This window comes from Phoenix dactylifera, chromosome 7, assembly GCF_009389715.1.
Source record: "Phoenix dactylifera cultivar Barhee BC4 chromosome 7, palm_55x_up_171113_PBpolish2nd_filt_p, whole genome shotgun sequence".
In the NCBI taxonomy this organism is placed as follows: Eukaryota; Viridiplantae; Streptophyta; class Magnoliopsida; order Arecales; family Arecaceae; genus Phoenix; species Phoenix dactylifera.
The window spans coordinates 5,503,979-5,574,192 of record NC_052398.1 but is presented as its reverse complement, the minus strand read 5'-3'; the positions used below and the strand labels follow the sequence as shown (position 1 = coordinate 5,574,192).

The window sequence follows — 70,214 nt, the reverse complement described above, 5'->3', positions numbered from 1 at the left end:
TAGAAATATGTTATTGAATTTCAACTTTATAAACTATGGAGAAAGTCACAGTGATCTATGGACAACTGAAGATGGAAAAAAAAAAAATTAAGGATCGCAACAGAGGGATAGCTTCATAGTTAGCAATCTTTAAAAGGTTGAAGACCATTTCCTACAGTTTGAATCAAAATTACATCTGCAATTAAAACACTGGTCATTTATTAGTTGATATTTCTGGTAGAGCCAGAAGCAGTTCCTATTCTTCTTTAACCAGAAGTATGTTACCTTTATTGTTTTCAACTGCAGGCAATAAAATAAACAAGATGGAGGGCTAAGATAAAAACACTTTATGAAGACAAAACTGCAATCACTCAGTCTATGACAATATAAGCAATTAAATAATAGAATGAACCTCATATGTCATATTATCGATGTCCATCCTCATGTCGCTATGTTGATCGTGGAAGTTCAGGCCATCCAAAACTAGCCCCGATAGTTGCTGCAAGAAATATAGCAATCTTGTTATTGATACTGTGACTTTAAACCCATGCTTCATCCCCACAGTCAGGGATTGACTTTAAAAATTCATTTTTGGCCAATCCCTTACTGGCTTTATGAAATAGTCATCGTCAATAAATAGGTAAATAAAATGGACGGGAGAAAAAAGAGATTAAAAACCTCATAAGTTAATTCCTCATCCTGTTCAATCCTCTCCAGTGGCAACGGAACCTGCACATCAGAAAGCAGCTCTTTCATTTTCAAATGCCTAGTTCAAAGAGCAAGCTCGTTACACAATTAGCATTAGGATATGTTAAAATAAGAAAATAAAATTTTAGTTACAAGAACCGTTAACAGCTTAAATGAAAGAACACGATAGTCGTTACATCACTGATTTCTGATCTCTGTAAATTTCTCTTTTCTTACTGGATTTTAGGCATCAAAATTCGACCAACATATTGGCTAAGTTTTGTGAGAGTTTCCAATTTTGAGAGTAGAAGATATGAGTACCTCTGCAATTCCTTCCATGCTAAAGTGCTGGCAGCCATTTCCATCTCCCATAGGGACATTGAACATTTGTGTGCTGCTATATTCAGGCTCAGGTGCTGAAAGAGGGTGATCTCTTTCTTCTGATAACCTTGTTCTAGTCACCCCACTAGGAGACCGGCGTGTTCTTACCAAGACTGCACCCGTCCTTCTTAAAGCCTGTTGAGGCATCGAGTGCTCTGGAAGAGAGAGGCCATGGATGGAAGAACCTCTGTTTGGAGAACCCGAATTTGCTCCACTTAATGCATTCTTGCTTTGGCCTCTTGCTGACAAATTCCCTCCATTCAAGGATCTCTTTCTTAGTGTGTTAACCCTTCTGTTAACACCAGAATTGGAGGAAGAACAACCTGATGGAAGAATATCTGATGATGTGCACCGAAGATGTTTGAGATCATACTTCTTTGACTCAGCTCCCCCACCTCTTGAAGCATGCCTAGCAGCCCGGCTGGCATTTCTGGATGTAAAAGAATGCCTGGTGGAGGAACTTGACGAGGCTTCCTGATCACCATATCTGCATTGCCGGCTGACTTGCTTACACGCTCTTGAATTCAATCTAGTGCTGCAGCTTCCCGATGCTTCAGCTGCATTTCTGGAAAGCCCTTGAGGATTTACAGGTCCAAAGTCATCACGATCAGAAAATACAGTCTGATTGCATCTAGTTATGTGAATGGATTCAGAATCTTCTGGCCCCTCCTGTCTGCTATGATATCCCAAGTTGTCTACCTCCCATCTTCTGCCTTCACAATCCAAATCTTCAATCTCCCTCTGCCTATTACTGCTCTCTGCAATAGCTCTCCCTTGCAAAGATGTTTGTCTCCGTGGCTCTTGATGAGTCTTTCTAGGGTCACAGGCATGACATGATATAGAAGAGCTTCCAGTAATCGTCCTGCTGTTCATAGAGTGAAAAAACCCCCTCGAATATTTGACCTTTTCTGTATTGCCAGTTTTGATGCCGTTCATGGAGTGCAGCCTAGTGCTGCATGCTAATCGATTACAATGCTTGATGCTTCTGTCCTCAAAGTTCTGTTCTCTAAAAACAAGGATAGAACCTCCTCTAGAAAAAACAAGCCCCACAGCAGTTTTCCTACCCATGTACCCATCCATTTCGGGATGGAAATGTCTGCGACAAAAAACTTGAAGTGAACAATTATGTATATCAGGAATGCAAGCGCTTAAGTACAAGTACAGATGGGAAAAGAAAAGCCTGGCACTCGATATCAGGTGTAAACAAGGATACTGAGAGAGAAAAGTAAATTGTGAGGTGCAGGCCACAGATGTCAAGAAGGCAACACAAAGGTAAATCCTAGAATCAACAAGAAGATCCATGGAAACTTAAATGCAAACATAACAAGACCGCTGGTCAACAGACAAAAGGCACTGAGAAGTGAGGCCTATTTCTGCAGCAGAGATAGATAGATAGATAGATAGATAGATAGATAGATAGAGAGAGAGAGAGAGAGAGAGAGAGAGAGATTTTGATGAAATGGTTGCTATAGCTGCAATTTTATTACCTTTCATAAATGAGAAATGCAGTAGCTAAAAATGAAGAAATCAGTGTTCTCTCCTCTGCTCAAATAATTTATGCTAAGCAGGAATAGCATCAGCCCTGCAATACTGACTCTTCGTTCCATTGCACAGTCTGAGTAACAAGAATGCAGGCCATTTTCACATCTTTTCACCTTTAGAAAAAGCCATGGAGCACCCACCAGATTGCTCAATCTGATGTGATGCTGGTGTGGCAGAGGCAAAATAGGAAATTTACCCCAAAGATGATCACCGACACCCTGTGAAACACACAAATACCCTCGTGCCACATCAGACAGGTAATTGGCAAGCTGCCAGTGTGCACTTTATAGCATTCTCTTAGAACGTAAACTGACTAGTAGAATTACTTGCTAGCTAAAGTGAGTTATGTTGTCACTAATCTAAGCATACAGCCAAGAGAGAACACTCAAGAAAAAGTTTACCATTTTAACTACTAACTCAAGTACACATCATTTGCTGACAACTATTATAGATTTGAAGATCCCTCAATTCCCTCAATGGATGAAACCATAGGTGACAAAATATACTCCATCTTAAAAGATGCCTGCAACATGAACAAATGTGCTTATCTAATGAAATCGTGAAAGATATCCTTATAGCAAAGAGAGTGAATTCATTTAGAGAAGCTTCTTTCAAAACAGCAATTTCCATGATCTTGTTCGTGCAGAAACGAATGTTTCTGGGTCCATAACAAAGTTTAATCTCAAAGCTTATGAATGGTAGAATATGTCCTCCAAATCAAGGCTGCTACCGTGTCGCAAGATTGATAAGAACAGAGAAAATGAAACGCCCAAGGTAGACAGTAAAAAGTTACCAATGAAGATGAATCATAGATAGCAGCAAATATAAAGGCCAATTGTCAGAATTAGCTCACAGAAAATCATATCAAATATACCATCTCTATTAAGCCATTTGCAGAGCAACCATACCAATACACAGATACAGGTGAGCGCATATAATCACCATCACTTACATAACTCAATTGCAACATCAATAACATATCCAGTAATGTGCCACCTATTGTATCAAGCTAGAAATAAGGTGTCATGCTCCGAACCCAGCACCCGGGTCCGGCACGCGACACGGTAGCACACTCCCTATAGCATAGCCCTAAAGAATATGCAAGACCTAAAAATATATCATAACCTCAATATTATTGAATAATAATAATCTCAATTCTTACCAAACAATAAAGTTGGCCCAGATAAACTAATCGCCTGCCCACTCCACGATCTACGAACCGGAGTGCGCAGAACCCTGCTCAATGTCCTCTTGTCCAACGAATTGTTTCCCTACAAAATCAAGTCAACATTAAAAATTATTCCGGATATCTGATAATCTAGAATCCTCTATTGATCCTCTAAAGGGTCTACCATCATCTAGCAACCCAGGACTATCCAGCAGTCCTCACAAATAATGATCTCCCCGGACCAAGCTAGAGAGAAAAAATACTAAGAGAAAAAAATAGGAAGAGAAAAAAAAAAATAGTGTATAAGATCTTGTTGGGCTACTTCCTGCCCGAACGCTTTAGCCCTATACAAAACATGAGAGTGAAAGCACCAACGGAAGAGAGAGAAACTTGAGAGAGGAGAGAGAAATCAAGGAAAGAGGAAGAAAGGACCGGGAGGCTCTCTCTCTCTCTCTGTGTTTCTTCCTTCTTCCCGGAGGGAATGCTCGGCGGCAGCCGCCGCCCGTGGGGGGCGACCCCAGGGATCGACGGCCCAAGGAGGTGCCGGCTGCGCGCCATGCTGGGCGATGGCCGGCCAACGGGAGAAAGAAAACAAAAGCAACAGGGGAGGCTTGTCCTCAGTCAATCCGGCCGCTTGCCGGCCGGATACAAGGGAAACAAAGGCCCGACAACCGGAAAAGGAGGAGAGGTAGCTCACCTTGCCTCCGGCGAGCTCCTCCAGCCGGCTCGACTGCGAACCCACCCAGTTCCCCCCACGGAACGCCCAGCGATCAAGCCTCCAATAGCTGAGCTCTCAAGGTCGATGCCAAAGAGGAGGGGAAGAGGATCCTTTATAGATGGAGATCGGCTCAAACTTGGTAGGGTTTGATCACCCTAGACTCCTCCTTCCGGTGGACTCGGAGCGAGAGAGTCGGAACAGGGGAGGAAAAAAAGACTCCGATCGGGAGTCTCCCTCCCCCGCCACACGTGTCGGGCCGGTGCCGTGGCCCAGAGACCGGCCCAGGCCCAAAAATATATGGGCTCTTACACAAGGAGATTAAAAACCACATCAACAAGAAGAGAAGATGAAGAAGAAAATAAAACTGAGCCTCGAAATTAACAGACCTAAGACAGAAAACAGAGCTAGCTTGGTTCTCCTAGCTTCCTAGATTCGGGGAAGGGAAAAAAATACGATTTTGAACAACAAATACCAAAAACAACCTCCAAAAGGCATGTTATTTCCAGCAAGGGATTGCTAATTACGATGCAGATCAACATTAACTAGCATAAACATAAAACAACACACAATTAATTAAACCTAAAGCCTGGACAGAGAGAAATAGATTGCTCGACCATCAAACACATGTCCAAATCTATTTATGCCACGAAGGAAAAGCTATACCACCCAAGAGGGAACAAGATGGCAAGGAGAAGAAGGTGACGGAGAACTCCTTATTCCAAATCTAGGGGAGCCTGGGAGCTATTCCAACCACTTCCAAAACCACACGGCAGGACATGCAAACAAACAGGAATTAAACATCACCATTTGTGGCGGAGAAAACGCTCAAAATCGTTAGAAATTCGACACACCCACTCAAAAAAGCGGAAGAAAAATCGACTTGTCACGCTCAAAGACCAGAACTTTCGAATTCCAGAACCCAAAAGAGGCGAAAAAAATGATCTTTTCATTCTCTAACCTTAGAAGAGAGGCCAGTCCAAAGGGATCGTTCCACGGGGGGGAGGAGGCGAAAGACTCGAGCTTTCATGCACGATCGGAAAGGAGTCCAACGGCGATACACGGATAGCGGTCAAAACCGAACACCTCGCCTCCGGGACTGGATCCCGGCCATCGGATCCGACGAGAGGTGGGGCCGCTCACGAAGGCAACGAGCCGAGCGTCCAACCAAAAAGGAGACATTTAATTCTCCAAAAAGCCCCTCTAATTCCAGCCGCAGAAAAAATTCCTCTCTCTCTCTCTCTCTGTTCTCCCACTCCTCCTTCGCCTTCTCCTTTTCTTTCCTTCTTCCGTCGATTTCGTCTCTGAAAAAACCCTAAATTGATGGCCCGATTCGAAGCAAAGGTCAAATTTTTAGGTCTCATTTCAGCTCAAAAAAAAAAGCAAAGATTTCTTCTTGAAGGTCGAATGAGTTTTTTTTTTCTTGTGACGATTTCCTCTTCTTCTTCCAATTCCAACCTGGGGAATGGCCAGGGTAGAAAAATAAAAAAGCCAGTTGGTTTCGTCCTTCTTAAGCTTATTAGAAACATATTTCTTTAAAAATTAATCCGAGGGGGAATTTTGTACTTATGTTCGTAACCTGAGTTTTATCCACCAAATTGAAGTTTAGGATGATGGGAAATTCATGGATGAACCATGGTCTTTGTTCTCTAGGTAATGATGTGATGATATATAATTTGAGAACTATTGCAATCATTCCTCCATCTAAGTAATCAACATTAGGAATGAGGGTCCACATGACCGTTAGCGTGCAAGTTTTTCTTTTGGCAAAGTTTAGAATAAAGGTAGTTTATAAAGTTGCTGCTTTTTTTTTTCGTTTCCTTTATCTTTAGTTGAGCCTCCCTTGATGACCTAATTCATACGCATGTTTAACCACTTAACCCATTAAACTTTATTTTATTTATTAAAGATCAAATTAGTTACTTATTTAATAAAATAATCATCTTCAAATCTAAAATTTGAGCTATTTTATAAATAGATCAGATTTGAGTAGGTAAATTTGTGATCTATCATATATCTGACTCAACTCGGACTTGGTCTAACCTGATCTGATTGCCACTTGCCACCCTTAACGATAATGTTATCCATATTATAGTTAAAAGTGTTGATAGTAACATTGTATGTCAAAATTATTTATGTTTTGTATTTATTTTTAAAGTTTTTACAATCTCTGCTTGTGAGAAGCTACAAGCTATTATAGTACTGGGAATTGTACAAAAAAAAAAAAATTAAAAATTTTTACAACTGTACTTCAGACCTCACAAGCTGGACTATATTGCATTCAAAGCAACCACAGCATATTTCTAGCAAAGTCAAACACCGTCATTTATCACATTTTAAACTTTCTTTGGGCTACTGATGGACAATTTTTATGCATCTCAAAGAGATTGAGTACTAAAGGAGGAGAGTGTCAATATTTCACCATTAAGTTTTGTTTCCTGCTGTGGCCTGGTCCGAGAGCTTTCCATTAAATTTCTGAAAAAATAACACAGGAAGAAGAAAAGAAGCCTAGAGAATTCAACTAGTTCATGTGCAATCATTGTGAGGGGAGTAATATAACCTTGATTTGGTTAACATCAGGTGTGGTGTGCCATAACAAAGAGTAACGATTAAATTGAGATGATGAGTAGGACTTGACCATTTCTTTACCGACTCTTTGGCTGCAAAACTAATCAGTTTAGGAGCTATAGAATTTGGATTGCTCAAGATCCGTCTGGCATTGCTTCGGTTTTTTCTTTTTGTTTTCAAAAATCCAGGAAGAAAAACAAACTAAAATGAACAATTTGTATGATGAAGGCCATATATTTTTTGAAATTATGCGTAAATTCTTTAAAGATTTCGGAAGTGAAAGTCTCTTCATTTCCTTTCAAAAGAAAGTGCAAGCAAAAGCAAGAAGTAGCAGAAGTCTTGTGCGCATGTTATCTTCAACATCAACCTCCTGTATTATTTTACCAATCCATTGACAAACAAAAACACAGGGACGGAAAGGAGGGCAAACAAGCCCTACTTTACTTTATTCTGAAGTGCAAAATGCCGGCCCACAAGCCACTCTCCTAGTTCAAGTGTTAAAAAAAGGACTTTGGTTGCGGGCATCACCTAGTCTCAACCACTCTTACGGTGGACATCTCCTTATTGTCTCCACCCCTCACCTGGCCTTCTATTGTATTCTATTCCAGAATGTCTTCGCCCGAAGTTGACATTCAATTCTCATGGACTTCTCTTTTTCCTTGGGACCATCATCGCTTGAAAGAGTAACATCAGTAGTACTGATGCATCGAGTTTTCCTTTTGCTTGATATTCTGGTTGATGACCCCGTTTGTAAATGCGAAGGAGATCTCCTGGAAGAAGGAAGAGCTGCTTTTAGCATCATCACTTCATAGAGAATATTGGTTTGCTGAAGGTGGGGATACAAATAATTCATCATATATGTGGGGCAATAAAAAATATAGAAAGTAATAGGCTTTTTTTTTTTTTTTTTTTTGAGGAGGTGGAGGCCACTTTCATGCTTTAGAATTCTTTATTTTTTTTCTCTTTTTTCGCCCACTTTCAAGATGGGGGAGCTGGCCACCAACCATTTCGCTGAAAGGATGAAACTATACAAAAGGAAGGAACAAAATGAATCCATATTTATGGTTCAATTTTCCTCATAATCATATATATATCCACCGGGATGAATATATGACTGAATCCTAAGGTATGTCACATATAGTATGACTAGGCAACTCTTGACATTCCAAGATCTTTCAACTTTATGTTTTCCTTGCCTAGGTTTCGCTATAACATCATAAGTTTGCTCATCTGTCTTGTTCGGTTGAAATGAACTCCTAGTAGAGGACCCTTAATTTTTATGAGCTACAAAACGGAAGTAGCCCTCTCCAATATGCTCAGGCTCTCCAAGAACTGATTTAATGGTCTTCCGTGCAACCACAAGGGCTGCAGGCGGACTGGTGCCTTCTACGGGCAAAGCAATCTGATATGAATGCTTGCTGTTTCCTTTTCTGATCTTAATTTCATTCTACTTTCAGGAACTTTCAGGGTGTGGGAGCAAAACTTGCTCGCTGAATTAATTCCTAGGACACCCAATTGGATCTTGGAGTGTTGCAGTATTCTCCAGATGGATTCTCTTGTTCTTTCCCTGGGACTAGAGTTCCTCTCTTGGAGGCTGTTGGGCCACAGGTAAAGAATGCCAAAGGCACAACGTTGTGACCCTTAGCAGCCGAAGGATTTTGATTCGTCTCTGTGCTTTGGATGGCTTTTGTCTCTTCTTGCCTTCCGTTAGAAGTAGGGCTTTGGTTGGTGACTTCGTGCCATATTCTTTCTAGATAAGCAGGATGTCAAATTACTAATCTCCATTTCTTAGTCAAAATGTGGGCAACGATTGACTTAGGTAGATGTGGAATCCACCATCTTATACGACGGCGGCCTCCATTTCCATTCATCTCATTGGCCAAAAGACGTGACCTAAAAAAGTTAGGTTACGGTCAATACTTAACTCTACGAGTGGGAGAAAAGTATATCAGAATTGCATGTTGGAATTTCTCAGAAACATAGGTAGATAAATAAAAATATTTTAGAAAAAGGTGCAACGGGAGGATATTTTCAAAGCATCATCCAATCTAGTGCTATTCTCACCGACACATGCTTAAGGACAAAAATTTGATGGACTCTGGTGCTCTGGAATTCTCATCAAATTAGGACTAGTTTTCTAATTTTAGGCACAACTCTTCTAATTTTAGTTGTGTGAATTAGGACTAGTTTAGGCACCTGCCTTGCTCGTTTAATCACTTAATAAAGCAGGCATCACTTTTAAGTCACCATCGAGTTAATATCCCACAACCGAGATGGATTTGAGGGACCACCTTATCGGCATCAGGAGTGTCCCATTTACCAAGCTTGATGCCACTTAAAGTTGTTGAGCCTACCCATCAATCCATTTGGTCCACTTAAATTATAAATTGGGACAGGTAGCTTGAATTATAAATTAGATAAGATAAGCTAATTCTCATTAGTGACAGAGGCTTGCTAACTTGCTAAATTAGGACTCACTTTCAATGATGCAGATGTATCAACCATCGAACCCTCCTATATACATGTAGTTTTTAGACAAAGACAACTTACAGAATTAACATGATTCTTTGACGCGTTGGTTTCTACTTTCTTGAAGGACATTTGGTAAATGGGAATTCATAAACCAGACTTCAAATAACTGATACAAGACTTGATGGTTGTGGTTATAGTTATTCCAATAAAATTACCGTCTCGAAAGAGCATGAACAACTAAAGCTGTCGAATTACCAAACCATTAGATACAAGATATTGCACTTATTCATGTAACAATACAAGCACGTTATTCTTGACACCAAGGATTCTCTTTATAAGGGCGCTGGGTTGCTGGGTGCAAGCAGAACAACTAGGTTCAGGACCTCAAGACTCTTTTACTTGGTTTAGGTACAGGCGGAGATTAATTAAATAAAGCATACTCGGTATTTTGAATTAATTTTGGATCGATAAAGCCAGGTTAAACAACCTTTAAAACTTTAAACTGGCCCCCATACATCCAAAGGAAGATTAGACCCTTACAATGTCGTTAGCCATGATGGAACAACCTTCTGCGTGGGAACAAACATGCACTATTGATCTAGAAACGATTGGAACTGCATATAGAAGATTACATCGTGCCAAAATACATCCATGAGTTTTCCAACATTATGTTATGGAAATCAAGGAAACTCACAAATAGGGCTAAAGCTCAAAAAGCCCAAAAGGTAAGTAAGAAAGCCACCCCCCTCTTGATGGAAAGCTTGTCGAATCTATGTACAAGCACACAAGAACAGGAAAACTGCACAAACTCTTTTCGTAGCTCTTGTGATCTTATTGATGTAGAGGAAGGAGTTGGGGTGGCATACTAAATAGGGCCTTGTTCAAGTTCTCGTGCACTGTTTCAAATCCGGCTCCATCGGACCGCACGACGATGTCCGGGCGGACCAGGCTGATAACCTCCAAAATGGTCGCTTGCGCTGCTTCGGCGCGCGTGATAGCTCCATCTCCGATCTCAGTATCTCCCACATCACTTGCACATCTTGGTATCCACAGGTCTGCACGTCGTCACGGAGTTTAAGGATACCACCACCTGCTCATATCATTCATAGACGTGGTTACCATCAAGGCTATTCGTAATAACCAAAAGAAACTAATATTAATATCAGTTATAGATCTCGCAATTTGATGCAGAATCCATGATCAGAGACTGAGAGACATGACATCAGTGGACCAACTTGATCAGAACATGCACACGTTAACAATGTGGGCAGCAGAGACTGTGATGTAACCAAGAGCCGACTATAAATGTACATTATTTTTTAAATTAGTTATCACTTTTAAGTTTTCTCGGATTAAATAGTATTACTATACTTTAGTAGAGTCTACTGTGTTTATAATAGGCATTGTAGAGATTTTTTTTTATAAAAAAATGGAAAGCCAAACTCAATTCGACCACCTCTACCAATTCCTAGAAAAACGCAACTCTCTACTAATAACTACTACTGTCATTTTCATGATAAGATACAACTTTTCTACCAAACATATGAAAATTCTATAGACGAACACCGTAGAATTCCACAAGCTAGTTTTAGTTTCAACATAGAAGACCCAGCCAAATTTGATAAGTCATCGGCTAAGTAAATTGGTCTCATATAACTATATCCTCTTAAAAAGGAGAGAGATAAGTCATCCCTTCTACCCTCACCCTTATATAAGAAGAAATACGTGACCTAGTATAGATAGAGCTCGCCCAAACGATAAAAGAGGATATTCCTAGAATATTTCCTCTATGACATTAATACAGCCACTCTAAAATGCAATGAAAATCTTAAAAGAACAGAATACTTCGATCAGAATATCTTACATTTATATTTTTGCGCAAATAATATCATATTTTATAAGATATTTACTTTTAAGTGAGCAAATAATACACACACATATATATATAAATAATAGTAAAAAAAATTTGGCTAAAAAATTCATACAATTCTAATATGGATATATCTAAAAAGATCAAAAAAATAATAAATTTTGGAACACTCTAGGTAGCTCGCTCTTTCCGACCTAAAGAACATCTCTAGAGTATTTGGACATGTACAAAGCCACCCAGTCTACAATTTTATTAGCCTTTTAGACATGCTTGGTCTGAAAGGCCAACTCAAATATCTCGAATCAATGAGTGATACCTATCTATACCGCCGGCCCTTTCGGAATTCAGCCAATAACCATAGCCTAATACTGCCGTAGGTAATCTTAGCTATTTAGTGGATGTGGCTCAAGGGAAAAAAAGCACCAGGTGGTCCTGAAAAAAAGTGCGGCTAAGATACCCAAGATCGACGGTTAAAATCAAAAGAAGCACAGAGTGCTTCGTCCAACACCGCTCTCTCCCCGTCACTCTCCGTGCCGACCCCTCTCAGTAGAACCTTCTACGCCCGTTCGCAAGGCGATGGACCATTAATTTTTTGTCCCATAAAAATACAGAAATAAAGACCACCATCCACTCATTCAAGCTGGTGTGTAATCCCGTGACCGATTGCAATCACCAAAAAAGATAAAAGAGAGAAAAGAAGAAGCACAAGAAGAAGAGGGGGGACGTTTATAAAGAAGCAATTATTCGCCCTTTTATCTGATAACTTTGAGATTCGTTTCTAGATATTAGCGCGTACAAAGATCACAAGGAAGAGCGTGTCTGCTATTGAAGTGAGCATCTAAAAATCATTTTATTATTATTAAAAAATAAAACCAATTAGAAATCAACCTCCCAAGATCAAAACTTTATTTTAAACAACTTAAAAATATTAATTATTTCTTTCAGCGAAAGGGAAGGCCGGTGAGGCTGAGAAGTGAGAATTGAGGGAGAGGGAGAGGGAGAGGAGTAGAGCGGTAATCTCACCGTTCTTTCGGGCCTTAACCCGGGCGGAGACAGTGACCCAGGCTCGCTTCACCGGGAACACGACCTTCTTCTGCCACCAGGCCATCACCCGGGCGCCTATCCTCCTCCGCCGGATGGCGGCGTACCTCACTGCGAAGGACCCCAACCTTCCTGCCAGACTTGCTCCCCTCCCGCCCGCCTCCACGCTTCCCTCCGGCGATGGAGATGTCTTGTAAATAATTATCCTCCGCGGCGCCACCAACTCCGGCGAGATCTCCAACCGTCTCTCTTTCTCTCACTCCGGCGAGATCTCCAAACGTCTCTCTCTCCCTCTCTGTCTCTCTCCCCCCGCTTCTCCGCTCCTCGCTGCCTTTTTTCCCCCTTTTATCCCAATTCTTTCAAAGTGTTTGATATTCTCACCCAGTTATTTTTTTTTAATTGGAGACTGACGAGTGCGAGAACCGGCTCTTAAGATAACTGGCCGTTACATAGCTGTCGTTGGTACCGCGAAATTTGTGCACACCATGACGTAACAGCCGTTATATATACAGTGTTTTCTCCATTAATTTGTTGTTATACTGCCTCCAAGAGTATTTCAAAAGTTCTAAAGATATGTTTGAAGACTCACAGAATATTCACCTAAGAAGATGGACAGAATTTTCACTTCTTGAATTTTTATTTTTTCCTCTAACCTCTTTTCATTAGTGATATAAAAAGGGCAACATTAATTTTCCATGAGTAACTCTATATATCATTATGTTTTTATCTCTCAATTACATATATGATTTGAAGAATTGGATATTTCTTAGAATACTACTTCAACATAATATCAAATAATTAAATAAATAGTTAAACAATATTACTGTAATTTTTTTTTTTGGCTTAACGAGATAGGATGGACAGCATTTCTTATTATTATTATACTCTAACAGCCATGATAATGACTTAATATATTAATAAATTTGAAAATTAGATTGCGACAAGTGCAAGGGTTATATTCTGACGGAGGATTACGAGTAGCGACATCGTTACATTGGGCAAACGGCGTTATAGGGGGAGGGCATAATTAGAAATCAAGCTTGGGGGAGGACGTCAGAACCTCTCCTTGCAGATGTTCACAGCATCCGGTCTCCCGGTTTCTGCAGCGCTCCTGGCATCGCTCAGGGGATGGCGGCAACTGCCACGCGGCTGTACGCATCGTCCACCACGCGCTCTCCAGGAAGAACTCGGAGGACGGGATCTGTGCCCATTTGGTGCCGTGTCGGACGATCTCATCATAGATTCACTCTCCAACCTGTGGGTCCCGCTTCATGACCAACTAGAACGAGACGCGTCGCCTCATACGACTGCAACGCTGTTTGAGACGGCATAGCGAAACGACCTGGCGCGCCCACCGCCTCCCCTAAGCATTGACGGGGACGTCTCTTTGATTCTCGAGTAAATACGTGGCATAGGGCCATTGGAACTCTTACCCCCATGCATTGACTGCTGTCTTCCACGTGGCGGCACTTGAGGGACGGTCTTGGATGCCCGTTTCAGCCAGGGGTTCGGTACTGACGTGATGTTAACGGGGTCCACGTCAGCGATGTCGTAGACATTCTAATCTCCTCGATGGTGAATTGCCGTTGCGATGACGGATGTGGAATCTTCCCCAATGGCACTCCCTTGCTAGCGGACTAATTAATGACAAAAAAAAAAAAGGAATCAATTGAAATATAAGATGATGCATAGGATCAGGAACCTTGTTCCAATTTATTCTGACGGTTTAGGTAGAAGGTCTTGGTTCCACCACTGTCCTCAGTCAAATTTGTTTTAGTGATGTGATACTTAATCAGTTATGCGTATTTAACGATCACTAGTGACATGTCAATAGCATGAATGTTTGATTAATATCAACCACTAATGTTGCTCTATGATTCGCCGGGACCTACATGTGTACTCTGTTGAGACATCCCATTTTGGCATGATGTATAGATTATCAGTGAAGATTTTGATTTTTGCTTGTGCAGCAAAACAAGGGCATGCTTCTTAACTTAAGAAAGTTCAATAGATGACTATCAATTCGGCAATAAGCCTTTTGATATCTAAATTTTAAATTCGTCGATGAATTGCCCTACTACATGCATAAATGACAAAAGGCACAAAATCGATTTTATTGTAGTAGTTGAGGGCTTTATATTGCAAATCTATATAGTATTTGAAGCATTTAGTATAGTATTGAGTTATAATAATTCGATGATAATTTGTTGTTGACTTTTAAATCGTTAAATCTATTTATCATAAGAACATGTGATAGCTTCGTTTCCAAGTGGGAGGTTTGAAGTTCAAATCCAAATGTTAGTGAACAATCATCATATTCCGAAAAAAAAAATGAAGGTGATATTGCCATCAATGTGATCCCCCCATGGGCCACACTGAACGATAGTGTATATATATCTTTAGGGTCAATTTGGTAATTCATCATTTTTTCTATATTGGACAAAGATAACACATAATTTTCCAATCCTAAAATAAAAATATAATAACATCCAATTTAATTTGAGAAATTTACTCCTTGATGTGTGATGTAGTTCGAGCTTTCTTGCTTAGCTATATTAAACCCAAATTTACTTTATGTTCAACTATTGGATTGGGTTAATGACGCTTGGAGGGTTTATTGAAATTCTTATATGGTAGTTAAAATTGGTGAGTGTAAGAAATAATGACCTAAGAAATACATTTGTAACCATAACTAGGTTGTTTCCACATTTTCCATAAAGCCAAAACTTGTAGCCATAACTATTGACCGTGGTAGGATGCAAGAGGAATATTATAGTTCTAACAAATCAATAAGTCCTTCGATTCTTTTCATTTGGTTTAACTTAATTGGTGTTCATACTATAAAAGCTGATCATGCGCGTAAAACCTAATTAGTTATGGACAAACCATTGTACTTTCTAAAGAAAGAAACAATACTGCTAGTGGTATTGCTATCAGGCCACATTAAAAACCAATGCTTACCTACTTTTTTTTTGACATGTTTGATAATTAGTGTTTTTTTTAATGTCTTAGATAAAGATAGCATACAAATATTTGAAACCGAAAAAGAGAATAATTAGTAACATCCAATTTGATGAGAGAATTTTTCTCTTTGTTCAGAGAATTTTTCATCGACAATTAGAGAGTTTATAATTAGAAAAATGAGAAGGAAAAAAAGAAAAAGGAAAAGGCTTCCCGTAATGGTATAATACAAGGCTATGGGAAATTTCTCGTAGTCACTGTTTATTCCCTCTAAAAAATGGCCTGTGGGAAATAAAGCTATTCAACTGCTAAAAAAATGGTCGAATCAGAGCCATCAGAAGAAAGGCTATGAGAAGATGCGGCGAGGACTAGGCTCGCCGACGGCCGAGGAATCGCCGTGGTAAGATGTGGATGGAGAATCCGAGGTGGATTCCGTCGTCGTGATGCAAGCTGCCTCGGCAATCTATTTTTTTTTTTTTTTTTGCTTCTGCGCCGCCTCGGAGCGTTCCGCCGTACATCATGTCACGCTGTCCGACGTGGGACCTTTTTGAGCCGTCCGATCGTTACGAGGACGCACGATGACGTGATTTGAAAATGATTCAGGTCCACGAATACTGGCTTTTCCGAGGTAGGCTCGGACGCATGGCCTTTGGCTTGTCGGCTTCTGGAGTTTGCGGAAAAGCCTCTCCATAGTGATCGTACCCATGTTATGCATGAGCATGGGGCTAATGTGGTACATGGTGATTTGACCTTTCTCATGGACGGGAGTGGCTCCTCTATGCTATGTCGGCATAAAAATTATCAAGTTACAAGAGTACGAATTGGCAATATTAATCTTTATCAATGAGAAAGATTGATTAAAAAGTAAATGCATGAGGATTAGAGTGTTGATTGGGTTTGAATGTGCCAATTGGCTAAGTTATTGGAGATTGTATATAATTAAACTAGTTTTAAATCCTACCTACATCGTAATTCTTGATCTCGATAAATTTCATTTAGCTTCACCCATCTTCTTCTAGTAAAAAAAAAGAAAAGTCAGATTTTGAAAGAGATGGGTTAAATAGGTTACCTAGGATTGGGGCAAAGGAACCAAATTTGTGTTTCGGAGAGAACGTTAATTGAATGATTTGGATCGGGAGTCATGGTCAGGGCGATCAACTAGACTTGGATTAATTGGGTTGAGTAAGGCTAACCAAGGTAGATGGCTTGTAATGAGATAACAAGAAAAATAATAGGAGAGGGTGATCGTGATAGATTATTTCAAAAATCATTTAGTTTTAATTTTGGTTTCAGTTTTTTCATTAACCTCGACCGGTTGATATTCTTAGTATTTGACCCATATTAGGACAGATATTGCCGTGCAGAATGCGCTTAAGCATGACTTTTGGAGTACGGACATTTTGATTTCTTAATTAGTTTGGGTATTTCACTCTCAAACTAAGAATGCATCCACCAGACATATTTGAGCCCGAGCTGAATCTGACACCAGACAGAAGTTCATGCATGCATATTAGAAAAGCCTTTCTTGTCTTCCACCACTAAAATCAAAAAAAAAAAAATCTAATTTATCAAATAATTAGTTGGATCTGGCTCTAATTCTATGCTCGAAACTGCTTTTGATTGGGCTTACCCACGAGAATTGCGTGCAACTCTCTGACATCACCATCAGGTGGCTCCAGTGCTGTTCCACCCTCTCCATTTAGCCACCAGGGGCTCTTCCCCTTTCTTGGGGCAATTGGAGATCTCGAAGGTTCCAAGTGGAGCGGAAAACAACAACCATAACCCGGCAAGATATACCGTTTGGGGTTACAGTCCCCTACAAGCCACCAACGGAACGACATCACATACGGAAGTATATATGTTCGATATACCGTACGGAGTTCCTTTTTTTATCGCATAATATTTGTCCAGAGCTGCGGTGGCAACCTGACAAGATATACGGTTTACATCCAATAATTGATAAAACTTAAACTTGCATATAATTAATTTCACTGCACTAATAAAATCGTTGATCTTTTTGTGAAGAGTCAAAATTGCTCGTAGACGAAGAAAAAGATAATATATATTTTCTTAAGTCCTTGAACGATTGTTATATTACTTAAGGTTATCCTTATTATTTTTGAAATTTTTTCTACCATAGCATTTGGATTTTTTTTTATGTTAATAGGTTGACTAACATTCTGTTAAATTATTGGTTAAAATATTAGATAAAGATAAACTTGAAGAAGGTAAGTAGATGTTTTCAAACTATTTAATGTAAATATAATTTATATCTAATCCTAAGAGATTGTTTGTAATTTATTTTAATTTTATTCATTTGCTTCATCATGGAAGCTTATGCCGAAACTTTGCTTTGGTAAAACCTTGCCTTCTATTAGCCATCATAGTCGGGCATTTACACTTAGCCTCTATAGCTCTAGCCACAAACTATACCTAGCATATCTTACCTTTTGTAGCCAGCCAAACTTGACATGCATCTTGATTGTTGCTACTATTTAACACATCTTAACAGCTAAGCTAAATAGACAGGCTTTCGTACAATCATGAGATGGAAAAAAATTAAAAAAAATATTAGTAAAATGAAAGTGCTAGGTTATAGTCTAGCAATTGTTGATCGGGATTGTATCCTTCATGTGAAAGAATGATTCATCTTTCTTCGCACGAATTCACTATTGGATCACCCACTGCATATATCTCAAAGCACTATAATCTTCAACATTCCACTCACTACATATATCTCAAAGCAATCGATGGATGATCCATTGGCAGATTCGTGCCAAGGAACGTGCCCCCAACCCGGCAGTTGCAACCCCTCTTCCATTTGGAAAAGGCCGGCCTCAGCAAACAAATTCCCTACTGCAAGAAATGAAAAGAAGGTAATAATTAAGACCACCTAATTTCATACTATCACAGTATCAAATAGAAAAATCACAACCTTAAAAATTATTTAAATTAAGTCACATCCAAAAGGAAATAATTCGAACAATTTGCAGCCCTCTATGCGGATTCATGACTTCAAGACAAAGCTAATTCCTTTCTTCTGGAATCACGAGGATGCAAAGCACCTTGGTATCATCATAGAAAAGGGGACCCATGCAACAAAATAAAAAAGAAAATAGGAATTGATAGCTACATTAGGGCATGGTCCACTCTTCCTCACCTGAACACAGAATACAATGACCAGCCAAAAGAGATTCTATGGCGAGCGTGCACCTGACCATCCTAGCTAGATCCCTTTAATTACACTCTCGAAGATAAGCACAAAATTATTCTGACATCGAAATCTCCACTAACCGATCAACATTCAGAAGATGGTTCGAGGAAAGGTATGAAGTTGGAATGCATGGCATCACAATGGCCACAATCCAAATATGGCCTCTTGGATGAGAAGGAAGCCTGCTTGATGACCATGCCCGTCAAAGTTCCGAAAAGACTGCCTACACTTTTTCTTTTTCTTTTTTGCCTCTGGTTGTGCATATCTTTGTCGTGCTTGCATGGCTACCAAATACGACAGCTTTCATTGTCGGAAGTGAAACCGTACTGAATTATTTTTTGGATGGAATGGAAGTGTATGAACATGAAAACCAGCTTGGTAAGCTCAAATTTTCAAATAAGTTTTAGAACTCAAATTTTTGACAACACTACTAAGAAAACCATCTTGTCGAGCTCTTCAAATTCAGTTCAAGCAATTTTCAGATGCAACAAGATATTTATTTTTATTATTTCAAATAAAAGAGATACGTAGATTATGAGTTACACACTATGTATAGCAGGGGAATCCTAGAACTCCAAATCGGAAATCGTTGTTTTCGGTGCAATCAAGAGATTTTAACATCTGCTGATTGATGCTAGAACCTAGAAGAGCGAATAGCATATGCTTTACATATGGATTGATGGTTTAGTGCACAAAAGTATTTTCTCCTCACATGATATAAGGTTGGTGTGAAAATCAGGAAAAAATCTATTTTGCATACCATGCCGCTTGTGTAATGCACCAGCTATACCTCCTACATGTCATCCCCATTATCCATAATAAATAATCATGATATATTTGGAGGGCTGCCGATGGTGCATTAGTTCCACCTGCATGCAGCATCATCTACAAAATAGTATAGCACAAGATGTTAAGAAAGTAAGTTGCCATGCTATTTGTAGATGATATTACAAAAATTACATTGAAAATTAACACTCGGATAAATCTACTATTTGCAAAGCAGTAAATGAAAAGGATTTAGGAAGATTTTACGCACTGAGGGATGCCCGTATATGCTTTTCTTAGAGAAGATCACATCCCCATGACATGCATGGGCTGGTGGTGGTCATCTCTCAAGATACAATGAACCTGCATTCAAATGATACATTCTGGTTGTAGCTGATCATGGGCCCGGTTTGGGCATAAATAATATCAAATTTTACGTAGGCCTTGCTTGAAGACCGATTAGAAATGAATAAAGTTTAGGCCCGACATCCGGCTAGAACCGGCCCGAGCAAATAGAAGGCCTCCAGGAGGCTGACCAAAAGGAAGCAAAGGCCCATATAAAACGGGAATAGGAGCTGGCTACGAGTCTTCTCCCTTGATGGAAGGGGGGTGGAGAGTTTTCTGGCCTGCAAAAGGGCAATTTGGGAAGTTGGGGACAATAGTTTTGTTTTGGGTGGAGAGAGAGAGAGAGAGAGAGGGGAGGGATTTGGTTAGCTTGATGCACGTCTGAAGCCACTCTTATCTTTCATCCCTTCTCTTTTTTGGTTTTGGTCTTGGTTTTCCTTCTCTCACATTACTCCTGATCCAGCTGGGCCATAAGGAAGAAAGATAGGGGGATTGGAGATGGACTTCTTGGAGGTAGAGAAAGAAAAGGAGGGAGGGGGAGTTGAATGGCTGCTGTGCTGTGATGTTGCAGTGGCTGCTTGGGTACTCGCCTGAAGGAGAGACGGTGGGATGGGACTTTTATTAATTAGATAGAGTGAATTTTCCATAATACCCCTACTTTCTCATAGAGAGGTTCTGGGAAAATTTTTTTCTTACCTTGACCTGAAGTGCCATGGGATAACCTTTTCCTACTCTGCTCTTGCTTGAATGGTAAATAGTACCGCAAAGCATTATCTCGGTTATTTAATTAGTTTTATGACCCTTTCTTAAACATAATTACTTTTCCATACTTTCATTCAAAAATTATATTAAATTAAAAAAAAATTTATATGTTGCATGCATGCATTTTTGTTGAAATAATATACTTGATAGTTATCTAATTTCATATCTTTTTTCTAAATATTTTATATTTATTAAAAAAATTTATTATAAAAAAAAGCCTCATTCACTGAATCTGTCTTAGATCTCCAAATGTATTGGGCTGCCCCTGCGCCCAGCAATGATCAGCTCTAATTCTGACAAGAATATTGGTCTTGGCGCGCATAGCAATTGTCCTAAGAAAGTTGATAGTGTATAATCTAGAAAGCTTTTTCTAGTTGGAAAGCTTTTTATCCGATAACCTCTGCAAAAGGAAAATTTTAAATATATATATCCACTTCAAAGATTAGGAGGTATGTACGGACAAATTAGACTAACAGTAAAAATCTCAATGGGATTAAAAATCAAATAAAAAAAATCTAGATGACAAAGATAAAAAAAATAATTTAAAATAACTGAAACTTGTGTAACCGGAATATATAAAATCATAAGAACATTGATGAGTTTGTAGAAAATTTTATGTGCAATCCTCCCTGCGTAGCATATTGCTTACAGGCTTTTTTTTGTGGATAACTCAAAAATCTCATTAAATAAAGAAAAAAGCTTAATCATACCAAAAATTTCGATTTTTTTTTGGAGATTTTCAATTTTATGTTGAACTTCAATTTAGTACAATTAGATCATCAAAATTTTAAAGCCATGACTTCTGTTTGATGGAAATGGTCACATGCTATCGTATGCCATCTAAAAATTGCTGATCTGGACTAACCGGCTGATGTGGACTTGATGATATTTGGATGAACGAATGTTGTCATTATCGTTCCTTGGCCCATCTTATTGTAAAGAAACTTCTGAAATCTTCTTTATGGGCTGGATTGATCCGGCCCAATCCAAACCGACCGACAAAGCTGGCACATACGAAATCCACCGCATCAGGCCCGCTCACTGGGCCTCAGACGCGTGTCCGTTTCCTGTTGGTCTCACGGGCTGCACAACGAATCTATAAAACCCTGCCCAGAACCCTAAGATCTCGTCGTCGGGCAAGGTTTCAAGGATTTGGAGCCGCCTCTGCATTCAAGTTTAGGGTTTGGTATTCCGGACGCGAATTTCTCCTTCCTTTTTTATTCTTTTGTTTTCCTTTTTGGCTGTAATCTATGAAGATGATATTCGGATGTTATACTCTTCTTTCTTCTCTGTTTTCTTAATTCTTTTCCTCTTTTTTGGTTTTGCAAATCTCTGAAGAGGGCTTTCAGATGTCAGCCTCTTCTTTCTTCGCTTCTTTTTTTCCCTTAATTTTTCGAATGCTTGGATTATTAGGTTTTTGAAGGGAAAAGATGGGGAAAGGTTAAGAGTGATAAGAGAGAGGGCTCTAAACAATGAGTCAAACAGCAGGCGCCTATTCAATGGCGATATCCTGTCTGCCGCATGGAGCCCATACCAAACACCACCTGCCAGACGAAGATTGCTTGGATATCCTATCCTCTCGTTATTCCAATGCCACAATATCTGGCTACAATATCTGGCTACACTAATTGCCTTCTTATAATTTGAATTCTTCCTCTTTTATTTGTTTTTTTTTCTTCTACAATTTTATTCATATTACCATGTTTATATTTTATTTGACTAAGATTACATCCGTGATAGATTTTTTTTCAAAAATGAGATTTTATGGAAGGAAAGGATGATGACGGCGGGCGGCTCTATATCCCGGATCTATGCCGGCGATTTTCAAGAATTATAGAACAGAATGTCTTCTGTTCTATGGTGAGATAGAATGTAATAGAAACAACGATAGAAAGGTTACCTACTCCTAACGGTCAAAACGAGTCTTTTAATTCAATTTTGTATTCTTTAATTAAGAATTAATTAAATTTCTTCAAGTAGAATTCGAACTTACAATCAATTAGTTAATAGCCAACTGCTCTACCACGGAGCTACCCGACGGGCTAGCTTTTGCATAGCGCCTGCAGGGAGATCCAACAGGGTGAGATGCTGCTACAAAATTGTAGGGTGTGCTGACTTCTTCTTAGTTGAAGCTTCAGAAGCAGAATGAAAGCTCATGCGCTCTCTATCCTCTGTTTTTGACTGGAATTAAAATTAGTCATGTTCTTAGATTAATTAGTTTACATGCAATTAATTCCATTGCTAATTGACTCCCCCTATAGCCAAGCCTGACCTTTTCCAATTTAGATCTCATTGTTTTTCAAATGCGATGCTTGGACACTTTATTGCCAACATCATCAAGTACACAAGACCTTCTTCTTGCTACTTTGTGAAATTTTCCATGTTTCAGCAATATATTGATTGTGTAATTATGCCGTAGTACCTTCAACCCAATTCTTGTTCTAAGAAAACTTCAATTCAATTCATACATCTTATGACCCATTAGTAAATGGAATGGTATGAGAATGATCTTACATAATTTGGCATCAACTCTGAGCATCCATTGGTGTCTCATTTTAGATAACGTTCAATGCTACACACATATGGAAGTATATATGTTGGATGTATTTTAGCACAATTGATGACTGATTTGTTCGCTTGGATCATGGATATTTCTTTTTCCCCTTTCACAGTTGTGGGGCATACTGTCATAATAATCCTTGGCACCCCCTCCTTCATCCTCTCAGCATCCCCTCTTCTCTCACATTGCTATAACGTCCTCCTCCGCCACCCTATCACCCTCCTCTCCCTTGCTTTCCTCTTCCTCGGTCCCCGGTTGCTGACTTTCTCGACCAGACTGACCACCCTTTGACTCCTCTTCGATACCATTCTCTTCCTCACCCTTCGTCTCCTTCTGTCGACTCTCTTGACCCAAATGACCACCCTTTGACTCCTCTTCACCACCGTCTTCCTCATCCTTCACCTCCTTCTTTGGTTGCTGTTTATCTGGTTGACCTTCTTTAGCACCCTCTTCCCCACCCTCGACCTCTTTCTCTGGCTTCACTCGACCTGCTTGACCTCTTGCAGCACCCTCCTCCCCACTCTTGGCCGCCTTCTCTGGCTTTGGTTGACTTGGTTGACCGTCTCTTCCAACTTTCGCCACCACCTCCTCCTGCTGTTGACTCGGTTGACTTTCCGGCTCTTGAAGTGAGATAACGGACTCGAATGCCCCCACAAGCGCTTTGACATTGCTTCTCCTCGTTGCCAGCTTGGTCGCTGTCTCTTCCATAACATCATTGGAGGCAGGTGGCGCATCCTTCTCTTTAACCTCCTGCCACTTCAACACCAAGTTCGCTTTCTCCGTCTTCCCCTCTCCTTTCACCTCCACCCCCCCACCACTTCGCTTAGACTTCAACCTTTCACCCACTGCCTCCTTTCCCTCACCTTCCAGTTCCCTCCCTTGTTGGAACTTCAGCTTCCTTGGCACTCCATTGCCGCTGACCTTCTTTGTCACCTTCACTCGAGGAGCTCCTGGCTTCCCAGTATCATTCTCCTCTGAAGTTGTCCATTGCTTGCCTTCACTGTTGCTCTTTGGGGACCGTGATCCATGTCGGGCAGCATGCCATTGCACCCCATTGTCCATGGGGAGAACCTTGTCTTCTTGCTCTCGTTTGATCGCAGTGGTGGTGGAAGTGATGCCATTGACTTCTCTTCTCCTTAGCATGCTCTTTGGGAAACTTTTTGCTTTTTTGAGAGTCTTCCCACTTGTAGGAACCTTTGATGCTCTCTCTGGGACAATCTTCGGAGAAAGGGCAGGTTTCAGCGACAAGCCGCTCCTTGGTGTCTTCTCTTTGGAGATTTTATGAGGGAGGGATGATGGTGAGACAGGCTTCTCCATGGACTTTGAAGAGATAAGGCGTTTCCTAGAGCTGGCGGCTGTCGCGGGATCCTCAGGATGCTGTTGCTGACTCTTGCGGTATCGGCGGGAGGTGTCATGACACGAACTTACCGTTGGCTTGAGATAGTTGGGCACACGCTTTTCTTGCGCCGCGGGGATGTCTCTATTGGGGGAGTCTGCAGTCGTTTGTCCCCCATCAGAGAGAAAAGTCCTTCCAGGGGTTGAAGGAGCTGAGACGCTCTTCTCCTTCAGGTGGACGCCTTCCTTGACTCTTGTAGCCATGGGCTGAAAGTACAAATATGCAAACAAGTATGCCAAGAGCACAAAAAAAATGGAAGGTTGGTAAGAAAAAGCAGCTACAGCAAAGATTCATTATTACATGTATTTGGGATGCATTTCCTTGATGTTTAATGTAAATCTTTTCACGTTAATTACTATATATTGGATTTTATAACTATCATGATTCATTGACTTCCCTTTTGTTATCTTACAGCATAATATTAAATCCAAGCTACCTCAGAAGACCTCAGATTTCCATTAGACATGCTCGTACCAACACCAAGCTTAACAAAACTCAAGAGAGCACAGAGGAGAAGTTAACCGACCTCTGATCACCATTGATATAATATCACAATGGTATTATATGTAATGATATACCCGTAGCTCCGTCTTGGAATTTGGACGATTTAACCTAATGATGTATCCATAGGTTTGTCTTAGAATTTGGACAATAATTGAGCGTACGCTGACCAGTTTGAGCCGTAAGTGTATCGATATGGGTCTGTGAGAACCATTTTACTAAATTTATAACTGATGGATCTATATAGATTGTTTTGAACTTTGTATACATTTACAGAGATGCTTGATGACAAGAATGGGGGAAAAAATGTTAAAATTCATCTAAGCTTCACATACTGAACACAACCCAGGGGGCATATTTGCTTGCAAATGTAAGGTTTTCTAGTTTAGCTTAATTTGTTTCATTGCTAAAAGTGTTTTTGAAACGATATTTTAACCATACAAACAAGGGCGTTAGGTCATAAGTCATAAATCCAAGAGGATGGGCCTGCATCCATGAACGGCAGCAGCTATATTTTAAGGTGGGCAGCAGATCAAAGTTGGATTTCATCTCGAGCCAAAGTTCAGTTGTGGCTCAGTCTACTCTTGATGTCAAGTTGCGTTAAGATCTTGAAGAATGATCATTTTAGAAGCAAAATTTATCAATCCAAAAAGTTTAAATAATTGAGTCTGACTCAGATGTAGATCAAAATCTCTCTCTCTTTCTTGCTGAACAGATACAGATCAAAATCACATGAACTGAAACAACCACCAAAACATGTCCTTTCCCCTAAAAAATAGGATGAGATGTACATCACAAGCCCATGCCAGAAAGCTCTACGGAAGAGTAACTCAAAATTTTGTATGATCAGCTGTCATCCTGATGCCATCCTTTCCGCATGGTATGCGTCACTCATGGCGTATACATTGCAGAGAAGGGTGGCTTCAAACCAAATAACAAAAGAATCTTATGGTTGAACCAAATTTGCCATCAACATGTACTAAAGACGATTATTTTTTTTAAGAAGATTATTTTTTTTAAGAAGATTATTTTTTTTATATACATGTACTAAAGACGAATTCAACATGACGCCTCTCAATCGACATTTTGTATAATTTTCTTTATGTGGGTGAACAAGAAAGTCCAAAGTTCCTGAGAAATTGCTGCAAATAAAAGTAAAAGTTACCTTGTCCTTGGAATGGTCAAAATTCTGCCGTTATGAACTTCTCTTTGAGATGGAACTTGATTTGAACGTCGAGGCTTTCCTTCCTTGCTCGGAGATCGGTTTGAATGAAGGAAGGAAGCATAGGGGAGGGGGTCGTTTATTTGAAATGGGAGGAGTTGGTTGGTCGGTAATAATAGGTGGGTGGACCGGGTCAATGTACAGCCGGGCATGGCCGTTGCATGGCCAATTCTGTGAAGAAATTGTTAAGGATACCTAAGGTTTCTGATGAATGCACCCTCTGGTTCTATCTGTATCCATTGGAGCGAAGGCGAGAGAGAGAGAGATGGGGAGATTCCATCGGGGTGGTCCTATCCAAACCGTTACTTACCACCATACAGAAGCAAATAGTGGCCGTTATTTGCCGACCCAAACCTGGATTCCGTTTTTTTTGGGTTAAAAACAGGGGTTCGGGTAAATAACGGCCATTGTCAGTAATTATCGCAGGAGGTAACGGATAACAGTAAATGCCAGCACTATTGGAAGATATTGTTATTTTAGGTGGTAACGAAATTTGGACCATTAAGATGGTCGTTTTTTAATTATATCTGCCATTTCATTAAATCATGGTTGAAACGGATTGGTTCGTGCACATTAGTCAACATTGGCTCGAACTACCCTGATTTGCTTGCAATGCTTCTTAAAACTTACTACCATGCTATTATCTATTATAAGTGGTTGATCGATTAACTCATAGTAATTTAGGCGGCTAATTGACTCGATAGGCAAAATTGAGGATGTTGCATAACCGTAACTTAGGATCCAACTTGACTTATTTTATTGATTGAGTTGCCCTATAAATTTGTTACGATATATATAAGTTGCCACTGGGGCTATAACCCTATGATTGTACTCTTCTCTAAATATCTTGATGTTATTTTCAGTGCTTGGAATGTGTTTTTTTTTTTTTTTGCATTTAACACAAATATTTTATTTGATGACCGTTCCATCATTAATGTTAAAGAAAATAGATAAATAGATAGCCAGATACATAAGAAAATAAGATAAGAGGATATTCAAGTGATTAATTACAATTATCAAAGTAGATTAGTAAAATTTTATCCTGAGAGAAAAAAAAGAAACTCAAGTAGCAAAATTGGTGGCGGTGCATTTGGCTCATTTAGACTTTCCATTTTAACTTCTTTAGGTTAGCTATCAGACTTTCCGGTGTAGGGTCCCAAGGAGACGGCCCAAGATTACTGTTCCTTTAATAAAAAAAATTCTTATTTTCACGTCCATTTGATACCAACCCCTTACCTAGAAGATGCTCGTCTCCCCCACTTGACCTAACATTCACATCCATGTTTCCCGGTAAGGGTTGTACTTTTTTTTGGCTGAGCCAATAATCAACATAATATTCACACCCAACCAGTCGTACAACATAATGGCTATATAAAAAAGGTGACCAAGAAATGTCTACAAACTATTTTAAACGTGTATCCTTAGTTTTATTAAATTAAATAACATCAATTATTTTTGCAGATAAAAGCTCTGAAATGAATCACATAGACAGAATAAATAATATTCATTTATTACAACAAATATAGCTATAGTGCTGGAAAAAAAATGTAGCTATAATTTACATCCTGTTTGGATCGACAGAAGAAGTAAGGAGATGAGAGAGAAAAAAATAAGAGTTTCTCTTCTTTGATTAGAAAAATAATGAAAAAAAAGTGAAAACAAAAGGAAAGAAATTGAGAGAAATAACTTCTCTCCAAATTCATAGGTTTTTTTTTTTTCAAATATAAGGGATTTGAGCAAAAAAGAAACTAGACATTTACAATAATTTTTTTTTGTCTCAAAATGAGATAATTCAAAAATCATTTTTTCCCTTTTCTGTAAGAGAAAAAAACCTATTTTCTTTTCACTTCTCCTCTATATTATATCCAAAACATAATTTTAAAACCATATATGCATCAAAGTGGATGACATGGTGGACTTCAGGATAGATAATAAGTTAATAACGTGGACGAACTCCCTGGAAGATAGCAGGAGGGTAGACCTGGAATTGCATAGCCTTATGGCTAAGCAATGAAGAGGGGTGGTTCTATATACACCCCCCCTATTGCTAAGGACACCCCCCAAAAACCAAAAAAAAAATACCCAAACTAACCTTTAGTGTAATTACCATATTGCCCTTGAAATTTTCTCAGTACACCCCCCTTCCTCCTCACTGCCGCCTCCTCCCCTCCCCCTCCTCCTCACTGCCGCCTCCTCCTCCTCCCCCTCCGCCTCCCCCATCACCCCTCCTCCTCCTCTTCCTCCCCCTCCCCCCTGCGCCCACTTCCTCCTCCTCCCCATCCCCCACCTCCCCGTCCTCCTCCTCCGCCTCCCCCCTCCTACCCCTCCTGATTCCCCGCCTCCCCCATCACCCCTCCCCCTCCTCCTCCTCCTCCCCATCCCCCACCTCCCCGTCCTCCTCCTCCGCCTCCTCCTCCTCCTCCTCCGCCTCCTCCATCACCCCTCCGCCTCGTCTTCCTCCCCCCCTCCCCCCTGCGCCCGCTTCCTCCTCCTCCCCATCCCCCACCTCCCCGTCCTCCTTCCTCCTCCTCCCCATCCCCCACCTCCCCCCCCTCCTCCCCTCCACCTCCCCGTCCTCCCCCTCCACCTCCCCCTCCACCTCCCCTCCACCTCCCCGTCCTCCTCCTCCGCCACCTCCTCTCACTCCTCTTCCCCCACCTCCCCGTCCTCCTTCCTCCTCCTCCCCATCCCCCACCTCCCCCTCCGCCTCCCCCCGCCTCCCCGTCCTCCTCCTCCGCCTCCCCCCTCCTCCTCCGCCGGCGAGGTGCTCGTTGCTCGGGAGATGGCCGGGGAGGTGCTTGAGGCGAGGTTTTTTGGGCGGAAGGGAGAAGCCGGCGGGTGTTTTGGAGGGGAAGAGCGGGGTGGGGGGGTTTGGGGGGTGTAGAGAGCAATTTAGGTGAGGGGGTAGGGAGGGTGGGGGGTAATTTAGGAATTTTTAATTTTTTAGGGGTGTCCTTAGCAAATGGGGGGGTGTAGAGAGTATTTAATTTTTTTTAATTTTTGGGGGGTGTCCTGAGCAATAGGAGGGGTGTATATAGAACCACCCAATGAAGAGGACCCAAACAAGATTATTTTTTTAAAAAAACATAAAGATAATTCAAACTTGTAGAAGGCAAAGCCTTTTATTCTGCGCCAGTTCAGTGCGGGCCCGCTGCCAACTCGACAATCTGAGTTGGCATCGATCGAACGGTCCAAATTTGTAGGGAATACTCGAAGCTCCACGCTAAGACGCCAGATCCACCTGTCGGCAGCTTCCCTCTGTATGAAAGAACTCGGAAGGAAGGAAGAGGCATTGGGCGTGGGAACTGAGATCTACTCACCCTTCGGCGACCGAAGAGCTCGTGGCCTTTTGGGTCTCGCCCGCTTGGTTCTCCCTGTGACCGAGTGCTCTGCGCCATGGTAGGTGGGGAGAGCGAGAAGAGGAAGGTGGTGGTGGTGGTGGGAGGAGGGGTGGCTGGCGCCCTTCTCGCTAAGAACATGCAGTTCGACGCCGATGTAGTCCTTATCGATCCGTAAGAGCCTCCTCCTCTTTTCTTGTCCTCATCGTATTGGCTTGGACTAGTTTGCCATGAATTGGGATGTTTCTTTCTCCTTGAGTAATGTATACCGCAGTTTTATGATTTAGTTATAGGATCGCCATTTCCTCTGTATTACTTTAATTTTCTTTGAGATATATCTAAATTTGGAGCAGTGCTACGTGGATTTAGGATCTTATAATGTTGGTTTAGCCGGGAGTTTGGTTATAAATATATCAACTTTGATTTTACATGAAAATTGTCCTCTTTTTTTTTTTCTATTGAGAGAGATCATTGTATGAAAAAAAATAAATGGAAATGCATGCGATATTTATTTGTAAACTTTTTTGGTGGCTTGGTTTGACAACTATATTATTCGGAAAAATGGATGGAGGGATGTAACCGAAAACCTCTCTGTTACAGAACTTTTTTTCATTAAAGTATATGAGGCACTGGAGAATTTTTATAAAACTCGTACTCTAATAAAATACCTTATTATGGGAGAAACTTTGTTCAGACTCAGTTGGGATTGCACTTTATGGTTTCTTTAGTATTTTTCCATGCCTAAGTTTGTTAAATGACAATACCCTTTGGGCAGAACCTCATCTTTGTGGGGCTTGAATAGTGCATGCCTAGCTTATAGCAGAACCTCATCTTTCTTCTATATAATCATCTTATGTGGTAAGTTCTCGTCAGAAATTACTTGTCATATTTATTCTCTTCTTTTTTATATTCGCTGAAGTATTTCCATATACTTTATACAGAAATTCTCCTATACTTCTGTATGTTCTCGTTATAATTCTGTTGGCAATGCTAAAGAAAGTTTATGACACTTCCATTTGGAAATGCTATGGTCAAGCATTTATCCACTACCTTCATTTTGATCTTTTTCAGAAAACAGATCTTTGTTTTTTGTATTTTAAAGCATAGATTTAAATTACCAGAGACTCATAAAAGTTGAGCAATCCTTATAGTTAGGAGTGGCTCTGTGCCAGTCCTTATTGATGGCAGCTTCTCCTCGATATATGCAAATTATGCCATGTTTTGTGTTTGAGTTCCCAAAGATTTTGACAACTAGTATGCCATGTTTTGAGGGGTCATATCCATTTGTCCAATGTTATTCTTTTTTCTCTGATATTAGGAAGGAATATTTTGAGATCCCTTGGGCATGCCTAAGATCAATGGTGGAACCGTCGTTTGCTGAAAGGATACTGATCAACCACACTGACTACCTGTCTAATGGTAGAATTATTACATCCCGTGCTACCGGTATCACTGAATCAGAGGTGTTTACTGAAGATGGCCAGACAATCTTATATGACTATCTTGTCTTAGCTACTGGCCACGCAGATCCCACACCAAGAAGCAGGAAGGACAGGCTAGAGCAATTTCAGCAAGGCATGTTAAATGACCATTATCTTCTTTAAGATGCTATATACATATGTCATCCTCTACTAAAAATTTCATCTCACATAATGCATGTTCTCTATTTCAGCAGATCCCACACCAAGAAGCAGGAAGGACAGGCTAGAGCAATTTCAGCAAGGCATGTTAAATGACCATTATCTTCTTTAAGATGCTATATACATATGTCATCCTCTACTAAAAATTTCATCTCACATAATGCATGTTCTCTATTTCTTTTCTTTTTCTTTTTCTTTTTTTAAATCTTCGGTTCTTTTCGCATTTAGCCATACATTACTGCTGATTTTTTTACTTGCTTCTCACTGAATTGTTCAAATTTCTGTCATGTTTCATGGTTTATTATCTTCATATCCTTTTTCTGATGTTGTTTGCTATAATTTGTCTTTGGTTCACACAATTAGAGAATTGCTTGTGACCAGTGTTAGTCCACATATAGCTTCATAGCAGCATAATTATATCAAGTGAAATTCCCTTGTGCAGCTTCATTGATTATTGCTATTACAGTTCTTATCATTAAAACTGCTGGTCTTGGTCGCTTAAAAGATTAGATAGCACTTTTATATAAGATGATTTCCCCATCAACAGCTATAGATGACTACTGTCTTCCATGTTTAAGAGGACCAGTGGTTGTTTATAGTTAAATCTAATATATTTTGCTTAAAGAAATTTAAGACTTGTGCACAGAAACTTCTTTTTTGATATTTTCCATGTAGCACTTAGTCATCAAAATTTTATTTATTTTTATTTCATTTTTATCTCATGATGAACGTATTTCTAAAGTTCACAAAAGATGATGAATCTCTGTAAGATGGCTTTAGAAAATAGAAAGCCTTTCGAGTTCCTCAACCACGAGCAACATTCTGATCGCTCATTTTTATGCTCACAATATGTGTATAAAAGAAAAGTCACCTCTTGAAAGCTATTTCTTCTCTTATTGGTAACTCTTATCATTTCCAATCGCAGATAACGCTACGATAAAATCATCCAGCTCTGTCCTAATCATTGGAGGTGGACGAATGGGCGTTGAACTTGCTGGAGAGATTTCAGTTGATTACCCTGAGAAGAAGGTGACTCTGATCCACAAAGGGCCAAGGTTGCTGGAATTTATAGGAGCAAAAGCTTCAAACAAGGCACTAAAATGGTTGAAACTGAAGGGAGTCGATGTGCTTTTGGAGCAGTCAGTCGATCTAGACTCCATAACAGAAGGAGAAAGAGTGTTTACAACATCTGCAGGAAAATCTGTCTCCGCTGATTGCCACTTTGTTTGTGTGGGTAGACCATTGGGTTCGACATGGCTCCAGGAGACTTTCCTGAAAGAAAGCTTGGACAAGTCTAAAAGATTGATGGTGGATAAGAACTTGAGAGTCAAAGGACGAAGGAATATCTTTGCCATTGGAGACATCACCGATATCCATGTAAGTAGTAAATCGTTATTGGTCTTGACCATCTCTTATGGTTGGGCAGCTTTCATCCGAATAAGTGCTGTTTGAGATAAGGTTTCAAATCCCAGAAGAATGTCTCTCGGACAGGATGGGCATCATTCTAAGCATTAGGCTCGAACTATCCTGCCATCATTCTAGCATCCCGATTGGCATGTCTTGAGACATTCTCCATCCCAAGTATTGCGATAGGATAGAATGACCATTCATCCCATTCCACAGAAAAATCGGGATGGCTTCATCTTGCGGGATCTAAAGCCTTGGTTTGAAATGATGGCTACATGCACATGAGAAGTCATGGGTGGTTGATAAATGAAAAACCACTTTTGGTTGGGGCCCCTTACTCTATTTTATTCCAAGAGAGCAACAATTGAATGGAAGAGGTGATTTCATTAGAAAATGCTGTTTGAGTTAAAAGGCAGCGTTGCCAAATGCTAGGTATGGTCAATGGTAGATAGTCCAATCTCAGTGGTCATCCTTATATTTATAAACAAGGATCCAGAGTCTTCAGGTGATGCCATCCCTGAAATCTCACCTTGATTTTTTTCCTTGGAATTTTGTTGGTCGAGTCCTGCTTAAAGTTTATTTTTTTATTGCTTTTTTCTACGGGAGGAAAATAGCACATCCATTAGCTTTTGTTCACTGAAACCACATCTCAATACTTTTCAAGTTATTCTGTAGTTCGGCAGATATATTTCTTTATAGCAAACTATTAATCTTAGACATGTCATGGATTATAGATGGAGATTGTCATGCATCTGTGTCCCTTACTTTGAGCATGCTTCCAACTCGATATTTGAGCAAGTACTTGTGCTAATCAGATATTCATCCTTACGAGGCAAATTTTATCATGCGGGCAGGAAATCAAACTAGGTTACCTAGCACAGGACCAGGCAGCAGTGGTGGCCAAGAACCTGAAGCTGTTATTGAAGGGAGGTAGGGAAAGCAAACTGGCCACCTACAAGCCTGCTCCAGCCATGGCGGTAGTTTCCCTGGGAAGGAAGCGGGGAGTGGCTCAGCTTCCATTTACGGCGATCAGCGGGAGGCTACCTGGCATGTTCAAATCCAAGGACTTGTTCGTCGGAAGGACCAGGAAGATGATGGGAGTAGGCCCTCGTGTGGTCTAAAAATAATTCTGCTTGTGGAATCGAGAGATCTTGCAGTGTGCATGTCTGCTGTAATACTGTCATGGTTGTGATTGTGTATTGATTTCCTGTAATGTTTGTGTGAATGATCCTCATTTTGCTCTTCTTCTTTCCTGGCCCTGGACAATACTACAATAGTGATGTATACTAATTAAGTTTATGATATTGGATGACCATAACTGTATGAGTAAAAGGGGTCCAAACCTGCATGTTGATAATTTACATTTGCGAGCCTAGCCTTCTCATCAGAAGTCTTACTTGGAGTTGGAATTTATGGAATTATGATGTCCAAACAATATCTCCGTGGAAAGATGGCATTGCTAATTGCTCGAAAGAGAATAAATATCAACTATTCGCAAACATCAGACAGTAATTTTACTTCGAACTCAAGAATATACTAGATTACTCGCACCCTCAAAAAGGTTTGTTTTCAGATCTTACAGTACATGGCCGTAGCTTCCAAGAAAAAGCGGACCTGGCGAAATGGTCAAAAATTTACTTTACCTACACTTGATATGCTAATATGATGCAAGTGGGAAAAACAGAGGCAAACTAGTTGGCTTCTTTTTAAGTGCTGTTTCATGAAAGCAGACCAAGCCACCAATGCAAAGCTTTACACACGCAGAATCAGGCTTTATTGAGGAGACAAAACAAAGGTGCAAGCTGGTTTCCCGTAAAAATGTCTTACACTAGTGTACGCACCTTCCATTCCCTCAACTACATCACACAACCATTCATTTTCTGAGACAACCCCTTTTGACCTTTAAAAAATAACCATTAAATAAATAAAACAAAAAAAATGCAAGCTCACAACCAAGACTGTGATCTCATAAAGAATACCAGATGGAAAAGTTAAGAAAAGCTGGATATCAAACATGGAAAAACGGATGGAGAACCTATGTTGATGATGACAAAACTATTTGGGAGCAGAAGCCGCTAAAAAAGCACTGACGCTGTCCCTTCAATCCTAATCATGGGTCCCCCGAATGCAGGTTAACCACACTTGATAGGACCAATCACAAATTTGACTGCGAGAGAGTTGGAAGGTACTCAGATAGATGTGCAAGGCAGGTCTTATCCATCCCCGTGACAGCAGGGCTAAGGGACTTAGAATAACTCCAGAACCATTTTATGCCTGCTTTGCCTCCATTTTGGTAGCTTGTAGAAAGCTTCCTTTGTCATGCCAAATTTCTCCTTAAATTCTGCTGCAGATAAATAAGTCTGCCATTGGAAGAAAAAATAATTACAAGGATAAAAATATTTGATTGGGATAGAGATTTCAATATAGGATCAAATGGTCTGATGTTTTACCTCACGCTTGGTTACATCAATTTCTGTAACAGGGTCAGTAGATGATGTCTTCAAGCGTTCATAGGGGAATATTGGCAGCCCTTTTTCATCTTCAGTTTCACCCACCTTCACATCTTCCTTTATGGTGAGAGCTTCAGTTCTACTACTTATTGCAGTGATGCTGTCCTTTGCGTTCACCTCTGGTTTTGGTTTGTAGATCCTAGGGCTCACTTCAGCCAAAGAAATGCAAAAAGGTATTAGCTTTTGGTATAAAATAGATCCTTTGTGCTATCAAAAGATTGCTGAGCATACATTTTAATGACTTTGGTATAATAGTTTCCCTCGGCCGTTCAAAAGAAGCAGAGAGTGCCACAATCGCTGCTGACTTGGGAGCCAACTTTGCAGAATCAGGTGTCGCAGATTTTGGGTAAACTTTCCCAACTGCTGGAGGAGGGGTTGAGAGATTCCTGGCATTTGGATTCTCAAAGTTAGCAGCTAGTGCATTGAAGGCAGGAGATCTTCCTCTAACTCGAACACGGTCAGGGCTGAACGACATGCTTCTAGAGCGCTGAGATTTGTCTGCCACAGTAGACCTACCCCCATATGATGTTGGTGATCGTCGCTTGGTTTTCTGAGAGCAAATATCTAATCAGCAAGAAATTTCCACCCAAATTCCCTTGCAGAAAGAATTCTTCAAGAATCATAAATGAGCAAGAATAAATAAAAAAACACAGCGCTACAGAAATCAATCATGTGGTGGTGGAGTTTTCAAGAAACATCATAAGGAGTGGTCTCAGTTACAATTTAACTATAATTCCTTGCATGCCATTGTTAAATTTATAGTTGCAGCATGTCAAAGAATTCAAGTATTAATGCTTTCAAATATTCTACTCTTACAAAGAATATTTGGCTAGAGAAGACTACGGCATGCTGCCACAGATGGTCCTCTATACATTCAGACTTGATTGTCATTTGGAGATGAATTTAACTCAACAAGAGCTTGTGCACGTTGGAAAAAGGAACCAACTGATAAGTTCTCCTTTACCGACATAATTAAGCAGGTTCCGCAGAGAAAAATATAGAGAGAGCAACTAGCATATCTACATGACTTTTCTTTGTAAGACTAATCAACGGCAAGGGATGAAAAAAGGAGACGCCAAACATAAGACAACGTCGCATAAAGAGGCCTTTCTGTTATGACACAAGGACTAAATTACGAACTCACTTTGGCCTTACTCTACCATTACATAAACATTAGAAACTTTCATGCCTATGAACTGCACCTTTTCCAAATCAGTCTACATACTAATATTGATTTTTGAAAAAAAAGGTTTTTAACTAAAGCTTATGATGTAATTGAGAACTATGCTAGCTATATGAGATAAGGGAAGGATAGTTTCTTACATCTAATGTTGGAGTTACTCCATTCTTCACTACTGCTAGCTTCCTCTGGAATGAATTACCATGCATCTGCAACCAAAAAGAGATTTCCCGGGCCATACCATAACCATAATAAAATTTATCAAGCAATGTCCCAACTATTCAGGGTCAGAGTAGCTGCATATTAGTATGACTAACATGGTTTCTAAACTAATACCACTCAGAAGTTCCCTTAGGCAACTGTGGCAACACTGCCAGAAAAAGCATCAGATAAAGATACATGGAATTTCAACAATATTATTTAATACTTAACCACTGATTTTGCAGAGTCCCAGTTGAAGAAGCGAGTGAAGAAGGGTGGCTCACTTCCTTCTGCAACAACATATACTGGAGTTTCTTGAGATAGATTTTCCAGAAGAAAATCATGTTCAAGAAATTGCTGGGAGAAAATAGCAAAACGTATAAACAACCAAGAAAAATGATGTTAACTAAAATCAAAATGGCAAATGTCTGCTTGCAAAGTAAATATGACAGATGAAAGACACCTACTTCTAACAAAGGCATAATAATTCATACCTCTCCAATGCTTAAAGCTTGTGATCTGCTTTTTGAATCAACCTGCCGCCCAACCCAAACAAAGATGTCTGAGTGGCAGTCAAGGATGAATATATCTTCCGTCATCAAATCATCTTGGGTAAAGTTGAAAATTTCTGTTAACTGCAATCACAGCACAGCCACATTTAACATTTAGGTGATAGAGGGCAACCAATACCAGTTTCCTACAAGACTGATGTAGAGGATTCCAAGACACACCTTCAAATTGCCTGCAAGTTCCCATGCACATCACAGCACATATTGATACAGTGAAACAGAAAATGTAACAGCTCAGCCATAATAATGGACAACAAATCAAAGGAAAAAAGAGGCAATGAAGACCAATAGCAGATTCTTCATCTTCCTACCTTTTGAATAAGTACACGAGAATAGGTGAGGATCACTTTCTTGTTCTTTCGCAATCTTCTGACTGGGGTATTCACATTTGCCTCCTAACAAATTCCAAAACTGTTCAGCTTCAGTTCCCTCCTTTTGTGGTTTGGACTGCATGTTTGGCTGAAAAATCCAAAAGAAAATTACCTAGCCAATAGAGGGGGGAAATAGCTAAATTTATATTTAAGCCGATGCTGCATGGATTCTGATACCATAGTCAGACTTACACATCAAAGCAAGTCACAAAAGAAAGTTAGCTACAAAAATTATATTAGAAGAACCATAATTATGATTAATATGCACCAAAGTGTCATAAGTCAAATTTTTTTTCTTTTCATAGGCTAAACTAAATTAAATTATATTACAGTAACATTTTTATTCATTACAGAAAAGAAATTAATCCATGGTTTCAAGCATCCACTGTGCCACTATGTGCGGGTCAGTACCAACACGCAGCATTGGTCATCATGACACTTATTAAGCTCTTTATAAAAGTATTTTTAATTAAAAAAGATTTAAAATCCTTCTTTTTCTTAGCATAGTGGGGCATGTGTGCCAGCACCACATGGCAAGTACCATGCTAGTGGGTTACCGGCACACTGACCAATGCCCATACTTGAAACTTTGCCTTAACCTAATTTCCATTTATTAAAATCAATAAGATAATATCTTATAGGTCCTAAATACACTCTGACAAAAATCAGACATATAGACCTCTAGTTTGCAAGTATGAAAAGAGAGTCCAGATAAATTTTACGACTCATGCAGGACTGCAGGAAGAAGGTAGTCATGCAGGAATACAATAATATCAAGAAGGTTCAAGTGTCAGTTGATGATAAAGACATGATCAAGTTTAAGAAGATCTTTTACACATTGTAACTAGGACATTTTTATAGACCTTGATCCAAGTGGAGAACTTCCAGTATCATAGATGATGCTTCTCTATAACATGATGTAATGTTCAAAACTTCCATCTAATTCTCTCAAGATTAACATATAAATTAAGCATGCCACACGAATTGATTGTAGTTGTTTGATATATCGAGAGCGTCCAAGGAAGTCAATATCGGAATCAGATCATGAAACATGTAGAAACAATTAAAGTAAGTGGCCCCAATCAGATTTTGAAACATAATATGGTAACATTTTGAAGTTGTGTCCTTTTGCAGCTATACTGAAGCTATGAAATATCAACTTCCTTTTCTAACAAGTAATCCAATTATGTGTTTTCAGATGCAGGGAAGAATTATTAAGGATAGTTTTGCTGAGCTTCTATTATAGGATTTATGAGAGTTTACAGTGGGAAAAAAAACAGAAAGGGGAGAAAATTATGCAAAAGTAAAGCCCCTATTGTGTTAAAGAACTCAGAGGAGGAAAAAAAAATGGGTATCCAGATCACGTTTTATCCCATAATGAAACCTGTCTGGAGATTTTTGCTTCATTACAATATGCGAGATGTAGCAACTTCAAAAGGACTGTACAAAAAATGCCTCATACCAAACTAAATACGTAAATCCAGGCCACCATGTTTGATGCTGGGATCGGTCAAGGTTTTGGGAGCAGCCTGGCAGGTATCATACCATACCGCTACACTGCCTTACCATACCAATGCACAGCATGGTAGTTGGTGCTGGCACAGCAAAGGTGATACCACCTACCATGTGTAAGTACAGTATCAGTACCAAGAGGCATATAAAATACTGGTCAGTATGGTACAGCATGATACTTGAATCCTTGGGATTAGTATGTCCAGTAAAAGACTATACAAGTAAGATATATGGTCAAAAAGTTCAAGCCATTGCAGTGACGTTTTAGTCATTGGAAATTATTGCTGTTTTGAGCTTCTTTCCAAAGTGTTTGATGAAGACCATATGTCACAACTGAATTTTAAAAGCACTAAAATTTTAAAAAGTACAAAGAATTAAGCTCTTAGTCATTTAATTGGATATGCGATCCTACTTAATAAAAGTGAGACATGCCAGATATTGCCTGTATAGCAATTTTATGTCCGTTAAACATAGGAGTATATTCCTCCTCAATTTATATAGGAGTATAAGTTTCATGTTTTTTTTAAAAAAATATTGATAAAATCAGACTAGAAATGGTTATGTAAAGATATTCCTGCATGACAAAGTAGAGTAAAAACATTCACACAGTCCATTATAGAACTTTGACAAGATTGATCTGATCATATTAGTAAAAATTTTTGTCATACCTTAATCAGATCTAGCTGTCTCTCAAGTAGTTCTTGGTCAACTGTGGTTGTAAGGCTTCCAGACCATGTAAAAACAGTATTGCCACTATGTAATATGTAACAGTAAGATGAATTCAGAGATGATGCCACCTGACCAAAATGAAAAAGAAATCAGCATAATACCCTATGTACCTTAATAAAATGATCCACTGTGAGCCACAACCCTAATTTGTTGTGAAGTAGAATAAAGATGGTAAACTTAGGAAGAACATACTGGATCAACTTGAATTGCTTGCATATTGTCTGGTCCAGATCCTTGAACTCGAAAAAGTGCAATGCCATCTTCTGAATATGTCTCATCAGTGACGGCATTTTCAGTAACATATTTCTTATATCCAGAGCTACGACCACCCTGTGAAGTTACAAATACAGCATGTTTCAACATAGTTCTTGATGCTATAATTAGAGCTGAATGGAACTACATGGAAATAAAAAGGAGTCCTATACACAGCATAGATTTTGATAAATAGAAACAAACCTTATACACAATGAAGCTCTGGAAGATAGAGAAGAACAGAACAGGTTCCTTCCCTTCATAAAAGCGAGTCTGTACATGCATAGTCAGAAAATCATTAAGATTTACGACTATAATAAATTGGTGTAATATTAATTTACTCCATTCAAAAAACAAAGTGATGCAACTGATAAATTACCTGAACAGCCTGCAACTTTAAAGATTCGACCATCTTGCTAGCTAGTGAAATGGCTGCAGTCCTCTCCTCCTATAATTAATTGTAGATGAGTCAGAATATAATGAATTCACAATACTGCAATCTTCAATATCCATGATCAGTGAATATAAATTCCATCGTCAAAACATGTTTGACTTATAGTTCTATAAGAACTACACTTAATAGCTCCACATGAGCCACACCTCTCACACAAATTCAGCCCCTCTATAAGCATGCTACTTATAAAGCTGAATAGGTGCTCAAAATGTATGAAATGTCATAAAATTCACAAACATACATAGAATATTAAGCAAGCCAAGATAAACAAGCCATGAACCATTTAATACAAGCATTAATAGGTCATACATTCTCATCCAAACAAGTGCCTTCTGACTAAAGCATCAACTTGTAACCGTGAATGTTCACATATGTTCAAACACTCAATAATTGAACAAGAAAATCATGTTTAGGGGATTTAGCTCCTGCTAAATTAGAATTGGAGATGGCGAAATGCCCGATTCCCCATCTCACGATCAAACCTTTCGACTTTGCTTAAGGCATGTAAAAGCTACCTTTTAGAGACTAGCATATCCATAGATAGTGACATAAGTCTCTAACTAATCAGACCAATTATCCAGCTTCTCTACATCAATAGTTTCATCATATATACGGGAATCTCAATTTGAGCTGTGACTTTGAGATGTTGCAGAGAGGATCCTGAGTGCCCTCAGGTTGCTCATCCTCCTTGATCGTAGATCCTCATCTCCATACGTGGGAGATAGCTTTGCTGCAGTTGTATGAAATATCCTTTCATTTCAACATCCACTTTAAAAGCATTGTTAGTCAAGATACGATTTTGGTGAGTCGGACAATTTCATCCTCCAATTGTATGAAATATCCTTTCATTTCAACATCTACTAATATAGAAGTAGTAGCCACACTCACCCTTATCCTTCGATGTACTTCAAGCATTGACGGCCCTTCTCCCATCTACTTATACTGCTTTTGCATCTAGATCATAAACTAAGGCCCCCACAAATGTAGAGGACCGAAGCTTTAATGCCAACCTAATTGGACCAGGGAGAAGGAAGTAATTCCATCAGCTCTCTTAAGAAAATTTAGAAAAAGTAGAAAAATTTGCGAAAGTAGGATTTAGATGTTCTTTTCTTTCATCCATGATAATAAGCTAGGTTGCATAGCCCTCTATTTAAATTAGTGAGGTTCATCCTCGCACAGTTTGAGGACACGACTTTCCCAAAATATACATAATTAGTAAAAATAATCATAAAAAAGCTAAAATCCTTTAGGAAATAGGTCTCAACTTTAACATCAACTTTGACTTCAGCTATTCTACCTAATTTTTCCTACCTTAGAAGATATGCTCGGTCAAAATCTTTCTCCAAAAACTTTTTTGGCTTTAATCAACATATTTTGGAGTCTAAATGATGGAACTTGACCCCGATCGCTTGGCGTGCCACAACCTTAAGAGGTGGTGCCATGTCATAGAGCTTGAAAATTATCCGATTTAAAAAAAAAGAAACACCTCAATCGGACATTATATAGGCAAGTTATCGCCTCCAAAAAATTAGCATGCGATTGACTTCCTGATATGGTGGATCTTACTCATGAATTCTGTTCAATCCTTTTCGTAGTGGTCAAAGTGGTTGACATCAAGTCTGGTGATCCTCCTAAATCATGTGATACTATAGCCCATGCCTCCGCCTATTAGTTCTAGGATGATGATATGTGAACTTCATTTTAATGATATTTTTCAAAGTACATTTGTAAAAATCTAGCATTGTACAATAATCTTTAAATATATGTGGACCAATATGAGAGAGAATACTTTGTTATTTCTTGATAGTGATTTATCAAAACAGCTTGTCTTGTTTTGATGGAAATCAACACAGATTGCCAATATGAGAATTCACCATAATTTATTTAGCAAAAAATTAAATCGAAAAGGAATTACGAATGCCTTGCGAACATGGGGGATGTGTAATAAAATGAATTTCTGCAATGTACAATTTGCTTTCAAACTGTTCATGTAAATGCACATTATAGAAAGAGAAAAAAAATGAAAGAAAAAAGTCAAACGACTTTCAAGCTGCGTACAGGCTCATATGAAAAGAATAACGTGATCATGACCATGAACCCAGCCATACTTCATTTATAAAACAAAAATTATACATGAATGTGATAAGAAAATGAGACCAAAAATAAATAAATGATTGTCTGCTCGATGAATGTACATAACATATTTAAATACAACTTACACTTGAGGAATCCATAACTTTGTTAGTAGAAATTTTTCTAAAATTGAATCTTAGGAACCACATAGCATATTAAAACGAATGTTTCTAGGTCATATTTGCAAGAAAACATGCTCATTAAGTTACTAAAAACATTTACCTCAATGCTTTTTTCCCCAAACCAACTGCCAATAAGATATTCCTCTTTATCTTCACCGGCATACGTATATTGAAATATGTAGCAATCCCCACTATAAAACTTAGACTGGTCGTAGGATGGAATAAGAATCTTTTCCTTGCCATTTACATGCCAAACCTGTGCATTGAAATCCAACATTACATTTATCATTTGAGCCTCTAATTTGAAGTGCAACGTGCGGTCAGGCTAGCAGCCTCGTCATCATGAACATAAATGCATATAAACCTGCATGGTTTTAGTTGTAATGGTAGCCACAGTTATGACATCAGAGCAAAATGTAGAAGGAAAAGGGGTTACAATAGCACCTGTAAATTGCCTGTGCAGTCAATATATGGTTGAGGTTCTTCTTCTTTCACAGGAGCAGCTTTCATAAGACCTTTAACATTTAATCCTTGGCGTCTAAGAAGTGCTACATGGGAAGGGAAAAAAGTCATGAACAACCTTATTAACTGCACAACCTTACTTTGCAAGAAAAGAAATTACTGATATGGATAAAAAAGAGATTAATGATACGGATGTGGATGTAAGAAAGAGGGGTTGGGGGGTTTGATATTCTCACTTACCTGCAACTTTGCTCCTACCATCCTCAGATACAGCCACTTCGGTCATTTGTGGCCATTTATCAAATTTTGAACGGAACTTTACGGTCTCAAATCCTTCAATAATGCGAATAACATAAGCTTTTCGTCGGCTAGAGTCAAGAAGTAATTCCTGTATGACAATATACACATAAACATATCATAGGAAAACAGAATTGAATGAACCAGGCTTTAAAAAATATTAAGGGTCTGTTGGATGCCCAACCATAGTAGCCATGTGATATTTTCTCATGCAGTAGTTGACCAAGTATATAACACAACTGAGGGAGGCCATTGCTTTCACAGCTATAAGGTTTTCAGGATACCATAATCTAGCTAACAGAGGGATTTCAGAAATCCCAAAAATCTTGGGCTTGAAAGTTCAAAAGCCTTCCCCTCTCCCTCTCACCTCTCCATCTTCCTGCCTTCTTTCCTCAACCCTTCTCACATGGATAATCTAGAAGGACATTCAAAGAGACCCTAGACAAGAAAGCAGGGAATTACTTCAGCAGCAGCACTTGCACTTTTCCTCTCTCCTAGTGATGTATTTCTGCCCATCCACATGTAAATTTCAGCACCGCAATCTAACAAGTAGCACTTATTTGTATCTAATAATTCTCGTACCAAAGAATCTGCTTCAATAGGCACTGTTTGTCCTTTAGCAACACTACAAAGGTAAACAGTTTCTATCAGAAATGACATACATCAGAATAATCTTTGCTCTGATGACTAGATTCTAATATGGAGAAAACATGAGGGGTGATGCTTCACATAATGAAAAAATTCCAGAAATGGCATCATGAGAACAATTACCATAATAGCTTTGTAGAAAAGGCCTCCCCATTTCTATCATCTTCAGAGGCCACCTTTCTAGGAAGAGGAGCAAAGCCACCAAAAGAACCCCAAAATTCTCCAGCCTCAGCATCAGCCATCAACTTCCCATCCTCTATTGACAACATTTCAAACAATCAGATCTAATCACTGTCAAGCCAACCACTAATAAGATCTCCTGAACAAAATCAACTTACCAACAACTGCCACCTCACACTTTCCGTCATGATAAGTATCTTTAATATATTGCACAACTTCAAGAGCTTTAGCCCTTTCTTGAATAGATGAGTTCGCTCCATTAAACTGAAAAATCTTGGACTTGGTATCCAGAATGAATATGTCATCATGGTTGAGAGACGCTCTAGCAAAAGGAACCTGATAGGAAAGAAAAGGCTCATCCAAGAAACTCAAGATAGAAGAAAAATGTGATCTCTTTATCTGATACACAGTGATATATATGACTTGCCTCTTTTACATGGACAACATGCTTTCCTCTGCAGACAAATAAGCGTATGATATGCTCACGTTCATTAACTTCAGTATGTCTGAAACCAGATGCCACCCCACCTTCTTGTGGTATGATACATGGTTTGAAATAGGAGAGGAATTTCTCGGTCTCATGAGCCTGTACCTCTCGGTATTGAACAGCTCGTCCTCCAAGGGCTGCATCCAGTTCAACAGTTTTGATTGCAGCAGTCCCAGCTTCATCCTATATCAATTAATGATTAAGAATTATCATCAAGCTAAAAGACCTGGCACAAATAGTCTCCAAAGATAAAGTCAAGTGGAAAGGGTCTGACCTGACTAGTATCTTTACCAAGCCAATAATGGATATCATGATGAAGAGAACCATTTTTTAAGGCAGTTGTCTGTTCAAAAATCAAGATTTTGTTTGTTAGTATATAAGGAAATTTGAATTGATGGAATGCATGGAATACACATAATATCATGAAGAAAATCCCAAGTCCAGAGAAAAACAGCATGGTAGACAACATTTGATCTACATATGTTTATAGCTAATATTACAGCAAAAATAAAGAACAAGACAAATTGATGTGAAGCATGTGTAGCATTCACTCTTCCAAGTCCGAACATTAAAAGTGCGAAAGAGTCTATGCTCTTTGCTTTCACTCCCTCTATGTCCATTCTCCAAAACCATGGTATATGCCCTTTGTTTATACTAGTGAGATTCCCTTTATTTGAGTTAGATTCTTCTTCTAGCTAAATAAGGAGAAGTTGCAAATTTCCTAATATTCTATAGAGGTTGACTCTTTGTTTGTGTTGAATTCCTCTTTAGTTAGAAGAAGATGAAAACTTTCCTCTTTTTATGCTAGTGAAATCCAACCCAAATTGGGCCAGAGTCCTCTCATAATTTAAAAAGAAACAAAATACAAAATAATAAAAATATTTAAAAATTTTCAAATTTGGATAAAATCTAGATCTTGACTCCTCTATCAACTTCATCTTTAGCCACATCACCAAATTCTGCTTAGATTACAAATTATGGCTTTCCAAAGTGTGGATACTCGACTAAGTCCTAGATGTGGTGGATTGTTCTCTTGAAGCTTGTCCAGACCTACTTAAATAGCCAGATTGGTCCATGATAGGTCAGATGATCCTCCTAAATCACCAAATAATTTAGTAAGGCCAGACTAGTAGCATACATAGGTAGATATGGCACATACGTATGTTGTAAAGCATAACAAAGTACCTTCAAAATCACATAAGCATCTCCTGTAAAAAATTTTCCATAGGATGACTTTGGCACAGGGATTGGGACAAAGTTTTCAATTCGCCATATCTCCAATCCACTGATTGTCATTAAGGAATACAAAATCTGTATATATCAGAATAAGAACTGCTTCCAAAGAAGATAAAAAATAATAATTAAAACAGCGAGGCAACAGTACTCACTAATTTATCAACAGTTATTATGATCATCTTGCCCACAGTTATTATGACCAACATGCCTTATCAAACTCACAAGCAGTTGGCTTTATAAATTCTTTTCCACATAATCATCCTCTTATGAGAATAGTAGGACTCTTTCTAGCTCATAGTTTGGTTTTTGCACAATTTATACTCTCTTCTACCCATATGAAATAACTGCTTACCCAATAAGATGGTAAACAATTCATTCTTTAAGAATCCTTTGAACCAAGCAATTATGTTATCCATCTTCTGAAGGCCACTACAAGCTATTTCTCCATCCCCTAAAAACCTAGATTTGAAAACTAAGTCATTTGGATTTTGAGTTAACATATGTATCTACGAGTGTCATGTCAAACCAGTTAAGACAATTTAATCTGACTCTAAGAATCTAATACAACTTTTCAGGATCCTAATGATGCCACTAATCAGTTTTGGAAAGGCATCCTCTTCACAACATGAATGTTGAATCAAACAAATGTGATGGTTTACGTTATTTGTAAGGAATGTAACATGAACCACCTCTGATAGCTTGAGCTTTATTATACATTCAATATTCTTAGTAGTTTTACCATTACAAGATGCAGCACAATTTTGAATTTATTAATTACTTATGTCTGTTTTCAAAGAACTGATCACCACCAATTGTCATCATAAACAACTAGAAACCAAGACGTGCTCCCCATAGGAAAAAAAAGAAAAAGAAGAGCCATGAAGGGGTGAAATCACAGCTTTGAGCGAGGCCACTCACCCATGTAACTTTTCCTTTTTCTAATTCTTATGACACATGGTTCTCGCGGGTCCTGTCAACTCTTATTATGGGAGTTAAAAAAGTTTTGAGAAGCCTCAGAGTCTAACAGGCATGCTGGACACAATAGCTTTCCCATTGTATATACTAGATGCTCTAACGAAAAGCTCATAGGTGCTGTCAGCAATTGCATAGCTTCTGTGCAAAATATATTCCAACAGCCTCAGATTAAAAAAATTATAATAAGGATACTCCTTTTGTCCAGCCCCCTGGAAAGCAGAATCCAAATCCCTCATAGAAACTGCCATATTGTCCTTAGGCCTTCTGGAATCTTGACTCTAGCTTCAAACTGGATACAGAAAATTTCTGCAAATGGATATTCATAGGTGACGAGATGATTAGCCAAAGCAACCACAATCAGAATTACATTACTAATTTCACAAAGAAGACAATAGAACAGAAAGATAACTGCAAGTTTTCTATAAATTTATATTAAATCCTTGGAATTTAAATTTCTAATAGGCAGATGATTGCCAGTTCCAGCCGTTTATGAAAGACTAATGTATGTTAAGGCTTCACATTTTTTAAAAACAAAAAATATGGAACAGTGCAATAGGTTAATTCAGAAAAGAATGCAGTAAGTGACGAGGACAGCCTTATATAAAGGAATCCTACGTGTGATGGCTGAGAACAAATTAAATGAAATCGGAAACAATAACACTTGACTCAGAAAGTTTGGAGGCAATTTTTTTTAAAAAAAAATGAGAAAAAAAAAATAGATATGAGTCATCAAAGTGGGTGATCAGTATTTGGATGAATCAAGATCTCAGTTTATCTTGGCCAAGATGGAAGCTTGAGAAACTACGAAAAGAACCAAGATATGGAAATCTTGGCCGGCATTATACCAAGATGAACTGCTGTGAAGGCATTGATTTATTAATTTGATAATCCATTTAATAGAAAATATTATTGGAAAAAATTGGCTGATATAATACCATAACAGTCTCATATCTGAGGATATTTCATTTATCTCGACCAAGGTAATAAGGGAAAAGATACCATATACACCATATATGTAGGTGCCAAATACTGATCCAAATAGATGTCTTGACAGAAATGAAAACCATTTTTAACTCAACCTAGAAGATTTCCAGATCATGCAACGAGTTTAAATCTTATATAGCTGATGCAGAAAGACGAGATTTTTACTCAATCAAATGACTCAGATATGGAAATGACCCAGATTCGATGACTACAGGAGCGACTCTATGGAGAATACCAATCATCCAGGGACCAAAACATGAGTATGAATCCTTGATTAAATCCGAAAACTTCTGACAATAGACAATCACAAGCAAAAACCGTCTACTACCAAGTAACGATGTATAAAGATTAGTTATTTTACTAACCAGACAGCTTTAATCCCGAGAACCGATCAAATTCCTACTCCAGAAAGCTCAAACCCAGTCTCCAAGAGGGCCAGGGCATGCCGACCATCCAAACTCCACGAGAAGGGAAAATACCAAAACCAACAACAAAGATTCAAGTCTCAGATCGACCACCGTATCTTAACGAGGGGCGCCGCCCTCTCCATCCCGATTCAGCAAAGAAACGGCGATCAGAACGAAACCAAGAACAGGACACCACCTCAGAAACCAGATCGGACCCCGGGAACCGCAGCAAATTTACGACGCACTTAAAAACTAGAATTCGGTCGTTTTGTCGAGAATTGAAGAACCGAAAACTACAATTGCCAATGCCATTAAAAAAGAAATCGAGAGAAAAACGAAGGAAAATCCCGGAGTTGGACCTCACCTCGGCGTTCAAAGTTCCAACCTTGCAGCGAAGGGGGCGATGATGGCGCAAGAACCAGGGCGCAAACCCTAGATCATGATCGATCTCGAAGCCAAAGGAAGAAGGAAAAATATCCCAAAAAAAGAAAATAATAAAGAGAGAGAGAGAGAGAGAGAGAGAGAGAGGGAGAGAGTGGCGAATGATAAGTGCAGGGCGTGCTTGTCGCCGTTGGAAGCAAAGGACCCGGAGATGGTCTGTAAAGATTAAAGGATATATTGATGATTAAATTAAAACAGAACAAATAACATATCTAAAATAATTTCTTTAGCGAATCTTAATGGATTAACTAAGCAGAGGTATAAAAAGAAAAAGTTTATTTTGCTGGAATATTCTTTTAAAAATTTAAATTTACGTAAGCACCTTTTTCAAATTTATATTTATTTTTTATTCTCATAAAATATTTTTTTTAATATAACATTTTTTTTAATACTATTAATAAAAATTATATTTATTTTAATTAAAAATAAAATAAAATTTTTAAATTATTTTGTATTTTCTATCATGATCGGCTTATAAATATTTTTTTTTTTGCACACCTATCTATTAAAAATATTTTAATCATTTTGCTTTGAAATCGTTAATTTTGTAACGGCATTGATGTAGGTATATATATATATATATATATATATATATATATGTAAAAATAAGAATAACAAAATAGAATAATAAAATAAATATTTTACAAAGATATATATATTAATTTTAAAAATTTTATATAAAATTTGATATTTTAAAAAATATTTATTAAAAATAATAAAATAATAATAAAAAGAAAAACTAGCCCAGCTTTAGCTTTCAGAGGGGTGTGGAGGCCAGCCGCAGCGGCTGCCATGATGGCAAAAAGGGGCACAAGGATCGTAGGATGGCTGGATTCCGCTGGAGCTGTAACCGCGAAATTTAGGCGTGTTCGGGTGCTGGAACTGCGAAATTGCTGTTTGATGTTGCGCGCTTTCCGAGGATCCGAAGACTGCTCTCTTGGCGCTGGAGGCAAAAGCTGCGGTAACCGATGGCACGATGGCGGCCCCGAGACGTGAAAGACACTAAAATAGAAACTGTTCCTCGACGCGTGTCCATGTAGCTGGTATCTCGGTTTGTTGCAATGGAGTTTGGAGTTCGATGGTGTAGAGTGGATCAATTGACGGTGAGCAACTGCCGGTTTGGAAAGATGAAACGGGTAGGTCGTGGGAATGGGTTGGACTTTTCTCAAGAGTAAAGTGAAATAAATTGGATAATTAAGACTAATTAAGACTTATTTTCCGATTAACCATTATTTTATTTTGGTAATCGAGGCGGGAGATCCTTTGGAATCTTTGCGGGGCGCCTCCGCTGTTTCCTCTCATGCATCATCGGCGCTGTCTGATAACGTGGATGACCCCAGCCGGAAAAGAACATGGGGCCCAGAAGAGAAAGAAGGCGGTAATGCGTGACACGTCATCTCCTGTTGTGGGATACGACGGCGAAGGCACCGCGGGGCAGGCGCACGTGGCCAGCGAAGGATCTAGCGGTTTTGGTAAGGAACGTAAAAGGGCCCGAGTCGCAGCGAACGCCTGTCCCAGTGTGAATCTGGACGCCACTTCTGGGACCCGCACCTTGTTCTCCGTGAGCCCGTTTTGGAGGCTCGTTTTCCGGGTCGTAATAGTATTATAAATGTACGGTATCTGGCGGCCTTCTTCTGTCTCTCTCGGGCACGATTTGCCCTGTATTTGCGTCATTCTGTTTGACGAGGAGCCCGACAGGCGGCGGTCGGGTGCGGTGCACCGAAAGCCACGAAGGGCGTGGGGACCACGACCGGGTCCGGAAAGCCTCGGCGGTGGGTCGCGCCGGAATTCGTGCAAGGACAGGAATTTATTCGGAGCGATGGTAATACGCTGACGCGCAAAATAAGACCTCGCCGTTTTGCCACCCTTCTTTGTAGCAGGGACGAAAGAAAGGCTTGTGCGAGGAAAGGGTGCCAGAAGGGTGAAACATGCCGGGCTTCTTTTATCTTCTTTTTTTTTTTTTCAGTGGCATGATGGCATGGGCTGCTTTTCTGGTTAGAGATGCCCAATTTCACCGGTTTCGGTTTCGGATTGTAAACTTTTGACGAAGCTGTTGGATCGCATGCTTTTCAATTTCTGCTTGCTTCCCTCTGCATAAATCTCAAAGCACCCATTGTGCAACGCAATAGTTGATGTCACGAAAGAAAGTGAATCATTCTCTTACAATATTATTAAAAAAAAAGTAAATCATTCTTTTACGTAAAAGGTACAATTTGAACTCGTAACAATAAGTCAGCAATCATGAATGCTAGTAGATATACAACACCAGCTATGCCTCCATGTGCACAGTCCATCTTAACATACAAATCAGTGAGAGACTGGTGATGCGACTGGGCCTAGTTAACTTGACCTAGCCCAGCCCCAAACGAGGCTAACATGTTGTTTTCTTGAAAAAGCAAAGGAAAGAGGAAAAAAAACAAGATAAGTGGAAGCTGGGCTAAAAATTAGAGGGAACACTAGATGAAATCTAGGTCTCTTGTATCATCTCTTGTATCAATACAAAGAAGCATGTGATTGTAACGAAGATTATTAATGATCCTAATTGCCTGAAGTGTGGCTGAACTCAACACAGTTCATTGTTACCCCTAGTGTCAACGTTTAGATTCATGTATGACAGGCACATCCCTACTCTATGCAAGAATCACACTTTTATCAACCGATTTTTCTCTCTCATGGAGGATTTTCATGCAATCTAAGATTATGAAAAACCTAAAACCGAATTTAATCCTTTTCCTAAAAAGGGTTTCCGAAACATCATGTACCTCAACAACACCGCACCGTATCGATCACCAGGCAGAGTTTATAAATAAGCTCTGGGTCCAGTGTATCGGATCACTCAATCCATTCTACTCACATATCTGATTCCCTACTTTCCAAGAGAGACAGAGAATACAATACTTTTTTTTCTTTCGATTTTTCTCTATTCTTTATTTTATATTTTTTTTAGGCATTTGAAGGAGTCAGTCTGGTCAATCTTTCCTAACTATCGTGCTTGTTAGAGGAAGATCGGGCTGAGCTAGATTGTTGTACCTTAAAGATGATATCGCCGCAGACCTACACGTAGGAGATGAATCACATTTTTAGAGTAGTATATATCACACGCCTTGATTTAGACAAGCTCTTTTTACTCTTCTAATTTTATTCTAATAGACTATTTATTTATAATACTTTTATAAAATAAAGATATAGTAATTTTTAGGCAAAATATTTTCAACAATCTAAGAATGTGATCTTGTACTAGAAATTGCTATATATATATACATGTATTTATTTATTAAAATTTAATTTGATAGCATAGATAGATTTAGTCTAATTGTATAGAAATTTGAAATCTTTAACTTCATTCAGAAGGTTGTTTTTTCACAAAAATCAGTCTTTTAAGAAAGTCATATTGCTCTGAAAATTGTGTAAATAGATTTTTGCAACTTTAAAAACTGTACAATTTTTTTTTTGCATATTTAAAATATTTGTCGAATTTTCTACATCTTTAAAAATAGTGGAAAAATTTTCTGCAGATTACAAATCTATGTAGAAAATTACCGCAGCCCTAAAATCTATGCAGATTTTCTATAGCTTTCAATTCTGTGCAAACTATTTGCTGCAATCCTTAATTTCTGTGCACATTTTTCTGCATCTTTAAAATATGTGTAGAAAACTCTTGCATCTTTAGAAATTTGAATATTTCTGAGTCGTTATGGAAGCAATCAAAAGGAGGTATATGAATGCATATAGAAAGTGTACTTAGTACATTTTTTTGAAAGCTCTGCATGTAATTACCTGCTATTGCATTTTTTTGTCAGGGAATAAATTTCCTCCCAGCTTTACAGTGCCACTGTCACTCAAATCTACACTTCACTATGGCGAAAATCCTCATCAAAAGGCTGCCTTCTATGTTGACAAAAGTCTTTTATTAGTTATTTTTAAAATACCCATTACTTATGCTTTGAAAATCGTGCAAAGATTATAAAATTACTTTACTTGTTATACTTTTTATTTTTGTTATTTAATTTTTATTATAGTTTCCTATTGCATTTATTTCAAAATCTAGAATTATATATTTGAAAAGATATTAATTAACTATTCAGACATATAGGGCTAAACCACTTGGAACTTTTATTTGTAGAACTAATTAAGCAAGCAAAACTTCTTAAATGACTTCTTTTGATCATCATAGATCAATTAAGCCCGAAAAATTTAGTAGTTCCTTTTTTAGAGAGTGGCAAAGCCCAGTAAGATATTAGCTTACCATATTAGGATTGATCTCTACCATAGAATATCGTGATCTTACACCATCTTCTAGATCAACCTCTCAACCCTCTTCTAGTCCTCAAAATTTTGGATTCTCTGACCTCACTCTAAAATCCCCAAAGAAACTGATTTATGTTGCCGCCATGGGATCCGTAGTACCCTTGTTGATTCTTTATATGTTGTATACCTTTCCACCAAATCACCTAAAGAGCTTTGGGATGCCCTTGAAGTGGAATATGGATTGGATGATGCTGGTCTCGATCGGTTCATCGTATCCGAATTCCGTAAATATGTTATGATGGATTCCAAATCTATCATTGTCCAAATTCATGAATTTTAAGATCTTCTTAGAAAGGCCGAACTAACAGATTGCAAATTCTCTAAAAATTATAAATTTCAAGCCTTGGTCGATTTTCTCCTTCCATCTAGGTCGAATTTTTCTCATGAGTTAAGTTATAAGCAAGGTGACTTAAGCCTTTCAGAGATTATAAACTCTATCAGGATCGAAGAAGAGCATCAACTAAAATATAAGCTTAAACCTGAATTTGGACTTAAGATCAATTTGACCAAATCAAGTCCAACCTATTTCAAATGCCATGAAAAATTCTTTAAAAAGAAAAAATCTTAGAATTCTTCAAACCTTACCTCTTCCTCCAAACATTCTAGAAGCCATAACCATCCATTTCAGAAGCCAAAAAGAAAGGAGACCTTCTGCTTCGTGCGTGGGCTATCAATTCATATGGCGAAGGATTGCTACCATAGGAAGACTAGAACCTGGAAGAAAGGATTACCTAAAGCTCAAGTGAATATGGTTGAAGATGGTTTTGGATTTTCCTTCTGTCAAAATATCAAAAACCTTTGGTATTTCTAGTCCATTCTTCTTGTGATTGGTGACTTGATTCCAGAACTAATGTACATATTTGTTTTAATCGCTCTTGGTTCTTCACCTTTTAGAAATCAAGTGGAGGAGGTGTAACGCTTGGGAACGACTCCTCAGCAAAAGTGTTAGAAAAAGGATTAGTGGACCTGAAGATGACATCTAGGAAAACTTTAATCCTTCATGAAGTGCTAATCATCCCCAATGTTAGGAGAATTCTCATGAGGGGATCTCTCCTTGTATCTAGAGGTTATAAGACTGTATTAAAATCTAATAAGCTGCTAATCATCCGTAATAACGAGGTTGTTTGAAAAGCTTTGTATCTAAAAACCTATTCAAATTGAGTGTAATTCCTAAAGATTCTAATAAACATTATTTTTTTGTTCTAAATCTTGAATCCTTTAATGCTTGGCATGGTAGGCTGGGTCATATGAATTTTGATCGAATCCATCATATAACTAATTTGAATGTAATCCAAAACATCTATCTAGATAAAAAGATCAAATGTGAAATTTGTGTTCTAGTCAAAGGTACCCAAAAACTATTCAAATATATTAATAGAAGTTTTAGCCTTCTTGACTTAATTTATAGTGTTGTGTGTGATCCTACCAAAATTCCAAGTTGAAAAAAATTATTAATTTATAGCATTTATTGATGATTTCTTTCGGTATTGTTACATATATCTAATCAAGTTTCAAAATAAAATTTTAAATAAATTTAAAATATATAAAGCTGAAGCTGAAATCCTCTTAAAACACTCCTAAAAAATTTTGGTGCGATCAAGACAAAGAAAATCCTCTTAACAAGGATTCTGACGCTTATATATGAACCCATTTTTGGATCGTCTCGAGTTCCCTGGTCCCGTCTGTCCCTGTTGTTTCATTTCAGTGTTCTTTGTTTTGGTTTCTTTTCACACACACTGACATCATTGGGTTTACTAGGTTATTCTCAATGTCCCATCAACTGTCTCGTAAGCGTACGTGTGCTGGCTTCGAGGCACGTCGCTTGCGTAAAAACCTTTTTCCACACCAAATCTTGGAATTGACGTAGCTCGACAAACTGAAAATTTTTGAAGACGAACAATTCTCACCATCAGTCCTTCTTTCTCCATCATTATTCAGTACTTCACATAAACGTACAGATATGGATTCGAACCAGATGATTTTACCATTTGATTCTACCGAGAATCGCGAGACGGACAAGACAAGGGAACAAAGAGCGGAATATTGTCCCTTGAACCGTCTGCTCGGATCTCGTATGGATATGCAGAAAGAAATCCTCATGGGCGTGAAGAGGGTGTTTGCAGGCGAGGGTGTTTTCCTTCCCAAAACTTTTGTTCCTTCCTTTTCTGGATAGCAACTTAGCTTAAAGGTACAAAATAATAATAATAATAATAAAACCTTGTAACCCATAATTTTGATATTTCTGTTGCACTCTCATCCGTACATTGCTTACACTAACGCATACCAAAATTTGTTTTATTCATTTAATCTAATTATCTGGTTTGATGCGGTTACGGAATATATTTTGTGATGGTTATAATAGAAATTATTTTTATGTGACCTTATTGAAGATAACACCCATCTTAATTAGATAAGGCATGTTATGAAAGTATACGTCAAGGACTTGATTCTCAACTTACCCGAAAGTGTTTGTAAGATATTTCCTATCGAATTAATCATGGATGGTGAGGTGCACATTCAAATCTTCTTCCCATGTTGTAGTAGGACTAGCATCGGAGATCGAGAAATCAATGACTTCATCTTAATGTAAATAATTACATTATCCAATATGATTCAACATCGTGGTATCAAAGCCTGTCACGCTATTAGCTATGAAAATCGAACTTTTTATTTTCTTATTACCACGGAAGAGACCTGCAACTACCACTACTCCGGCGGCTAAAACATTTTCCCTTCCCTTTTATTACACTGTTTCTGATGTTGGATCAAATATCCACCCCAGGGCACATGTCAATCCATGGGAGGGTTGCTGTGGTCAAGGCTGACGACGTGGACCACTTCCTTTTAGCAAACAATCTAAATTGGATACAAAAACGACAAGCTAAATCAGACTTTGATATTGCTGCTATGAAAAATGCTGCTGCGATGAAACTTGAGAAGAAAGAAAAGCGCTCTCTATAATTATGAGGAATTCTTCGAAATCCTCGGAAGTACGACAAGTTCTTCTCACCTCGCCTTCTGCGAGTGCTTGGGGGCCAGGCCTCTTAGCCGCCTCAAAGAAAACGACGCAAGGGACCACCAAGGAGACCAATGATCCTAGGTAAACTCACATGATTGGTAATTGGTGGATTTCGTCCACCCCATAATTTAGTAGATAGCCTTTAAAGTCTGAATGCTTTATGCTTTAGAGATGAATTGTATTTATCGATATTATTAACATAACCCCGTTCTTGATCTCTACTATCTTCACTATAGGAGAGTGTAGTAGAACTTACGTTGTTCAGGCCCAGTAATTGATGGTGGTAAATTTTTCGGCATTTCTGTGATAAGATTGGTGTGCTTCTATAATTGTCCTGAGAAAACACCTGCTTAACTTATGCAATTAATATCAAGATATACTTCGACCCCAACTAATCTTCCATGAGCTTTTATGGGTTCTCTTGTCATTGTTGCTTGAGCTTAAGGTAGCTACAGGAAGAATTCAGCAATCATATATTGCTATTCTAAAAGAAATTACATATGCTTCATGTCATCCTGTGCATCATCCCTAAATTGTTCTTGTAATTATTGGTCATACTTTGCAAACTCCTCCATTTTCTCTCTCCAATATAAGTTTATCATGTTTTAAGGTTTTTAAGAAGTATTAATTGGGCAATTATTTCCATTAGATCAGCTAATATCCTGGCCCGCATGCCTACGCCAAAGAGCATTATTGAAAATTTTGCGCACACATTTAACAGCTAAAGATATGTGATCACATCCAAGTTTTCTAGAGGCTTTGGTACATGGGTTTAGTTTTTTTTTTCTTTTTTTTTTTGTGGGGGTTGGGGGGTTCCATTATGGCATTTTAGTTGCATCTTTGAGAACGACTAATGTTCATAGTGAGTATAATTGATCTTGATATTGCCTCAAAATTTGCTCTAGAAAATATCACTATCCACAACTCAGCAGTATGATTTGCCCCAAGCATGGAATTGATTTGATTTTGCCCCAACCAACATACTAAAACAGGCCATGACAATTTACCAAACAACAAGAAAGTGCCATGACAAGTATTTTCAACACCATAGGATCAAGTATATGTTTGCCTAAAATGATTGTGGAAAAAACCGAAGGAGAATTCGGGTTCATCTTTGAATTGATTGTCATTTTCTAGAAAGCTTATGTCTCGGTATATAATATTTGGGAAAGTGGTTTCTGTATATTTAGCCAACCATGAAAAAGTGACATATTTCAGAGTGATTTATGTTTGGTTGAATATTTTTTTTTAAGAAAAATTATGTAAAATATCTGCTATACCTTTAATAAAAGAAAACACGTTACCCAATTCTATCTAAAAGTTAAGAAAACTTAGGGGAAAAAATATTATCTTAATTTTTAGCCAGTGAAAATTACACTTTTCATGTTCTACATGGATTTTTCATTTCCATGAAATGTAGCAATCTTATTCCCCAAAGCTACTTTTTCATCTTTATGTTTTGAAAACTCCAAACAAACATTAAGTATTTCTTTATTTTTTCATTGCCCATACTTTCCATGCATTCATTTTATGCACAAAACCAGCTCCTCTCTAAAAAAAGAAACCTAGTGATATGTAAATTACCCTGTGAAATAACCAATTGCCTCAGAACTAGTCATCTAATGGCTGTCAGAAAAATGAATGCACATTAAGCTTTCTGAAAAAAAGTTATACGACGAGGTTCAGCATATACATGGCAGATGGTATTAGCAAGTATTTGAGATTTTTTTTTAATGAAAAGGGAGGCCAATTATTTACAATGATCGAGATAATGAGAGGGTTCCTGCTTGGGAAGCTTGTACTTGTATTAAATTATGGAAACCCTCTTTTACAATACAAAAGTTACACCAAATAGACCCTTCCCAATCTCTATTTCCTTCTTCGTTCTATCATCCATTCCTATCTGCTAACAGTATGCCTTCAACCTTCCATTATTTCTTAGATCTAAAGGCTTACCAGTCCATTGTTTACAGGTTTCAGTTGGCCGCGGCCCTTCCTGGCGTCCAAGGCACTATTTCCTTTTTCACTGCCGGAGGCCATGATCCGCTTGCAGGATGGGCACATGGTCGGTGTCGCGGCCTTTGGGACCCTGGTATGGAAGGGGTACCCAGGCTCCATTGCCCTCAGCTCCTCCAGCTCTCTCTTTAGCCTCCGATTCTCGTTTCTTAGGTTTTCGCAGTACTTCTTAAGGAACGCACAGTCTACCTCAGTCTGCTTCAATTTAGTCCTGCATGCATGCAATCCAAATCCATCGATATCTTCCCTTTAAAAATCATAAATTTAATCAAAAAACGTTATAGCTTGCATGTATTTCATGTGCAAGTATGAACGTTACATTCTTGGCCATGTAAGAGGGATGTTAAGATTGGTAAAAAAAGGAAAACATAAAAGTAATGATGGATATATGAGTACCTAGCTCTTCTATTTTGGAACCAGACTTCGACTTGACGAGGCCGGAGGTTTAATTGGTAAGCCAGTTGTTGTTTCTGGGTCTGCCAAAGGGATCTATCGGTCAGCACAAAAACTAAGCTAGGGTTCTGAAATATTTTGCATGCAAGAATAAAGATGGCCGGCCGATACCGAACTCAGCTACCTGATTGAGGGTGTTGTGCTCTCGAAAGCTGTTTTCGAGAAACGTTAGCTGTTCTTTAGTCAGCCGGAGCTTCTTCCTCATGCCAACTCGGTTGCTACCGCCATCACTGATGATGTCCTTGGTACTGCTATCCTCCTCTTCATTGATGTGCTTCGACTTGTGTCGCTCTTTATCTCTTGTCGGCTCTTCTTCTTCCTCCTCCTCTCCTTCCTTCGGTCGAGGCGGAAATAGGATGTGGAACTGAACGGGAGGCTTCCGTTCCCCGTTGCCACTTTGGTTAGAGGTGAAATGTCGACCAGCACCTATTGCAAGGCCAAGGCCGATATTGCATTCATCTTCTTCCATGCCAAGCTATGAAGGAAAAGTTGAAGGCGCAGAGGACTTTTGTGGGTAAAGAGGGTGTGATAGGGAGAAGGAAAGAGGAGGAGAGAGCTTTATATAGAGGGAAGGAAATGAAGAGGATGGGAGTTTCTCTAGTGATTTAATAGAGGGAGCAGGGGCGTGCGTTGGAATGTGTCGTAACGCAGGGAAAGAGGAGCTCATTTGCAACATTTGTTGGACATGGAAACAACCGTCTATACCTCATTTAAGCCACCATATAATTCTTCGTGGCAGTTTCCAGGGACCTTTCGGGACACACCTTTGCCACACAATTACTATCCGCAAGATGAGAATAAGTAGGGTGTCGGCCCTTTCACATCCAACCCTTTTATTTTGCTTTTTTTTTGGGGGGATGATAAGGAACGATAACAAACACCTAACCTTTGAATGATTGCGTCCGGTGGACTGGGTCTCTCCACGTCACATCCAAAATTCTAACTTGATGACTCGAGTCTATTTCTAATTAATGAATCAAATCAAATGGCATTCATATGTAGATCCAAAACGTAATTCAATTAGATCGATATCGTCGGTTCGTAAAGCTTTGCCGATTGTCTTAAAATCTTCAAAATCTTAGCGCACCTGCAAGTTTTGAAAATTTGAACCCGGCTGATCGATCCATTTTACCTATTCAGTTTGGTTCTTTTACTCTTGGATCCAAGCCAAGCAAATCCGAAACTCAATCCAGCCCATTCGTAGCACTATATACACCAATGGCAATTCTAACATGGACCTGACCTAATTTATGCATATTAGAGATGCACTAATCGGATTCTTGGGTTGCATCATTTGTACTGTAGATTTGACAAAAAAAACTCAACTCATGCCCGGTGCAATCTAGGGAAAAATACGTCCAGCCCAAACTAGGTCTAATTTGAAAGATTAAAAATATTAACTGCAATTTCTAGATACAAGCAACCTAAATTCGACCTGATTTTTGAACCGAGGCAAGAATAGGTTTAACAGGTGTTTAACTTCCATAATGATCCAAGCCGAATCTGACCTAACTTAACCCTGTGCACCATTTGCATGGCATTCATCTACATTCAAGTTTCTCGCCTCCACCTTCTGATCCAAAGGAAAAATTGGAAGCATTCGAGCGACTCCTGTGCACTTGTGATCTCATGATTACCAGCTACTAAAGCCCGGTCTTGATGGTGGAAACGCAGGCCAATGCGTGCACCCCAGCCGTTGACAAGGGCATCCTAATTGGGGCCACCTCATGCAAGCCCAACCCACAAGCAAGGCCACTCATGCACCACCACACGTGTGAACTGCCCAGTGGTCAATGCACGTGCCGCCATTAGTAAGCCCCATCCACGCCGAGGTGACATTTCTCCTAGCTAGAATACAAAAGTTCCCATTCAAATGGCCTAGTCGAGAATAATTGGCTCCTAAGTATCCTCTTAATTAAGAACTTCTTTCTTATTTTAATGCTTGTGTTATTACTTGATATAATCGGAGGAAAAAATCGATCCAGCAGGTAGCTAATGCTGCGTGGAATGTGGAATAAAAGAGAATGAGGTTTTGGAAAATGAGAGCTGACGCAGGTCTGACCGTTGAAAGTTGACTAAGGTTTTCAACACCTAATCTTAGTCAGCGAGCTTGTTGACTCTTAGAAAGGAAGGATTCAGGTGGATGATCCCATCATGTCCTCAACTTTCTTCAAGGATGAGCCATTTATGCTATCCCGTTCAGTACAGTGATCATGATATCGCGTATAAATGATCTCAAAGACTGGATGGAAATCATTTTGTTCATGTTCGATCGAGGACCCCATCTTAAAAGACCTTGTAAGAAGAACTATGGAAGCATCGGGAAGTTCCAACCTCTTAATTAGCTAGAACTTTCTTTTCTCCCATAGCTTCCATCTATGGTATCAAGGATTCCATTGCTCTTCTATTCTTTTCAATGCATCGGGGAGAGGGCCTCTTAATTAAAAACCCTGTTGACCCGGTATCCCATCATATTAGGTTTTCATGGTCACAACATTAAAACCGCACCTTATTACATCAAATCTACATTAAGAACCCTATAGGGGCGTTTGGTAACCCCAACAGGATCACCACGGTGATCTAAGATCTTTGATGATTCAAATGCTGGGATGATTTGATCCACAGTAATCTAAGATCAATGTGTTTGGTAGGCCATGGTCCAGTAATTAAAAATTTCCGGGTATCCATGAGTAACTTATTTGGTATGGTACGAAAATCCAAGATCACCGACCACATAATATCACAAATACCCCTGATATATCTTAGATGGACTTTTTATGTATTTTTTATTCTCATGAATCAAAAATATAAGTCAATATGCTAATTCCTATAATAGCCCCATAATTTTGCCATATATTCTACTTTTAGTAGCCCTTATCATATATTTATTAATCATATAAAATATATTATAATAAAATATTAATATATTTATCGATATATTAATTATTAATATATTCTATAAAAATATATTTATTACTCCTGTAAATTATTAATCTTATAAAAATATGTTATTTTTCATTATAGAATTAATATTTTTATTTATACTTATAATAGATTTTTTAATATTAATAATTATTTTGATTAGAAAAATAAGGTAAATAGGAGTAATATATTAAATATTTCATTATATAAATATAAAATATAATAATATATTATCCTTCAATAATAATATGATTAGTAATATATTATAATATAATATATATCATTAATATAATATATAATATCAACATAATATTATATATATATAACATTGATATAATATATTGATGGTATATTGATATATCAATTTTTCTGCTAAATTAAGGAATATTTTTGTCTTTAATTTTCAATCCAGGATCACTGCCCTAGGGTGATCTTGGATTTCTGACCTCAAGGACGGGTATCCCATCACCGGGTTGGGCGATAATTTGAGGAGTGGAGGTGATTTAGAAACACCGCCATGTAGCATCACCGTGGTGCAACCAAACGTAGTGATCTCATCACCTCCATCCATATCATCCTTGATCTTGGGACGATCACCCCATACCAAACGCCCCTATATGTATGCGCATGTGCATACGCATGTGTGTGCGTGCATGTGCATGTGCATACATGCATGAGCACATATTAGAGCTGATCACAGGCCTTCTGGCCCACCCAGCTTGGCCTGGAATTTTTCGGGTTTGGGCATTAAAAAAAAGGCCCATGGGTCGGGCCTGGGCAGAAATTTTAAAAATGGCCCGGCCCGTGTATATTTGCATCACAAGTCATGTGTTGAACCCAATTAATTATTGGAGAAACCAAATAAAAGTAAAAAAAATATATCCAGTTTTAGAGAGCCCATTAAACTGTTGGGCCATTCTGGCCCATTTTCAGGTTCCAAACAAAGAAAAAATCGGATCTGTCGGGTCGGCATAGAACCAGAAAAATAAAGTCGGATCGGGCCTGGATAAAAATTTAAGCCCAACAGTCGGGCCGGGCAGGGCCTAGGCATAGCCATCGGGCCTAATTTCTGTTATAGAATCCAGCCCGAATTTTGATCAGCTCTGGCACATATATATGTATGTGTGTATGTGTGTGGGTGTATGTGGGCACGTGCGCACATGTGCGTATATACACATGTATGCATGTGCCCACATGTGCGCACATGTGTGCGTATATATAATAAGACGCCAAATTATTTCTTCAATATTCAAGATAGTGCATCAGTTTTTATAATTCATATTGTTAGTAATAGGTGGGCGCATGACATTTTTGCTATTATTTTATAAGGACAAGATTGCAAATTCAAACAAGACTCGAAGGGCAAGTTAGAAACAAGATTGCATGCATCATCGCCTGCATCAGAGGTGGATGCAACGTGCCCTTTAAAAAGCATGCCGACAAAATTATATAGATATAGAAAAAGGAAAGAAGAACCCACCGTTTAGGACGCAGTTGAAACTTCTGCAAAACGTAGTGCCGATACTACAGTAAAATAGAGCAATACTACGTCTATTGGCCAAGGAGGGGAACTAGTCAAAGGCGGCAACATTCTTTTCTATTTGGTTCTAATAGACTTTGAATTGATCAAGGATTCGTCACCTATAATAACTAATAGGTCACATCCAAGAAGAAATCTACCTTACTTGTATTGCTAAAAAATATTTTATCACTAATTCTCTAGCCAAAGAAAGATACTTTATTAAAAAATACAAATTACATATATATATATATATATATATATGTTTGAGAAATAATGGAGGAGGTGAGATACTTCTCTCAGTTTATTGATCAAAAGTACTTTAAAAATCGAGGATTCAGAAGTAAGAGATTTACAAAAGAATAGAGTACGTAGGAGACACAAACACGTCAGTGGAGCGCATTATCAATTTTATGTGTCCATTGGAGCTAGGTGCATATATGGGAGTTGGACCCGAAACAATTCCGCCCATGGGACCCGTTCTGGAACTTTGTTCTTATCCTTCGTTTCCTGATCTCCCACCCCACCGTCTCCCAAACTATAAATTGCACCAATTCATCTCCTCTGGTATTCGTTACAGCTGGCAGATCCCATGGAAGAAGGCTCTCTCCACATCGTTGTGTTCCCATGGTTGGCCTTTGGCCACTTGCTGCCATTCCTCGGCCTCTCCAAATCTTTAGCCAAGAGGGGTGACCACATCTCCTTCCTCTCCACCCCAAGAAACATCCTCAGGCTCCCGAAACTCCCTCCCTCTCTAGCTCCACTCATAGAGTTCATTCCCATTCGCCTGCCACCATCCGACCACCTACCCAACAACGCCGAGGCCACCACCGACCTCCTGCCCGATGATGTCCAATACCTCAAGAAGGCCTTCGATGGCCTCGACCAACCGATAGCCAAGTTTCTCGAGCAAGAGTCTCCAAAACCCGATTGGATCATCCAAGACTTCACTCCATACTGGTTGCCGCCGATCGCCGCCAAGCTGCACATCCCATGCGCCATGTTCAACACGTTCCCGGCTTACTTCAGCGCCTTCGTGTGGGGAGAGGACGGCGCGCGGATGCGGGGGCCGCCCGAGCGGCTCACCGTGGTGCCCGAGTGGATCCCCTTCCCGACGACAGCTGTTCTCCGCCTGTTCGAGGCCCGGCAGTTCGATTACATGCTGCAAGTTGATGCTTCGGGGGTGTCGGCCGCCGACCGTTTCGAGATGGTCGTCCGGCGGTGCAAGCTCATGGCTCTACGAAGCTGCATGGAATTGGATCGACAGGTGTTAAGCACCATGTCGGAGCTTTTCAACATGCCGGTCGTCCCGGTCGGCCTGCTTCCTCCTTCAGTCGACGAGGGAGGAGAGAAGATTGCTAGCACTAGCAGCATGAACATTTTCCGGTGGCTGGATAAACAGACTCCCCGGTCTGTTGTATATGTTTCTCTGGGGAGTGAGGCGACGCTGAGCTCCGAGCTTGTGCACGAGCTGGCCTTCGGGCTCGAGCTCTCTGGCCAGCCCTTCCTCTGGGCTCTCCGGAGGCCGGCCGGGATGCCGAAAGAGGTGGAGCTTCTGCCGGAGGGGTTCGAGGACCGGATCGCCGGCAATGGGATGGTTACCATGGATTGGGCTCCTCAAACTGAGATTCTCGCACACGAGTCGGTGGGGGGCTTCTTGACGCACGGCGGCTGGGGCTCGCTCGTCGAAGGACTGGGATTCGGGCACCCTCTCGTCTTCCTGCCGGTGTTCGGCGATCAGCCGATCAATGCGCGGGTGATGGTGGAGAAGGAAATTGGCGTGGAAGTGCGGAGCGACGAGGAGGATGGTTCCTTTAAGAGAGATGCAGTGGCTCAGGCGCTGAGGTTGGTCATGGTGGAAGAAGAGGGAAAGAAGATTAGAAACGAAGCTAATAAGATGAAGCTGATTTTCGGTAATAAGGAGTTACAAGAAAGGTGCATCGATGAATTTGTTCGGTACCTTAGAGATCACAAAGAAAAGAATTAATTGCCATTGTCCCCACAGGTGGTGCAGTCCATCGACCCGTCTCCGAGCGTGATAAAGCATCGAGTTCTTTATCTGCTATCTTATTTTCTGATTTTATCAGCTCATACACACTCGCAGAGTGTAAACCGCCGTTGTACTAAAAATAAAATAAATAAAAAAAGGCCTGTTACTTGAGAATTTTCAGGAGTACTTGTTCTGTTGAGTTTGGTTTTTGATTTATTACACAGTGGACTAATATGTAAACGGAGACGAGCTACATGGTAAGAGGTAGTCCCTTCTTTTTCTCCCAGATATTCCTATCCTTCCAAATCCTATTGTATGGTACAACTAGCAAAGATTTTTACTAATTAACTTGGTAATTAACTAATATTCTGCTGTATATGAAAAAAAGGAGGTTGATATTTTGAGATACTAATTGGTGCCACAGAGATATTTTTGAGATACCAATTATATATGCAATGATGTCGTAATTTTGAGACATCATTGCATGATTGGTGCCACAGCGAAAAGGAGGAGGAGGCGGTGAGAGCTGCCGGTGCGATGGAGGAGGCTTCCAAGTGCGCGGTAGAGTCGAGTCTGGCTGGAGGAGAGGCCCTTTATAAGAAAATGAGTAGGATGGAACCCAAAGAAACAATTATCGTCATGGGTAAATTTAGAGATAAAAATTAGATTTTTTTTTTTTTTTTTTTTTGAAGTAGACGGCACACAAAATGTCATGTCAATAAAAGATCCGATTCGAAAAAGAAAAGAGAGCGGGAAAACGATACGGAAAATGGACAGACCTGTGCGATCACCAATTGTCACCTGATTAGGTACACCATATGTGAATTGGAGAGAAGATTTGCCATGTTGGCCGTCATATGATGGGTGATGCAAATGGAGCGGCCGGGCGCGAACTGGATGCTTTTTTTTTTTTTTTTTTTTGGGTACACATCAGAAGAATGTTCAATGCAGGTAGACGAAAGCATAACCGTCAACAAGCCATCCGAGCGTGGGGTATTCGGTCCCTGAATTTAATCGAAGCCTGCGCGTTTCGAACCTGGACAATTTGGATGGAATTATCACCCCCTTACCACCAAGCTATCACCTTGGTGGCAACTAGACGCTTCCTCCGGCAATTATTTGAAGGAAGCAAGCTGGCTTTTTTGGACCTTGAGAGACGAGCTCATTACCTTAGGTCGATTGAAATGGCAGCTGGCGCAGAATGGCCACTAGCGTCAACTGACATGATTTTCATTATTGTTTTATGTACGGATGCAAATGGGTCGGATCGGATTCTGAGTAACCACTATTTGATCCAATTCTTTGTTCGGATTCTAATTTTGGACCCAAATTCAATCCAGATCAGATCAGATCGGATTCAGACCTACAATTTTTGACCCAATGGATCATACGGATCGGATCGGGTCGGGTCGGGTCCATGTACAATTCAAACTTGATCTAAAAAAATTCGGGTTCAGGTTGAGTCGGATCCGCATCGAGTCGGGAAGTACTAAAATATGCATGCAATAACTGATTGAAATGCAACTATGACTATTTTATCTGGGTTGGCTGAGGATATTTGAGTCGCCTCTCTGCTGCTATAAAATCTGAATATGTCCTCACATCCTGGAAGCCCCCACTCCCCAACCACCTTAAAGTAAACTTTGATGGTAGTCTGTCAGATGGCGGTAGATGTACGAATGTTGCCTTTGTGATCAAAGATCATGAGTCCAATCTGATTGCGTCAGGAGGGCGTCGTACCTTTGAGTCAATCAATTCCCAGAGTGGAGCTCAAGGCTGCCTGAGAAGGGGTCTCCTATGCAAGACGAGTACTGGAGGCCCGAAGCATTATTCTGGAGGAGGATTTTACGAAGGTGATTGAGTGGATTCTACACGAGGGACCGAGGATGCTCGACCACCCTCTTCTTGAGAACATTCGACGGCTACTAAGGGAGTGTGATGTCTCCCAGGTTGTGCACGTGTTCTATTTGGAGTGTAAGGAAGAGGCTTTCCCAGTTAATGTTTATCCAAGTCCCTCCGCAGAGAGGCAAATAGAGCTGCTGATTAGGTCGCCTTTTTTGTTGCTCATCATTCTGGAGATATTTTATGGATTAACGCTGTTTCTGTTCCTCCATCTTTGTGTAGTACTTTGTCTTTTGACTCAAATGGCAGTGATTATGCAAGACTAGTGTAAACTGCTGATCTACCAAAAACAAAAAATAAATAAATAAATAAATAGTTATGGGCCGTTTGCGGTGATGAGTTGATCAAAATCAAGGTCGAAGTCCTGTGATGACAAACTAATATTAGTCACCTCGGATGCTGGTTTGTCTGCTGGCGGCAGCAAGTGCATCAATTATAGATTTTGCTTCTTGCAAGTAACCGAGGCCGATGGAGTGCCACGACAAAGTGGTTGGAGTTTTGAGGACCCATGCCTTATGTGCGGACTGGATTCCCACTGTTCGTCCAACGACATAACTGGCAAAAGTGATAAGGACCCAACGAAGCTTAAGTCAGCTGATCACCCAATGGCGATGCTCGGGTTAGGAGCGGGTTTGGCAGGGGGAATCCTTCCCCTCTGAAATAAGCACGGTCGAAGGTGGCGTCGTATATGAACCATCAACAAGAAACACATCTTTCAGACCAGATAATTGGGGCCATCAAGTCGCACGCCATAATGATATATCCTGTAGAAAGAAGAAGCCGACGCATACAGAAAGGCCTTGGTGTGCATTGATATTTAAAATATATCTTTACAACAGACAGGCATTACAGCTTATATACAACAAAAGAATCTCATACGACTTGGTCTAATGCTTGCTGAATGCAGCAGCATCCTTATCTGACTGGGTCATGGACCCTTATCATTATCTGCTCCAGATATATCTATCCACCAGATCCTAGTAAAAGTGGATTTTGATCCTCTGTTATATGGTACAACTACCAAATGTTTTACTAATTAACTTGGTAATCAAGTAAAGCTCTGTTGCATATAAAAAACCAAAGGAAGTTGATATTTTGAGCCACCTCAGAAAATTGTTAGGAAATAGCAATTGAAAAAATAAATTGTTGTTTAACAAATGCAAGTAGCTCTACCTAGTATTCAGGCTTCCTCGGCTATTGATTTCGTATACCTCAATATAGTACAAAAATACCGATGTGGGGAATTAAAGATGTTAGAAATTTATCTACCAAAAAAAGTTGTTAGAAATTTCAATTATCTTTCACGTGGCAGTCACCATTCTGCGATACCCTTGTTCTGCTTTGCACTGAGACCCAATTCGCCAGCTCTCCAATATATAGGAGGGGCATCAGGGCGGCCTCCCAGCTACCTACCTTGCCTTTTACCTGGAACTTCGCCCGTAAACAGGAGTTAGAGCTTTCTTTCAGGGCTGTCCGAGACTTCTTTATTTTCTTACTAGTTTCCTGACGAAAGACAGAAGAAATTGTTTAGGCAGACAAGCCTACGGACGGTTTTTATTTTCTTTCCCCTTTCTGGACCAAGGACAATTATTTTCAACAGGGATTGATAATAAGGCATGAAATTATTACTGGTCATAACTCATGACTGGAACCTTTCTGAAAATGACTCAATGGATTCACTGCAAATGAGTATCCAAACATCAATTTTTAGCTTCGATAAATAACTGACCTTATTCTTACAAATACATGGAACAGAATCATGTTTTCCGCATAACTGAGTAGGCTAGACATGATAAAGCAATAGAATAAACAAATACAAACTTCTGAAAAAACGATACTACACATTTGCCAACGAGCTGATTTCTGTCTTCAAATTGGATTCTCTGCAGGTTGTTTGAGCAGTGATTTAATTGCACTTCAATCTCATATTAGTTGCAGGCAGCAGGGTTCTACAGAAGAAAGCAAAAAGTGACCTTTCTATTGCTTTTCTTCCTGGGTATTGCCGCTCTGGCTGGCTAGGAAACGTACTACAACGCATGTAATATTGTCTGCACTTCCTCTTCGATAAGCTTCCTGCATCAGTCCCCTTGCTGCCTGTTCTGGGTCTTCAATGGGTTTAATCATCTCGACAGCCTCCTAAAATGATTATGCATCAACGGTCAATTAAGCCTTAAGAAAGCGACAAGTTCATGGGCAACATCAACCAAGATCAGAATATATCAGAATACCTCGTTTGAGACGACATCCCACAGCCCATCACTTGCAAGGATAAGGAATTCTAGAGAGCCATCAACCACCTCTTCCTGCATTTCCACAGTACTTGGGTTATCAGCCAACATCAGAGTTCCCAAATTTAAGATAGCTCTTAAAACTCTACACAAATCAACTCCACCAATGCACTTAAAAGAGTAAAAATCATCTTGAGAAAAATATGCATGCAGAATGCTCTTAAAAGAGTAAGCTGTCTCGCTCTTGAGAAACCGGAATAGAAGATCTTCTCACCGACTACAGTGTCAAAAAGGTACCTGAATTTCTGGATCAGCGACAACAAACTGTTTTAAAAGTCTATCACCAAATGCACGAGAAACAGCGAGAACACCACCAACCCGCCATGTTCCTGCAGATTAATAACATGTTAATAACTCACATATAAAACAGCTCAATCCAGGGGAAAAGTGCCCATTAAAGATGCCAGCAAATTACCAGCCCACATCACGAATCCTCCAGCATCCTCAATTCGTTGCCGTTCATCCGTCTGGTCAGGCTTGTGATCTCGTGAAACAGCTATGGCTGCAAATATCAAGTAGGTCATCACAATAAGGAAGGTCTGACAACAAAAGTGCAAACTTCTAATAAGTCCGCTAAGAAACTTCGATGATGAAATAATCTGTGTGAACAAGAATTATCTACATGTTATGAGGATCTCATAAACCATCTATCCAATCAAATAAGTTGATAAGACATTTCTATGTGAACAAATGGTAATCATACAACAGACAATTACATTCTATAGCAAGATGGAAGTAGTTGAGCATAAGGTTGAGCAACACAATCTGTGTATTATATAATGCAGCAGCTACTTCCATTAGTAAATAAAAAGCAAGCTCAAATGCAGTGATGAAGCTTACTTGCCATAGACACAAATGCAATCCTGAAGTGGTGATTCATTTTCTATTATGTATTGCTTTCCCATGAAACCAACACCAGGGTCACTTCGCACAGAAGCATTCAAATAGCAATGTCATTAAAGCCAATCAGCAGCTTCAAGCAGTAATTCATTTATGATATTCACAGCTTCAGATGCGCATGACATGGATACTAGTTGAAATACTAACTAGATGAGCACAAATAGCTCATGCTCTACAATGGCTGACATTTAATCATGTGACAGCCTTGGTACA

General features: G+C 39.3%; 7 protein-coding genes across 14 annotated transcripts in view; 2 read left to right on the top strand and 5 right to left on the bottom strand.

The window, feature by feature from the left end:
- LOC103707072 (E3 ubiquitin-protein ligase RLIM-like) overlaps positions 1–5,701 on the bottom strand; it is a 7,261-nt gene extending 1,560 nt beyond the window's left edge. Inside the window, exons 1-6 of one of the 3 annotated variants that reach the window (XM_017842777.3) lie at positions 4,455–4,689; positions 3,752–3,860; positions 2,535–2,807; positions 988–2,143; positions 658–708; positions 392–478 (exon numbers count right to left, since the gene is read on the bottom strand). In XM_017842777.3, the coding sequence (XP_017698266.2) occupies positions 392–478; positions 658–708; positions 988–2,127 (1,278 nt within the window). In that variant the 5' untranslated portion in view covers positions 2,128–2,143; positions 2,535–2,807; positions 3,752–3,860; positions 4,455–4,689. Of the gene's footprint in view, positions 1–391; positions 479–657; positions 709–987; positions 2,144–2,534; positions 2,808–3,751; positions 3,861–4,454; positions 4,690–5,433 lie in introns of those variants that run through there. The other 2 variants (XM_039128076.1, XM_008791426.3) reach the window with 2 other exon arrangements.
- Positions 5,702–22,136: 16,435 nt separating this feature from the next.
- LOC103707126 (neurofilament heavy polypeptide-like) lies at positions 22,137–26,204 on the bottom strand. Of its 2 annotated transcripts, none has more exons than XM_026804642.2 (2): positions 26,093–26,204; positions 22,137–24,632 (listed from the first exon to the last, which is right to left on the bottom strand). In XM_026804642.2, the coding sequence occupies exon 2, from the start codon at positions 24,627–24,629 to the stop codon at positions 23,211–23,213; it is 1,419 nt and encodes a 472-aa protein (XP_026660443.2). In that variant the 5' UTR covers positions 24,630–24,632; positions 26,093–26,204; the 3' UTR covers positions 22,137–23,210. The 2 variants fall into 2 exon arrangements, with proteins under 2 accessions (XP_026660443.2, XP_038984000.1); XM_039128072.1 differs by lacking the exon at positions 26,093–26,204 and having other exon boundaries at positions 22,137–23,399; positions 23,433–24,809.
- Positions 26,205–29,365: 3,161 nt separating this feature from the next.
- On the top strand, positions 29,366–33,918 carry LOC103707069 (apoptosis-inducing factor homolog B-like). 3 transcript variants are annotated; one of them, XM_039128074.1, is made up of 5 exons: positions 29,366–29,661; positions 30,806–31,062; positions 31,163–31,210; positions 32,053–32,504; positions 33,389–33,918. In XM_039128074.1, exons 1-5 carry the CDS (start codon positions 29,546–29,548, stop codon positions 33,653–33,655), a joined length of 1,140 nt encoding a protein of 379 aa, XP_038984002.1. In that variant the 5' UTR covers positions 29,366–29,545; the 3' UTR covers positions 33,656–33,918. The 3 variants fall into 3 exon arrangements, with proteins under 3 accessions (XP_038984002.1, XP_038984001.1, XP_008789646.1); XM_039128073.1 differs by having other exon boundaries at positions 31,160–31,210; XM_008791424.4 differs by lacking the exon at positions 31,163–31,210 and having other exon boundaries at positions 33,389–33,895.
- A 367-nt stretch (positions 33,919–34,285) lies between these two features.
- Positions 34,286–48,860, bottom strand: LOC103707068 (villin-3-like). Of its 2 annotated transcripts, XM_008791423.3 has the most exons (23): positions 48,608–48,770; positions 47,045–47,158; positions 45,827–45,926; positions 44,916–44,984; positions 44,582–44,824; positions 44,313–44,490; positions 44,098–44,230; positions 43,789–43,951; positions 43,270–43,417; positions 43,012–43,115; positions 42,668–42,823; positions 40,238–40,306; positions 40,063–40,131; positions 39,799–39,936; positions 39,546–39,674; positions 37,306–37,453; positions 37,157–37,167; positions 36,920–37,060; positions 36,657–36,782; positions 36,368–36,433; positions 35,276–35,594; positions 34,985–35,193; positions 34,286–34,894 (listed from the first exon to the last, which is right to left on the bottom strand). In XM_008791423.3, the coding sequence occupies exons 2-23, from the start codon at positions 47,098–47,100 to the stop codon at positions 34,781–34,783; spliced, it is 2,889 nt and encodes a 962-aa protein (XP_008789645.2). In that variant the 5' UTR covers positions 47,101–47,158; positions 48,608–48,770; the 3' UTR covers positions 34,286–34,780. The 2 variants fall into 2 exon arrangements, with proteins under 2 accessions (XP_008789645.2, XP_038983999.1); XM_039128071.1 differs by lacking the exons at positions 45,827–45,926; positions 47,045–47,158 and having other exon boundaries at positions 48,608–48,860.
- An 8,833-nt stretch (positions 48,861–57,693) lies between these two features.
- Positions 57,694–59,147, bottom strand: LOC103707125 (homeobox-leucine zipper protein HAT22-like). The gene is made up of 3 exons (XM_026804621.2): positions 58,605–59,147; positions 58,424–58,503; positions 57,694–58,238 (listed from the first exon to the last, which is right to left on the bottom strand). The coding sequence occupies exons 1-3, from the start codon at positions 58,947–58,949 to the stop codon at positions 57,956–57,958; spliced, it is 708 nt and encodes a 235-aa protein (XP_026660422.2). The 5' UTR covers positions 58,950–59,147; the 3' UTR covers positions 57,694–57,955.
- A 4,366-nt stretch (positions 59,148–63,513) lies between these two features.
- LOC103707067 (putative UDP-rhamnose:rhamnosyltransferase 1) lies at positions 63,514–64,908 on the top strand. The gene has a single exon (XM_008791422.3). The coding sequence runs from the start codon at positions 63,514–63,516 to the stop codon at positions 64,906–64,908; it is 1,395 nt and encodes a 464-aa protein (XP_008789644.2).
- Positions 64,909–68,466: 3,558 nt separating this feature from the next.
- LOC103707066 (probable protein phosphatase 2C 59) overlaps positions 68,467–70,214 on the bottom strand; it is a 12,304-nt gene continuing 10,556 nt past the window's right edge. For both annotated transcript variants that reach the window (XM_008791420.4, XM_008791421.4), the window contains exons 6-9: positions 69,517–69,603; positions 69,339–69,430; positions 69,042–69,116; positions 68,467–68,949 (exon numbers count right to left, since the gene is read on the bottom strand). In XM_008791420.4, coding sequence (XP_008789642.1) covers positions 68,791–68,949; positions 69,042–69,116; positions 69,339–69,430; positions 69,517–69,603 — 413 coding nt within the window. In that variant the 3' untranslated portion in view covers positions 68,467–68,790. The remainder of the gene's footprint in view (positions 68,950–69,041; positions 69,117–69,338; positions 69,431–69,516; positions 69,604–70,214) is intronic.

What these genes read in the sequence shown, in the direction of transcription:
- LOC103707068 (XM_008791423.3), bottom strand. Translation starts at nt 47,100, where the DNA reads ATGGCAGTTTCTATGAGGGATTTGGATTCTGCTTTCCAGGGGGCTGGA. An exon ending in TAAAGTTGCAGGCTGTTCAG is followed by an intron (nt 40,132 to 40,237) that starts GTAATTTATCAG and finishes ATGCATGTACAG; the next exon opens with ACTCGCTTTTATGAAGGGAA. An exon ending in GGGACTCTGCAAAATCAGTG is followed by an intron (nt 36,434 to 36,656) that starts GTTAAGTATTAA and finishes TTTTGGTTGCAG; the next exon opens with ATGCATGGTAATTCATTCCA.
- LOC103707126 (XM_026804642.2), bottom strand. Translation starts at nt 24,629, where the DNA reads ATGGCTACAAGAGTCAAGGAAGGCGTCCACCTGAAGGAGAAGAGCGTC.
- LOC103707069 (XM_039128073.1), top strand. Translation starts at nt 29,546, where the DNA reads ATGGTAGGTGGGGAGAGCGAGAAGAGGAAGGTGGTGGTGGTGGTGGGA. An exon ending in GCTAGAGCAATTTCAGCAAG is followed by an intron (nt 31,063 to 31,159) that starts GCATGTTAAATG and finishes TCTCTATTTCAG; the next exon opens with CAGATCCCACACCAAGAAGC. An exon ending in GCTAGAGCAATTTCAGCAAG is followed by an intron (nt 31,211 to 32,052) that starts GCATGTTAAATG and finishes TTCCAATCGCAG; the next exon opens with ATAACGCTACGATAAAATCA.
- LOC103707125 (XM_026804621.2), bottom strand. Translation starts at nt 58,949, where the DNA reads ATGGAAGAAGATGAATGCAATATCGGCCTTGGCCTTGCAATAGGTGCT. An exon ending in AGCACAACACCCTCAATCAG is followed by an intron (nt 58,504 to 58,604) that starts GTAGCTGAGTTC and finishes TCCCTTTGGCAG; the next exon opens with ACCCAGAAACAACAACTGGC. An exon ending in TTCCAAAATAGAAGAGCTAG is followed by an intron (nt 58,239 to 58,423) that starts GTACTCATATAT and finishes GCATGCATGCAG; the next exon opens with GACTAAATTGAAGCAGACTG.
- LOC103707067 (XM_008791422.3), top strand. Translation starts at nt 63,514, where the DNA reads ATGGAAGAAGGCTCTCTCCACATCGTTGTGTTCCCATGGTTGGCCTTT.